At 42.8% G+C, this 72,089-nt stretch overlaps 1 long non-coding RNA gene across 1 annotated transcript; it reads left to right on the forward strand.

The window, feature by feature from the left end:
- The first annotated feature begins 9,994 nt into the window (after positions 1–9,994).
- LOC149434136 (uncharacterized) lies at positions 9,995–21,317 on the forward strand. The gene is made up of 3 exons (XR_016308807.1): positions 9,995–10,110; positions 14,094–14,137; positions 21,132–21,317. It is a non-coding gene; the product is annotated as an uncharacterized LOC149434136 (long non-coding RNA).
- The last annotated feature ends 50,772 nt before the right edge of the window (positions 21,318–72,089 follow it).

Here is a 72,089-nt window from a genome sequence, read left to right on the forward strand (position 1 = left end):
TGGCAAGGCCTGCCACTGTGTGATAAGGCAGTCTGTGCTAGGTTTTGGAGATACCAGGCCCACTAATGGCACAGGTATGTGCTGCTCTTTTAAGAAAGAAGGGTTAGGGGTGAGTGATTGCAAGGGAGAAAGAAGCCAGGGTCTCACCTGGGGGTCATAGGTGCCCCTAGCCAGAGGCTTGAGTCTGACAGAAAGAAGCCAAGGGATAGGATCTCACTCGGGGTCATAGGTGCCCCAAGCTAGAGGCCCAAGCCTGAGAGAAAGTCTGTGAGAGACGGAACAGCTAGGAGCTGTAAAGGAAAGACACAGAGCTGAAGAGGTACAGCATTTGTGTACTAGCAATGGGACGGGTGCTAGATGATCTGGAAGACCAAGGCATGAGACCTGAGCCTTGAGTCTGATACAGAGAGCCAGGAGGCTTCAATGTTGTTTTGTTGTATTGATGGGGAGAACCCCCTGCGTAGGAAGATGTTTTTGTGAGCTTTTGCTTTCCTTTACATAAAAGTGGGCAGGAAAAGCCCTAAAATGTACTTCTGGCATGAAGTAAACTCACTGTATAAATGCATCTTCCACAAGAGCTAACTACCCCATATCACAATATATAAAATATATATTAGGATATACTGGTACCTATTAACCTTTGACCTCAAGATTTCCTGAATTATTCCTCTTGAACCCCAAATTACTTTCCAGTGGGCCTCTTCACTGAAGGATAGACTAGTTTGAATTACATTTAGTTCTGCACTTTTGTCTGTACTTCTCTTGTGGATCACAGAAGTGCAGTTCATTCTGCACTCCTGTGACCTGTTTTCAGCTGACAGAGGGCTGAAGCCTGCTGTCGGCTGACGTCACTCAGCTGGTCCAGGCTGTGGAAAGATCCCGACTTTAAAGTTGGGATCCACCCGAGTCTGGAGCGGCACCTGGCTCAGCTTGTCTGAGAGCTTGAGCCAGCCATTCCACAGATCAGCACTCCAGTGAGTGCGGGGGGCAGAGCAGACAGCGGTGACTGACAGTCACCACTCTCTGCTCACAGTGGTGGTGAGAACTCAGCAATCAGCTGTCATGTGATTGTCAAGTTCTCACCCTTAGAGTGGAGGGGGACAGATGCAGCATCGGACCATTGCATCCACCTAGGTAAGTATAATTTGGGAGAAAGAAAACCCTCATATTTCTCTTTTAATAAATCAAAACAGCCCAGGGTTACCTTTCCATTTGGAAATTGTAACCAATGCCAGTATATTTGTACTGAATGGCCAGGTGTTTATTCCAAAACGTTTCGCTAATTGTCAAACTAAAGGTGTCATATATATTATGACTCACCCCTGTGGGTCCTTTTACATAGGTAAAACAATAAGGGAGTTATGGAAAAGGATCAATGAGCAGATTACTGCTGCTACTGCGGGTAACATCTATTCCCCCATTGGACGCCATATTGTGAATACACACAACTACATGCCCGATCTGCACTTCTATTTTTTGGAATGTGTTGTTCCTGACGCCAGAGGTGGAGTTTAGAATAAGCACAGTTTACAAAGTGAATCTGGATGGATTCACATGCTAAAGGCCACACAACGTCCAGGTCTGAAAGACATTTTAAAATTTCAGACCTTTCCTTGATGGCTTTAGTTGTGGAAAATGGAACATTTGATGTAATAAATATATAGAGCAGCCATTGGTATAATAAATATTTGACTGTTTATGGTTGTATTTTTATGTTTATGCGTATCATAGATACGTTTCTTGTCTTGTACAGATATTGTGAAGCTGTATGCATGTCTTTTTTTTTTTTTATTGAAAGGTCCCTGGTGAGCCTGGTGAATGCCCAGCACGTCCAGCCCCGCATTAAGGTTTTACTTGGTGTGGGGGATTTTTTTTGCTATCTACTCTAACATCCGGCCTTTTTCCATCTCGGGTGCATGGATGTCCTAACTGGGCTTGCTGGCGCTTTGCCCACACCCAAGATGGCCACACCAGAATTTCCTTTCACCACCGGGATCAACAACGATTGTGCTGGATATGATGTTCGGAGCACTGGAAGTGACGTGACCTGAAGGTGGGACAAATGGCGACCAGCTCCCTGACCGCACATGGCAGAGCCTCCTTTTTTTGGGGATGGGCAGGCAGGGAAAACTCAAGAGAGGCAAGCCCTAATCAGGATGCCTCAATTTGTGCCTAGCTATATGATATTCACAAGGATGACCAAACCACCATGATTGGATATGAATGATCAGCTGATTTTCAGTCTGACCCTTTATTAAAGCGGTAGTAAACCGCTTTAAGAAAAAAAAAACATATCGCATACTAGCCTATTGTGAAAGACTTACTTGATAACGAAGGCTTTCAGCTATGTACTGTCACCACTGTAGTCGCTTCCATCTTCACCCAGTCTTCCCAGGGTCGAGTGGTTCAGCTGTTTGACTGGCCGAGCTGCGGGAGTCCCGGCCGCTACACAGCTCTCAGTGGATGACACGCCAACCATTGAGAGCGCAGTGCACACACGCTGGTGACGTCAACAGCTGCTACTAAATATCTCTTAACCTCCCTGGAGGTATTCCCGAGTGTAGCTCGGGGTAAAGTTTCAGCACCACAAGCAGTAACCCCAAGCTACACTCGGGAATACCCGCGCAGTAGCGCGGGAAGACGACGCCGACGTTCTGCGCATGCGCGGACAGTCGAGAAAATGGCGGGCGCATTAGGCAGAATTGTCATTCACATTTATAAATAGCACAGAAGAGGATGTCCTGGCTAGCCCTGAACCCTATGAATACGTGCATTGCACGAAACGCGTCAGGGCAGCAGCAGCAGCAGGACACCTAACCACCTTGAAATGCATATGGTCAGTAAACTTTTTGGTTAAAATCTTTCATGTACCCCACACCTACCAACCCTGAATAAAGGTATCTAAAGCAGTATCACACTATGAGGTCTCTTATTGGGCACTCTGTGTGAGTGCTATCATTCGCAGTGCCCATTTGGAGGACTCAGGACCCTGGTGGTGACACCTGGTAGCGGTTTCGGATGACCTTACTTCTGTGGAGCCGGGATGGTGATCTGGGTACAATCTGATCTGGGATCTGATGATCGTTCTATGGCCTGGTGACGCAGGATTACATATTGCGTATATTAAACGCACATCTGGTGAGTGCGTTTTTCACCTATTTTGTGTGGTTCACACTTATCATCACACCTTGGATCAGGACGTCCACTCACCTGGAATTAGGATCTCTCCATGATCCGCACTATTATATTGAACTTTTGTATTTATGGATCACCATCAGAGTGATATCACGCATGTGCATATATTGTGTGTATAAACTGTGCTCTATTATTTAGCGCTGCACCATTCTATTTAACATTTATGTTTGATTGGAGGTTTTCATTTGGTTACCTTTTCGGTGTATCAGCTGCTCAGTAACGTTGTTGTATATACATGTCTATACACTTTTTCATCTACGGAAACCTGGATCCAGCCCACTGATTCTACCTCCCCTGCTGCACTCTCCTACGGAGGTCTCACCTGGACCCACTCACCCAGGCCTAACGGTCGTAAAGGTGGTGGGGTTGGTCTGCTCCTGTCACCGCAGAGCACCTTCCGAGTCCTCCCAAACCCCCCCTCCATATCCTTCTCCTCCTTCGAGGCCCACTGCCTCCGACTATTCTCCCCAACCCCCCTGAAGATTGCTGTGATATACCGGCCTCCTGGATCCATACCCCGCTTCCTGGATGACTTCTCCTCCTGGCTACCCTTCTTCCTCTCCTCTGAGCTACCCACCATAATTCTTGGGGATTTCAACATCCCTGTCAACCTCGACAACCCGGACACAGCCCGTCTCCTCCACCTAACCTCCTCCTTTGCACTTGCACAGTGCATACAATCCACCACCCACTCCGACGGAAATATCCTGGACCTTGTCTTCTCCAACCGCTGCGCTCCCCACAACCTCACTAACACCCCCTTCCCTCTCTCTGACCACAACCTGATCACCTTCTCTATCTCCTCGTTCTCCAATGCCTACCCCTCCAAGTGTCACACTACTACAAGCCGTAACCTCCGCAACCTTAACCCTGCCTCCCTCCACTCTGCAGCTGATCAACTCCACGACCGCATCCTCCCCCTGTCCTGCCCCGACTTGGCTTTGACCGCCTACAACAATGCGCTCTCAACAGCCCTCGACTCACTAGCGCCTTTAACCACACGCAACATCAGACCCCGACCGCTCCAGCCCTGGCAGACTGATCACACCAAAACCCTCAAATGACAAAGTCGTGCCCTGGAGCGACTATGGCGCAAAACCAAATCCCAACAAGCCTTCATCCGCTACAAATCTGCCTTCCACACCTACACCTCCTCCCTCCATGCTGCCAAACAGGCCTACTTCTTGACCCTCATCAAGGCCCTCTCCTCCAATCCTCGCCGACTCTTCTCTGCCTTCAACTCTCTACTCTCTCTACCCCCACCTCCACCCAGCACCTCACTCACTGCCCTTGAGATTGCCAATCACTTCAAAAACAAAACTGACACAATTCGCAAGGACATTGCCGCAACTCACACACCCTCTCAACCCGTCCCCTCTCACACAGCTACCCCCTTATCCCCCCTCCCCCTCGACATAACCCGCAGGGACTTCGTCGCTGCTCAAACTCTCTCCAACCCCCTTCACCCTCACTCAGCTACCCCCTCATCACCCCTCTCCCACAGCCCCACCACTGCTCTGACCTCCTCTTCCACCCCACCCTACATTCCTCATACTGAAGCTCCCCCAACACTCCACACCTTTGACCTTACTACCATCGAGGAAGTCTCCAAGATCCTCTCTGATGCCCGCCTCACCACCTGCCCCCTCGACCCTATCCCCTCACAACTCCTACGACCTTCCTCCTCCTCCATCCTATGCTCCCTCACCCACATCTTCAATCTCTCCCTCTCCTCAGGCACTTTCCCCTCCCCTCTGAAACATGCACACATCACCCCCATACTTAAAAAGCCCTCCCTGGACCCCAATGACCCGAACAACCTCAGACCCATCTCCCTGCTCCCATTTACATCTAAACTCCTCGAGCGCCTTGTCTACACCCGCCTATGCTCTCACCTCAACGACAACAACCTCCTCGATCCCCTACAGTCCGGCTTCCGTCCCCTACACTCCACCGAAACTGCCTTACTCAAACTCTCCAACGACCTGCTAACCGCCAAAGCTAATGGCCACTATTCAGTGCTCCTACTCCTTGACCTCTCTGCGGCCTTCGACACAGTTGACCACCCCCTCCTCCTCAAAAAACTACACTCCCTCGGCCTCAGAGATTCTGCTCTCTCCTGGCTCTCATCCTACCTGTCACAACGCTCCTTCAGCGTTACCTATAATGCTACCACCTCCCCCTCACTCCCCCTCTCTGTTGGGGTCCCTCAAGGCTCTGTCCTCGGGCCCCTTCTCTTCTCCATCTATACCTCCTCCCTTGGCCAACTCATACACTCTCACGGCTTCAACTACCACCTCTATGCCGATGACACACAAATCTATCTCTCAACCCCCCACCTCACCCCCTTGGTCTCAGCCCGAATCACACACCTACTGAGCGACATATCAGACTGGATGTCGCTCCACTTCCTTAAATTGAACCTCTCCAAAACCGAGTTTCTTGTCTTCCCCCCAGCCCGGACACCACCCCCCATTGATTTCTCCGTCACATCCAACAACGCTACCATCAAACCCGCCCTGCAGGCCAGAGTACTGGGTGTCATTCTGGACTCCAACCTATCCTTCCAGCCCCAAGTCCAATCTTTAACAAACTCGTGCAGACTCCACCTCCGCAACATCGCCAAAATGCGCACGTTCCTAACCCCAGAAACCACTAAACAGCTCATCCACTCCCTCATCATATCACGACTCGACTACTGCAACTCCCTCCTCACTGGCCTGCCTCGCCGCTGGCTATCCCCTCTTCAGTCCATCCTGAACACGGCTGCCAGACTCATTCACCTTTCCAACCGCTCTGTCTCTGCCACCCCCCTCTGCCAATCCCTCCACTGGCTTCCGATTGTGCAACGGATCAAATTCAAAATCCTAACGCTGACGTACAAAGCTGTCCACCATACTGCCCCGAACTACATCACCGACCTAATATCCAAGTACCGCCCAGCACGCACACTCCGCTCCTCACAAGACCTCCTTCTCTCTAGTTCCCTGGTCTCCTCCTCCCATGCCCGCCTCCAGGACTTCTCCAGGGTGTCACCCATCCTCTGGAACTCCCTGCCCCAACCCATCAGATTATCACCTACTCTCCTCTCCTTTAGGCGCACCCTGAAAACCCATCTCTTCAGGGAAGCCTACCCCACCCCCTGCTAACTTGCCGACCTCCTCCACTCTTCCTACCACGCCATCCCCCACAGCTATCTCCTCCTGTGCCACCACCCCCTCCCTCCTAGATTGTAAGCTCGAAAGAGCAGGGCCCTTGATCCCCTCATGTTTTGCATTGTATTGGTATTGTTCTGTCACATGTTCTGTCTCCCTTTGTAATGTACAGCGCTGAGCGAACTATAAATACTGTATAATAATAATAATAATAATAAAGTCGCGCTCACTATAACATCTTTTATTACCACCCTGCAGCGTTGCTCCGGGATCCTTTCTGCACTTACCTTGTCCTGCACTCCCGCGATGTCCCCCCTGCAGCGTCCCCGGCAATGTCCTCCAGCCGATGCCGGCATCAGCCTTCCAGGTTCCGTTCCCTGCGATGTCAGGACGTACGGGGACAGAACTGGCAGGAAATTAAAAAATGTCAAAAAGTGACATTCACTAAATTTCACATACATTTTATCCCTAGTGCTTTGTCCTGTGCCCTGCCTGCATATTTACTGTTCTTTCTGCCTGGAAACTAAGAAATGTCCATGGCATCCAAAAAGCGTCCCTTTAGGTTAAAAGCAGTTTTAGACCAGCTAGAGAACAGCGATAGTAAATTAGAAGTATTAGAATTGAGTGATAATGATTCGTGGGGAAATTCGTCTTCAGACACTGAAAATGATTTTGCGACTTTGCTCAGTGATGTGAGAACTTTGCGCTATATTTCAAATTTCAGTGTTTTTAGTGTGATTATATTATTGAATTAAATTTATTATTATATCATTTTTTATGATTATTTATTAAATTATAATTTATGATTTCGTGTTTCAAATTTTAACATACCCGGGATGTTTACTAGACGCTTGTTCGGACAGATTTCAGTGAGTTATTCCTAAAAATTACAGACCTACAATAAAAAAAAAAACTACATTTCCATGCAAAAAAATGTACCGCTTTGAGCACAGAAATACTGACATAATCAGACCACTAGGGAGGCTGCAGGATAAGTTCACCTTTTAGACAAAATTAATAAATGCACATTTTTTTGCAGGTACAAAAAAATGTGCATATATTATTTTTGTCTACAGGAGCTTGTAAAGCATTGCACCAGCAATCAGTAGATCGCTGATGCCATGCAGGTCTCCTGCAGACCTCTCAGAATATCTAATTGCCGTACCAGATAAAAACGGGTGGAACATGTAACATGTTCCCAAAGGTGAACTTATCCATTAAACTGTGCTCATCCTTTAAAATATGGCTTACCTGTAAAAACTGTGGGTAAACGTAACCCATAGGGCTTTACTACCACTTTAGGCTGTTTGAGGATGATACCACCAGTTCTGTCTTTGTTGTGGGTCTGGTCAGTACAATCTTAGGAGCTCTGGACTTGACCATCTGTCTATTACAGATAGAAAATCCCTGTTAAATGGTGTTTTCTTTGTATACATGTGTGCATTAGCGATGGGCTGAACACCCCCTTGTTCGGTTCGCGGTTGAACATTCGAACCTACCGAAAGTTCGACTGCGAACTTTGACAGGGACAATTTACTGAGCAGTATCTTACCACATCTGAGTATGCGGTAAGATACCACTCAGTTACTAAAATACCACATGAGTTTTATTATTAACCACTTGCCCTCCAGAGGATTTACCCCCCTTCCTGACCAGGCCAATTTTTGCGATACGGTGGTGCGTTACTTTAACTGCCAACTAAATGAAGTTTATGTCCTTTTTTTCCCCACAAATAGAGCTTTCTTTCTGTGGTATCTGATCACCTGTAAGTTTTTAATTTTTTGCGCTATAAACAAAAAAAGAGCAACAATTTTGAAAAAAAAACCCCAATATTTTTGACTTTTTGCTATAAAACGTACTCAACAAAAACATTACAATGATCAGTGCTAATAAAAAAAACACTGACACTTAACTAATGACACTGGGCAGGAAGGGGTTGACATCTGGGGAGATCAAAGGGTTAACTGTGTGCTGTTTTACATTATGTGCTGTGTGTGTTTCACTTGGGAAACATGCTGCTGTGTATTTCTCTGCTGTGCTCTGCATGTGCTTGCTGGCAGGAAAGAGACCTGTGTTGTTTACACACAGGTCTCTCCCGTCAGTTTTACTCGGCGATAGCCGGGTGCCGGCGGGGAATCTCTGGCCAGTACCCACTTATTGACATGCCTAGCCACCAATGGCGATGAGGGTAGAGCGGCGTGCATGTGCCCCCTACCCGAAAATGCAAATCACGTATACATATTTTCGCAGCCCTGCAGCTCTGTAGCAGTAGTTCCACTATAGGGTGGCAGGGAAGTGCAGTATTTTAGTATTGAAACATTCATTCATGTTCCAGCTGTCAGTGGGGTTCCCTGCTGACAGCTGACTGTCAAAATAATTGCTGGCATTGCCCAATTAAAATAAAAACAAAAAACGACATGGGGTCCCCCCTCCCATCCATACCAAGCCCTTTGGGTCTGGTATGGATTTTGAGGGGAATCTCCATGCCAAAATAAAAAAAAAATGCTGGCCCTACCCCTTATGTGAATGAGTATGCGGTATGTGGTACCACTACCCATTTACCAAAAAATGTGTAGTGTAAAAAAAGACAGGAGACCATTTTTGACAAGTCCTTTATTAAAAATACAAAAAATGTCCCCAAAGTAGATTCAACAGCAATAACAATGCTCACCATCAACCTGAAAAAAAGAGAAAAAAAAAACTGGCTCCGCCCTCACAACTGGCTCCCAGTCTCACAGCTGTGCCACGATGACAGTTCTTAAAGAGTGATGACATCATCATGCCCTGTGATTGGCCAAAGCATTGCACCACAGCTTTTGCCAATCACAGTGCACTGTCAGGGCAATGAACACATGAACAGACCATGTTTAAGTCGAACTTACGTTCGACTCGAACATGCAGCCCATCGGCTGGAAAAAAACCCCAGGACTAGTAGGTTTCTAGAGTGAGAAATGCAGCACAACGCAGTAAATCACGGCAAACCAGCATTTTAGGACTTTTTTTGACTAAATTTTTTTTTCGTAAAATTTTTTTTTTAAAAACCCCAAAAAAAACCTAATACAAAATGCTAAAAACTGTGAAAAACTCACGTTTTTAACATGACTTTACACAGCTAACGTTATTAAAACACCCAGTGTGAATGGAGCCTAAACCTTGTGGACAGGTGAAGTTGTTACAGCTGCAACTCAATATTGAACCCTACGTACAAAGACTGGTATGCCATTATAGTTCATGTGTGTAAAGGCAGGTGTCTCTGAACATTTGGCATTATAGTGTACGTAAGTCAATAGATGACCAGCACACTCGGAACTAGCACTTTCAGAAGGAATGACTTTCTGCACTTTTCTTACATTAAGTTTTCTTTCCAGAAGCTACTGATCTAAAGAAAAAATCAGAACAAGTCTTATAAATTGATTTTTCAAACACAGAGCAATCAATTTGCCATTCGCCCTATATTATGACAATCACATCTTCTACAGCTATATAGGGACAGCCAACATGAACATCTACTTCCGCTTACAACCAACAGCCGTCCAATCTCGGCTTCTCTTCTTTGTGACGTGTAGCGGGCCAAGGTGCAATGCTGCAGTACTATTGGTAGCTGGAGCACAAGTGACTGATTGGTCATCAGAGCTGAGGAGGGTGGAGCCAGCAGGAAAGCTTATTCCGGAGTTATCATGCAACCTCCCTGCTTCCGGTGTGCGCTGGGCTAATCTGTTGTGCAACCAGAGTCAATAGAAGAGTTCGGGCTGGAGCTCAGGTATGGCAGTCCACGGTGGGACCAGTGCTGGTGTTCACCTTCCGCTCGCTGATCTGGAGAGCTGTCATCGCTCTATATGGGGTCACACTTCTGTGGGGGGATGACAGCTCTGTGCACAGATGTTGGAAGTGACAGTAAACATTGTATCACCGGAAATACTATGATATGGAATGAACAGCTGTGTGGGTAGTATTTCGGTGTTGAGATATATATATATATATATATATATATATATATATATATATATATATATATATATATATATGGGATCTAGGACCGATAGGGGTGTTCTGCATTATGTCTGCTAGTCTTGATTATAACACACATACAGGACTTTATACATACAGGGCCAGCCAATGTGCTTTAACAACCCTGCTTGCATATTATTATACAGTATTTATAAAGCGCCAATAGATCGCTCAGCGCTGCACATTACAAATAACATGTTTAACCATTTCAATAACGGGCACTTTGACCCCCTTCCTGCCCAGGCCAATTTTCAGCTTTTAGCACTTTCACACTTTGACTATTGCGCGATCATGCAACACTGTTCACACAAATAGAGCTTTCTTTTAATGGTATTTGATCACTGCTGGGTTTTTTTTTATTTTTTGCTAAAATACAGAACATTTTGAAATAAAAACCAAGTTTTTCTTCATTTATTATAAAATTTTGCAAGTAAATAATTGTTCTTCATAAATTTAGGCCAAAATGTATTCTGCTACATTTATTTAGTGAATTTTACCCAAATCAATGTAAATTATTTAGTTTGTAGGAAAGTTATAGAGTCCGCAAACTATGGTATATATCTGAAAATCGATCAATCTTGTTGTACTGATGGCCTATCTCATTTCTTGAGGCCCCAAAATGTCAGGACGGTACTGATATCCCCCAAATTGCCCTTTTTTTGGAAAGTAGACAGTCTGAGGTATTTAGTAAGAGGCATGGTCAGAGTTTTTGAAGTAATTTGTTTTGTCATAATTTTTTGGGAAAATGAAGAAATTAAAAAAAAGTGAACTTTTTTTTTCTTTTTACGTATTGTGATCTGTGCAGTGCAGCTTATTCATATAACTGGTGTGGGGGTGATCAGGGACACTGGTGACAGTAAAATATATAAATAATTTTTTTCTTTTTTTTTAATTTTTTTTTTTCATAATACATTGTGACCAGAGTAACATAATGTGACCACAGTAACATTGTACTAAACTGGGGAAGTGATCCGCATTTTTTTTTAAAGATTATGTAAATTAATTTCATTGCTATAAACAAGCATTTTACTGAATGAAATCAATTCATTCTATTTATTTGGCCACAGCTAATCACATGACACAGATGGGCTGTGATTGGCCCAGTCTGTACCTTGTGATCAGTGTGACCTATCATAGCTAGCAACACAATTGTATACAATGGATGGCATGAAAGGAAGCCATCCATTGTTTACAATTGATATTTGACCTGCTGTGATTGGTCACAGCGGCCACATGGTTTGGGCAACGGGCTGGTACACAGATCAGTCATGGCAATCCAGGAAGATGTCATATGATGTCCACCTGGGTCGACGAACGTCCCACCCGGCCATCATTTTACCATCATTTTACCATAGGCGGGGCGGGAACTGGTTAAATTATGTATTTCTCACACGAGCCATGGGTATATGTGGAATTACACTCCAAAATACATTCTGCTACTCCTACCGAGTATGGGTATACCACATGTGTGAGACTTTTTGGGAGCCTAGCCACATAAGGAGCCTGAAATCCAATGACCACTTTGAAAGCTTGAAGGTGCATAACTTTCTCATTTCACTTCCTCACTACCTATCACAGTTTCGGAGGCCCTGAAATGCCAGGAGAGCACCAACCCCCCACCCCACCCCCCAAATGACCCCTTTTTGGAAAGTAGACACCCCAAGGAATTTAAACAGAGGCATGGTGAGTATTTTGCAGATCTCATTTTTTCTCACAAGGTTTTGAAATCTAAAAAAAGAAAAGAAAAAATGTTTTTGTTTTCCTTCATTTTCCAAAAACGTGGCAACAAGCGAGATCTGCAAAATACTCACCATACTTCTTATAAAATTCCTTGGGGTGTCTGCTTTCCAAAATGGGGTCATTTGGGGGGGTTTTGGTGCGATCCTGGCATTTCAGGGCCTCCAAAACTGTGAGGTAGTCAGGAAGTGTAATGAGGAAATAAAGCCATTTAAAAGCCTGAAGGTGCTTATTGGATTTTGGGATCCTGTACTTGGCTAGACTGCCAAAAAGTCTCTCATGTGGTATCCCCATACTCGGAAGAAGTAGCAGAATGTATTTTGGGTAGTAATTCCACATATACGCATGGCATATGTGAGCAATAAATCATTTAAGTGACAATTTTGTTTAAAAAAAAAAGGGCAGCGATCAAGGGGTTAAATGTGTTCTAAACTGTAAAAGTGTGCTGCTTTTACTCACTGTGTGTTGATTCTTCTGTGTCTGGGATAGAATGTGCCCAGAGAGAGAAGATGTCATAATTTCCTGTAACCTATGTAACTGTAAACACAAGTACAGGAAGATCCCTGATAGGACAGAGATCGATCATCCGACTTAGACCGACCATCACTGGCCTAAATCGGATGATTGATCCCTTGGGGATCAAATCACTGCCTGGCCCGCAAAAACCACGGGAGCGCGAATCACGTGTGTGTGTATGTGTGTGTATATATGTGTGTGTGTATATATATATATATATATATATATATATATATATATATATATATATATATGCACCCGTGCTGGGTTAAATTACCCTAGGATCCTGTGTAATATGTGCTCGGTTTTAAAGGGATGAGGTGGCAACCCATATGTATTGATAGGTAGCCAGTGTTAGAGGCTGAGCTGTGAAAGTCAGCTATTGGTCTTGTTAATGATCAGTAGCTTGCAGGTCCGGCTTTGTCATGTGACAGCCAATCACATTGATCACATGATCAGCTTATCTTTTCCGACCCCAAAGTTCAGAACTTTTTAAATGGTTGCTTGGACAGGTGAAAGAGGTATAAAGTTGGTCATACACTATACCAGGGATATTGAATTAAAATTCACGGAGGTCCGATCATAAAATTTTCATCCATCAGAGGTTCAAGTTTCATGTATGTGCTATTACTCGGTTTCTTCATATCACAGCCCCTCCCCCTTACACAACAGTTTACTCTTTACATCACAGCCCTCTTCACATCACAGTCCCCCCTTTTACATCGCAGAACCCCCTCTTTATATCACAGCACCCCCTTTACAATGCAGCCCATTCTTTACATTACAAAGCCTTCTTTACATCAGTCCCCCTTTTGCCCCCCTTTTGCATCCAAGTCCCCCCATTTTACATCACGGCACCTTCTTTACTTAAATGTCCCCCTTCTTACATCACAGACCCCCACCCTTTACATCAGCCCCCACCTCACATCAGAGTCCCCCCTCACCTTCACATTAGTGTCACCCCTTCAAATTACAGCCCCCCTTCCTCGCACCCCAGTCCCCTTCACAGCTCCCCTTCCTTGTAAAAAATGGTGCCCCCAAAAATGCAGAGTGTGTTTTGCAAAATGGTGCAAATAAAATATTTATAGAAAAAAGGGTGTTACAAGGAAACAGAGACAATAAAGCAACAGATAAAAAGTAGTTGAAAATAAAGAATACTTGCAAATCCCTTGGTTTTAGCAGAGTCCAATTGATGAATAAGCAAGGTGTTATCTGCTGTCATAACTTGACAGATGTTCCTTCCTTGATGGCGCATGATATCTCTCAAAAGGTCCTTTTTTCTGTGGTATCAAAGGGGTGTTGACAGAGACCATCTAACTACTAATCATCCAGTTTAAGGGGTGGTGGCTAGGAGGTCACTACCTTTATGACTTTATCGTGGCCCTCCCTTACACACAGTTTTATACTAAAAATGTCTTCCACTAACAGGTTGCATTCTGAAAACCGGTAGATTATTGTTCAGCATTATATTTCATGTTCCAGGATACCAAACGCAAAGTATTTTGGATGGGCCTGTCACCCTGGAGGTAGGAGACTGCCATCTCCCCTTTCATATGTGCTAGCTTAGTCGTGGATTACCTTGATTTGTTCGATATGATATTCCCTTTCAAATATATACCTAATATTAATGTGTCTTGATCCTGTTGGATTTTATAAATTGCGTGTGGATTTTGCAAGTTGTGAATTGGGCAGAGGTCTCGGAGAGGTCGCCCCACACCTGACTGCTTTCTGGGTAAACAGTTTATGGCACGCTATGTGTTCCCAGTGTTTTTAATTGTGCTACAAACCATGTATGGCAGAACTGAAGGATTTTACCATAGTTTTATGATAGGTCAGAGGGAAGTGTTAATCTGTAGTTTTTTTTTTTTTGGGGGGGTTTTTTTTTGTTTTTATGGTCCACAGACATCCTGCCGGGACTCAGCTGTTTACAGCTCTGCAAAGGTCTGTGTGCTGGTGTCTGCTGTCCTTAAGTTGGGATAACAGGCTCTTTTGAAGGATGTTAAAAGTTAAGGCTATGAATTGCAGGAGGAGGGAGGGGGTAAAATCACTGGGCTCATGGCAAACATGTTTGAGACCTGAACAAGATGGCTGTCGCCTACAGCTTCCATGTGCCTAATGTGCACAAATATTACACCTTGCACTGCATAGTTATCAGATCTAAAGGATTATAGTGTATGTCCAGCTTGTGGTTTCATCTTTTGGTCATTTTAGCATTCTGCTGACTTCTGGTTGTTTTTTCTTCATCATCCACTCCTTGTCTGAGATTAGTGATGGAACATCGAACATTCGGACTTAATGAACGTTTGCCCGCAAGCTTTAAACTCAGTGCAAGTGTAGGGGACTCGAACTTGTAAATTCAAAAGTGCCCATTTTGGAGGCTTATATGCAAGTTATTGCCATAAAAAGGGTATGGGGACTAGGTACTGCCCTGAGGGACATGAATCAGTGAAAAAAAAATTCAAGTACCATTTTTAAAGGGACAGTCATTTTTCTTTGCTTAAAGTAAAAAAAAAAAAAGAAAAATTCCTTTAAATATCATGCCTTAAACTACCGTATTTTTCGCTCCATAAGACACACCTGATCATAAGATGGACCTAGGTTTTAGAGGAGGAAAACAAGAAAAAAAATATTCTGAACCAATGGACTGCAGACATAGTATAGGAAATGACCAGAGACTGCGGATGTAGTACAGGAAATGACCAGAGACTGCGGATGTAGTACAGGAAATGACCAGAGACTGCGGATGTAGTACAGGAAATGACCAGAGACTGCGGATGTGGTACAGGAAATGACCAGAGACTGCGGACGTGGTACAGGAAATGACCAGAGACTGCGGACGTGGTACAGGAAATGACCAGAGACTGCGGACGTGGTACAGGAAATGACCAGAGACTGCGGACGTGGTACAGGAAATGACCAGAGACTGCGGACGTGGTACAGGAAATGACCAGAGACTGCGGACGTGGTACAGGAAATGACCAGAGACTGCGGACGTGGTACAGGAAATGACCAGAGACTGCGGACGTGGTACAGGAGATGACCAGAGGCTGCGGACGTGGTACAGGAGATGACCAGAGGCTGGGGACGTGGTACAGGAGATGACCAGAGGCTGGGGACGTGGTACAGGAGATGACCAGAGGCTGGGGACGTGGTACAGGAGATGACCAGAGGCTGGGGACGTGGTACAGGAGATGACCAGAGGCTGGGGACGTGGTACAGGAGATGACCAGAGGCTGGGGACGTGGTACAGGAGATGACCAGAGGCTGGGGACGTGGTACAGGAGATGACCAGAGGCTGCGCACGTGGTACAGGAGATGACCAGAGGCTGCGGACCTTTAGGGGGCAAGTACCCAAATTTGACAGGTACTCGGTTCCGCTGCAATCACTTCTCTCCCTGTAGTCTTCTGGGACACGTGACAGATCCCAGAAGACTATGGGGCCATTCACAAAGCGCAGCGCTTCTCGCGCATGCGTAGTGGGCACCCGGCTGTGAAGCCGCAAGCTGGGCCGACGCCAGGGAGAGAAGATGGCCGCTGAGGACACCGCTGGACCAAGAAAGAGGTAGGACCGAGGAGCAGGTTCTGCTGCACAGCAGAGCTGAGCAGCCGGCCCGGTATTCTAACACGGTGGCGGCGACCACAGGGGGAATACTGGGCCGGCCGCTTCATAAGATCCACAGACATTTCCCCCCCCATTTTTTTGGGGAAAAAAGTGCGTGTTATGAAGCGAAAAATACGGTACCTGCAAAGTTGCACATCTGTACAATTAATAGAACAGGGCTGACTTTTTTTTTTTTTTTTTTTTTTAAATTTAATTTTTATAAAAAAAAGAAAACCAAACAGCGTGGGGTCCCTGCCCTAATCCTTACCAGACCCTTTAGGTCTGGTAGGAAGATTCGAAGGGACCCTCACAGTAGAATTTTTTTTTTATTTTTTTTTAGTGTGTGGGGTTTTTCTGAAAACTTTGGATTTTTAAGGGTAAATTCCCCCCAAAAAAGCATGGGGTCCCCCCTAAATTCCTACCAGACCCTTGATCCAAGCACAGACCTGACAGGGCAGGAAAGGGGGGGGATAATCGAGCTTCCCCCTCCCTGTGGCTTACCAGGCCATGGGACATGGGCCTCTTCCCCCACAACCCTGGCCCCTTGGTTGTGGGGGTCTGCAGGCAAGGGATCTCATTAGCACCAGGGTACCTATTTAAATAAGGGGGTACCATGATGCTGCCCCCCTTGTGAATGAGTAGGGGGTGCTTGTACCCCTACCCATTCACTAAAGGGTTAAATGCAGTACAAAATAGAGACCAGTCTTTTGAAAAAATTCCTTTAATTGAACAAAACACAAAACAACAGTTTTTGACAAGTCCTTTGATAAAAAAAATTAAAAAGTGGTTCCATCATTGTAATCCATCTTCATGGCGTCCAGCGTTGTCATGACAATGCCGACTCGCCGGAAAAAAAGCAAAAAAGACGACACCTGGCGACCCGTCCGAACCCGCTCATCAGATGTAAAAATAGATGGGGCAAGTGGTGACATCATCGCTAGCTCCACCCAATGCCAAGGGCATGTTGGCTGGTAAGCTGGGGGGAGGGGGGGGTTGCTCTTGATTGCAGGCCTGGAGGGCCTGCTATGGCTTTTAAGAGTAACCCCACACACTTTACACACCTAACCTTCGTACCAGCCCTAAAGGGCCTAGTATGTATTATGGGGGGGAGGGGTGTAAACCTATGCTGTGTTGTTTTTTTTTTTTCCTCCCCGAGGAGAGTTTTTTTTTTTCTTTTTTCTCTCAAGCCTTTGGCCAGTCATGGCTCTAAGAGCGCAGTGCATTGTGGTACGCTCGGTGTGCAAACAGCCTGCTGAATGGCCTTACTGTTCTTGTGTCTGGCAAACACACACACGGCCGATATTTGAGTCGACTTTATGTTTGACTCGAACATCGAAGCCAACACTATCAAGGATATAGTTTTTTCCTGTGAACATAAAAATGAAATCCAGCTCATAATCTAACCACAGGACATATTTGTTTTCCGTTGACTACTACCATTTTTTGTGTAGGCATCTTAGCAGTCATCAATTGCATGCTCATAACCTCATATTGTTGTTAAAGGATGCAATTATCAGGCAGTTTTCTTGACTAAAGAAAAAACTTCCTATGCAGATAAGGGATGTCTGTAGATAAAAACAAGCTGTGCAGCTTTGATCAAAGTTAAAAAATGCCATGGCTATAGGTGTAGACCATTTATGTACCTCCTGAAGGCTGCCTGAAAAACTCCTAGAGACCACATATTCCTGTTTAGCCTTGTTCCTAGGACATTGCTAAAAACCCTGCAGCTATTAGTGTTCACCTTCACAGGAGTGAGCTGTTTCTCTAATTCAAACCCCCTCTCACGTGTGCTTTCTCTCCCCTAATGTAGTAGCTCTGAACTCCGCGTTTGAGAGCTCGCTCCTGTGATGGTGAACATTATCAACTAGAAATCTCTTAGCAACGTCCTAGCAACAATGCAGGACGGGATGACGTGATATCTATAAGTTATTCAACACTGGTCAGAGCTGCATAGTTTGTTTCTATCTACAGACATTGCTTATCTGCATAGACATTTTTTTGATAAAGGTGAACTATGCCTTTACAGAGGAGCCTCACTCCCTGCCTTATCCCTCCACCCTTCCCCATTACCATTTTTGTTGGGCTATGCAGAAAATACATACACACCCTGCAAATCCAGCTGGGTTGTGTAGGGATCCACCACACCACACCACACCACAGCCAGTCTTGCACCCCCATCGGCATCTCTGACACCATTGAGAGCTCACCATGTCTCTTCTGGGTTCTGGCCCCCTGATGATGTGCATGAGCCAGACTCATCCAGCTTACTAAGCACTGAGTCGCCACCACCCCTTTCTGCCAATCCCTCCACTGGCTCCTGATCACCCAACAAATAAAATTAAAAATACAAAGCCATCCACAACTCTACCTGAGCTACATCACCAACCTCATCTCAAAATATCACCCAAAGCATCCTCTTCTCCCAAGACCTCCTGTTCTGTAGCTCTCTTGTAACCTTTTCATTTGCTCATCCCCAGATCTTTCTGCAGATCCTCTCCCACCCTTTGAAACTCTCTACCTGATCTGTCCAACTATCTCCTAGTCTGTCCGCTTATGGGCAGTCCCTGAAAACTCATCTCGTAAGGGGGGCCTATCCCACCCAACAACTTTCTCCATCAGCTTATCCCTCGGTTTTTACCTTTTGTAACACTTGGCCCTTTTAGATTGGAATCTTCCATAACTAGAACCCTCCTAACCCTCTTTTGTTGAATTGTATTGTGACTGTACTGTTTCCCTTTACTTTTTAAGGTGCTATGCAAACAGTTGGCTCTATATAAATCCTGTATCAAAATAATAATAATCAGTGGCAGAACTACCAGGGCCACAAAGGTCGCACTTGCAACCGGGCCCTGGTGTTCCATCACTGTGTGGGGGCCCCAAGAGCCCGGACTATTACACTCTCACACTCTACACACAGAGCTAGCCCTGACAACCAGCCACCCTCCCCTCGCATGGAGAGGAGAGAGAGCAGGAACTGCTCCTCCTCCTGCCCCACTCCTCCTGTGTGTGCTCGTAGCCCCACCTACATTCCAGTCCACAGTGTCCCTCCTTACATCAGAACCCCTGCTTAAATCAGAGTTCCCTTTTACATTAGAGTCCACAGAGATCCCCCTTACAGTGCAATTCTGCAGACTCGATTAAACGGAATGCTGGGAACTATAATGAAAGTGGGGGCTCTGGTTACCCGACACCCCCTTTTATCAGAGTAACCCTTTACACCAGAATTTGCAGTGTTCTCCCTTACATCAGAGTCTGCAGATTCCCCCTTTACAGTGTAAGGGAACTCTGCAAATTCAGATGTAAAGGGGAACTCGGCAGATTCAGATTTAAAGGGGACCTCTGTGAGTTCAGATGTAAAGGGGGAACTCCGTGGACTCTGATGTAAGGGGGGATTCTTGTGACTAAATCCATATAATTAGAATTATTTATTCACACACACAAAACACTGTGCGATAAAGTCTCTGAGTTTTCCTTGAAGTAAAGGTGTCAACCCTACCTAAGATGGTAGAAAGAGGACCTGCTGCAGGACTGTAATAAAGGACACCAAGATGGGAATAAAAGACCCTGGAATCATTGGAAATGGCCCTGGGCTCGGAGGGAAGGGCCCCAGGACCAGAGGTCAGGGGGACCCTTCATGGTTTCTTGCACTGGGGCCTTCAATGTTCTAGTTACTGATAATCAGATGGCCAGCTCAATGAACTAGAAGGAGACAACTGGCTTCCTGATGATGCGGTGCATCTGCTGGGAGCAGCGGTTGCAATCTCAACCAAATCAGACCATGAGACCAGCACCTGGTAAATTCTTTCAAAAATCTTACATTCCCCAACAGAAAAAAAATTCTGTTAACCTGGCCTAATGATCACGCCACTGGTCAGTTGTTGATAGTGACAGGCTTGCAAGTATGGCATGGGCATAAAATCACACAAATGCACAGAGATGGTACAGGGATGATGCACATAGGCAAGCAGAAGATCATTTCACACATGCAGAAACTGGGGGGGTGGCAAGGGGATTAAGCATTCCCTCACCTCCAAACTACACCACCTACCTGTAAGACATAAGACCCCCTATGCTGATACACATCCTCCCATAAGTGGTGGCCCCATGGCTGGATGCTCCCTGACCTGGTGACACAATACACTGCAGTGCCTTGGTTGGCAGACAGGAAAGCTCCAAAGCAAACAGTACAGCTACACACTCCAGTGACAGCCACCTCTGCTGGCCCCTCCAGGAATTGCAAGTCAGTTCAGGAAGTACTCCACACAGTTCCCGGGCAGTTCTCCTGCCCTGCTTGGAAAACATTTCACCTTGGCAAGAATCCAGGAAGTGACGGGATGGTTCTTGGAAAAGTATTACAAAAGGCAAAACTTTTTTTTTTTTTAACTTAGTTTTGGATAAAGTGAAGAGAAATTAGAACATCTGGCATGGTTTTATTTTCTGTGCCCGTTGTTGAACTTCACCCTCTCTGTATGCCATGTGTACCATTATCACTGGAATTAAAAGAAAATCCTAAATTTTATGTTGTCCCCAAAACTGTAATCCTCCAGTGGAGATGCTAGCTCTGGTGACCTTGGCGACAACTGGTGACTTTGGACAGATTTACTATGAGACAGAAAATTAAGGCAAACCTCACTAATGGCAGACATTTCTTTATTTTCATTTTGGATAGAGTAAGGGAGGATTATAACAGATTATAATCCTCCCTTACTCTATCCAAAATTAAAATATAGAAATGTCTGCCTTTAGTACTAATTACAAAAAAAAAAGTCTGATTGTGAGAGAAGAGAGGAGGGTAGGAGTAAAATGACAGAAAATGGGTGGTGAGAGTGAAGGTCCCTGTTAAAGCATATGTATACAGAATCTTTGATGTGGTGGCAGCACTCATTTTTCTTTTCTTTTTTTTTTTTTCTTTTTTTCAGACATCCCTTTATTTTCTCTTCATAATCCTGCAAATAATGCATTTCCTGTCCCTTCATAGTGATTTCTGCACTGTATGTATAGAAGGAACCATGGTTTGCACACAGACATGTCTGCCTTTGATCACCTCTGTTACATGGTAAATTGATGAGACTAGTATGTTACACAATAAAGATAAGATTCTTTACTCTGCTTTTTCCGCAACTAATAAGGAAACTGAATTTTTGGCAAGATCAGCGGGTATTTTCTGTTCTTGCTAAAAATGTTCTCAGCCTGAAAAAGAAAAACGAATACAGCCTCCACATCTAGGACTTCATTTACATCAGTCTGACCTGCAGGTAGGGCAGAAAAGTGGGTAAAGAAGCCTTTTTTTTTTTTTTTAATAAAAGAATCGCTCTGCACAGAATTGCATTGTTCTTCTGCACCAAGCAGTTTTGTGTGCAAAAAAGCATTTTGCCAGTGTATGGGGTACCATTAAGAATGCTGAAGGGTAGCAAATTTTGCCTGCTTGTTGGTAATGTGTTTTTTTTTTTTTTTTTGCAAGCATTACTGACCCACACAAGTGTGAACGTAGGCCAACTGCAACATATTGTATAAAACTTTGTAGTCTTCACCACTTTCAGGAAAACAGTATGAAGATAAATTGTTTCAATCTAATTACAATACTGTTGCATAATTTACCAATAGCTATATCACAGCATGCAATAGAAAAAAGTGATTACTGATATTTATTCAGTACCAGCCAGTTCTACTAAAACATCCTTTTATTAGGCCTTATTCACATGGGCATACTGTTCAGTACATTTGTACATGTTTACACACCTGGAAGGCAGTGGTGGTCCATGCAGCCACGAGCAGTCAGCCTGTTAAAACCAATGACAAGCAGATGGCTGCATTAATCTTTATGGATCTCTATGTACCTCATTGGGTATACTTCCGTGTGGGATGGATTCATGATTCACAATGCAGTCTGTCTGGGCTCTGAGCTGTGCATGGGTCCCACAGCCCAGATTTGTAAGCTTCCACAGTGAGAGAAGACCTCTGCAGTTAATAAATTTGTTCACTTCAAAATAATTATCCCAAATCATTTACCAGGACAGCCTATGAGATATAGGCACCTCCTCCAACAAGAACATGAAATGTATCACCAAAAGCACTTTAAAAGGAAGCCCTTCTGCTAAACTGGTCAGTTTATTGTGTTTCCATCAGCTGAAGAAGATGCATTACCCCAAACCTGGGTGAGGGAGGCCTCTGTTTTTCTAGCTATTCTTTTTCTTCTACCCACTCTTTTAACTGTCTGACTCCCCTGAGAGCAGCTGGTAGGGTTCACTGCTAGATTGCTCTCTAGGACACCTCCTTGTTAAAGGAAGGAAATGGCCTGGTTCCCTCTCTACTTCTGTGCCTGCCATGTTTGGAGGTGGCACACCCCCTTAACAGGGACCAACACAGACAGTGGGTTCCCAGTCTAGGGGTGTGTTGGGTGCATACACTGTCTGTACTGTAGGCCAATTTTTGGCAGGGGCTCATGCAGTGGCTGCATTTGTTTTGTGGTCTGGCTGCAGTCCTGTTAGAAAAACCTATTGTATTATAGCAAATAGCAATATCTGACAAGTGTTTTTCATATGTGGAGGTGTGTCTGTGTAGCCATTTGGGTCGTGTGTTACATTACGAACAGCAGGGACATATGTTCCCCATCTGTGCTAGGGCTGTCACCTCATTCCTTTAAAACTGAATACATTAATTACATAGGTTCTGCGGCTGAGTAAGGTGGTAATTAAACTCACTAAGTGCCTTATATGCATTAAATTGGCCTCAGCATCTGTGTAATTAATGTGTTTGGTTTTAAAGGGGTGAAGTGGCCTGTGCACATGCTGGGAGCCACATAATGGGTGGGAGTGTGGCACCTATACAGGGGATGGGCAGGCTGGCACTGTATTATATTACACTGTCTTTTTTCAGGTAGCTGCCATCAATCAGGTGCATGGGGTTTGGTGGCTATTAGGACGTAGGTAGTGTATTACAACACACAGTGGGGAAGTTCAATTCCCATCTGTGTGCTCCTGCATCAAAAAGGTTGTCTCTTTATGATGCTGTGAGCCACTGTCAATTATTGGTGGGGGGAGAAACAGACTATGGTAGTCTGTACGGGATGCTGGCACGACATACTGAAGCACAGCAATTGAACCAAGGCTCTAAACCTGTGAAGCCAATGTTCAACTGAGTCCAAATAGTCTTGCTGCCAGGAATTGCTACATGAGTATGGATCGGAGAAACCAAAACAAACAACACATAATACGTAGAGCGAGGACAGTGGGGATGAGAGTGTAGGTGGCAGTATCCTTGTTAATTTAACTGCTTGACTGCATTAGCTTCTATTGAACTTGTGCCAGTGCCACGTAATCCACTGTCACATAAAGTGTTCATCTGCATGCCTGTGCCATGAGAACACTGTAGTGATGGTAATATATTAATGTGACAAAATGTCCAGCTGCAAGAAATGTCCAAAAATGCACTTTATTAAATCAGAACAATCAAAGTAAAAAAAAGAAAAGAAAAAAGGGTACATAAAGAGCTCCACACTGTAATAACAATGTTATATGTATATAAGTACAAAAGGAGATAAGTGAGCGCTAAAATGATCCTAAATGAATGAGCAGCTGTACACCAAAAAAGGTACCCATACACCTTCCAAGACACATGTACAAAGAGAGGGTGCTACTAGCGCTGCACCCTCTCTTTGTACAAATGTTATATGTATATTAACATGCTTACTATGGTTTCCGAGATGGGCAGCATCTCTATCACGGTGGGACTGTAAATGGAAGACATTATGGTAAATAACCCAACCTGTGGGTATGGCAAGGTCCACAATCCACAGTAAGAATGAATGTGATAGAAGGAAGTGGCTGCAAACAACCCAGCAGGGACACTGGAAATGCAGCCTCCGACAGGAAGTGTCACTGATGGACAGGAAATGCATCACCAATGGACAGTCCTCAGGAGGCCATCCTGCCAAAGTCCTCAAAGCCAGTACAAATAGGGTCCCCAAGATGACATGTTTCGAGGCACTGCCCCTTTCTCAAATCTTGGGGGGGGGGGGGAGACCAAAAGGGTCAATAAATAGTATGGGTGGCCCTGGAGGACAGGGACAAGCTAATTTTCTGTGCATACCACGTCTGCCATATTAGTGGAGCCTAAGTACAATACTGAAAACTGTATTAAATATCCATTAAAAAAACCCTGTGCATTGTTAAAACTATCAGTACCTGACTGAGGACTCTTGTGAACAGAAGTCTCAATGGGAATAGATATAATCTAAAAATGAAAAATGAACAATCATTAAAATAAAAAATCCTAGTGGCTACTTAAAGCTCCAGTGTCCCCAACAATGCCCTAGTGCCAATATAAAAAAACTACAGGCATAAATCCTATAAATGAATAAAAGATAATAATGAAGTAATAAAAGAAAAATGAAAAGGATAAAAGATTTTCCAACCAACAAAGCAATTGTAATGAGATGAAGCTATCTCTAATATCATTAGAATATACTGGTTAAACAAACAAAACTATAAGGCAAGAATGATGCTGATGACATAAATGGTCTCACTAATATCGCTAGAATTATTCTTATTAAAACAGGTACTAAAAATAGCGGTATTAACCACTTGCCTACTGGGCACTTTTACACCCTTCCTGCCCAGGCCAATATTTAAGCTTTCAGCGCTGTTGCACTTTGTATGGGCAGCACTGTTAGGCACAGGGAAGCAACCAGGTGCTCCTCGCAAGATTTCTGACAGAGGAGTAAAAAGAATAATCACAAGAGTTGACCAGGAGCCAAGGACCACTTGTGGAGAACTACAGAAAGACCTGGAATTAGGTACAATTGTTAAAAAAAAAAAAAAAAAAAAAAAAAAGTAATGCACTCAACGGCCATGGCCATGTTGAAGCTTGTTTAAAGTTTGCTGCACAACATTTAGACAAGTCTGTGAAATACTGGGAGAATATGGTCTAGTCAGATGAGACCAAAATTGAACTCAATGCACAACATGTTTGAAGGTCAAATGGCACTGCACATCACCCCAAAAACACCAAATCGACAATGAAGTTTGGAGTTGGGAACATCATGGTGTGGGGCTGTTTTTCATCATATGGTATTGGCAAACTTCATATCATTGAAGGAAGAATGAATAGAAAAATGTACCAAGACGTTCTTGATAAAAATCTTCTGGCATCTACCAGGATGATGAAGATGAAACGAGTGTGGACATTTCAGCAAGACTGATTCCCAAACACAAAGCTAAGGAAACTCAGTTGGTTTCAAAGAAGGAAAATAAAGCTGCTAGAATGGCCCAGCCAATCACCTGACTTGAATTCAATAGAAAATCTATGGACAGATTAGGGTTCATAAGAGGCCCATGGAAGAATGGGCCAAAATCACACCTGAGCAATGCATGCGACTAGTTTCTCTAAACAGGAGGCTTCTTGAAGCTGTCAGTACCAACAAAGGATTTTGTACGAAGTATTAAATACATTAATTTCTGAAATTATTTGTTTTGGTTTCTTTGTATGTATGGATTACATGGGTTGTTGCCAACATGTGGTGAAAATGTGGTAAATACGCATTATACTCTGTGTAATGTATACTTATATACAGCTGGTAAAATATGTCACCCAACCAGTCGAGTGATACATCCTTGGCTTTGGCGAATCCAACATCTGGTAGTGGAAGTTCCATTGCTGTCAGATTGTGGGGGAAGGTTGGTGCTATTGGCGGCACAGTGGCTTAGTGGTTAGCACGCCTGCCTTGCAGTAAATGGGTCATGGGTTCGATTCCCAACCATGGCGCCTCCTGCATGGAGTTTGCATGTTCTCCCTGTGCTTGCGTGGGTTTCCCCCGGGTACTCCGGTTTCCTCCCACACTCCAAAGACATGCTGGTAGGTTAATTGTTTCCTGTCTAAATTGGCCCTAATATGTGTATGTGTGAATTAGGGACTTTAGATTGTACACCCCTTGAGGGTTAGGGACTGATGTGAATGTACAATATATACAGTATGTAAAGCGCTACGTAAATTGACGGCGCTATATAAGTACCTGAAATAAATATCTCCTCCTCTGCAAGAGAACAGTGGGGTGGCTCCATCTATAGTCTGTCCTGAGTCTGAGGGGGAATTGCATTGTTTAATTTCCACCCCTACCCACAATAAATATAATCCCCTAGCCAAGGAACTAGAGAGCTATGTTAGAGAAGGAGCCTGCTCCAAAAACGTAGAGGATAGAACCATGTCCATTAGTCCTCCCAAAGAACCAATAAGGCAGTATCCATCCAGTGGTTGTTTTTTAGTGAGATCCCCCAAAAACCAAAAAGTTGTCTCAGGGAATGCCTGAATAATTAATTTAGTCAGCTAATTCAATCAAATCACAGTGCCTCCAATATAAAGTAAATAATTTAATTTAACTGACTTAATTATTTTGAGTTGATTTCACCAAGCAAAATTCTTTAAGAACACAAACGGGATCTGTGTAAGTACAGATTGCAGATTATCAAATATAAATTCATATTTATTGCAATAAGGCAATTACAGACGCCCTCTATTAGTTTGATTAATAGGTGGACAGACGCTACAATTTTGCAACGAGGTTTGTACTTTAACTGTTTACCATAAAAATATATTCCGATGAGATAATGATTTTCCCCTTCTGTAAACATCCTAACCGATTGGATAAAATTTGGTAGATAATGATCTAATTTGGACTAACTTGACCCGTGAACCTGCTGCAGCCGAATCATGAATGGGTGAAGTTCGTCTATAGTTATGCCAATAAGCCAAATTAAAATGACCAAGTCTTTTAGTGTTAAGATATCGGGTGGGATAGCAAATCAACTAGCAAAAATACTTGCATACAAACAAAATTAGTAATAAAATGTAGAAAATATAGTTACCCTTTAAAAATGGCTATTTGCTTTAAAATGATCCCAGCCAGACTCTTCTAAGATGGCTGCTGATTACTGGTTGTAGTTTGACTTCCCAAAATGGCATCTTGCTATGCTGGACCTGTGGGCCCAGTGATGTGATGAGGTGTCAGATCTAGATGGGGTGATCCTTCAGATGTGCTCAGAGGATGATCTCTTAAGTGTACCTGACTTCTATTTTATATTGTGTCAACAATATAGTAATTAAACGTGCCAGGGGGTGGACCAGAAGGTGTAACCTTATTCCTAGTGGTGGATTTATTTATCAAACCCGTGTTTATTCAAGCATTACCTCTCTTGTCCACTGGGTGGCACCCCTCAAATGGCTATTTTGAATTTAATTGGAAACTCCCTGGTGATTAACCCCAGATATAATACATTCATAAACCGCTACAATTATGTCAGTTTCTCTGAAATATTTGTAATGCCTTGGAAAGTCTGGGACAGCAGCAATTAAATGGGAAATTTTAAGATAAAATTTGTTATAACGATTAAAATAATAGTTCTACACATACAGATCAAGTAAGAAAAGAAATAATTTGTAAACGTCAACTACTTGATTATAGCGATCATATAACACACACGTTTTTAACAACCATATTCATATTGAGAAACCCTTTTTCTGATAATCGGAGATATTGTAATGATAAAATATTTCTGTATCTGATCACCATATATATCAAGTAATATTGTGTTACAAATTAAAATATGTCAATGATTATAGTTATTTTGTCCAATTAAATATACACAAACACACACACACTGCCTAGTCTTAGTCGGTAGGGTTCAATATTGAGTTGGCCCACCCTTTACAGCTTCAACTCTTTTGGGACAGCTGTCCACAAGGTTTAGGAGTGTGTCTATGAGAATGTTTGACCATTCTTCCAGAAGCGCATTTGTAAGGTCAAGTACTGATGTCGAACGAGAAGGCCTGGCTTGCAGTTTTCGCTCTAATTCATGGCAAAGGTGCTCATCGGATTGAGGTCAGGACTCTGTGCAGGCTCAGGGATGTGCAATTCCTATAGCCGATGCTTGGATATGCAGTTCTGGGCACCAGGCAAGAGGTGTTTCCTTATATTAAGCCCTGCTACGAGCAAGTAGCAGGAATTAGAGCCGACAGTCAGCTCTCTTGTAAAAGAAATCCAAACGGCTAACTAGCCACTGGATTGCTTTTACAAGCAGTGGAAGGGAACATCCCTCCTTCCGCACAAGGACACCCGATGGACCATCTGGTGTTTTCGCTTTATGATATAGAAAACAAAGCGATGAGCATATATCACTTCCAGTTTTCCTGGATGTAAATGGCACCCTTTTTTAAAAATGGAAAGCATTTGATCATACCGATCTTGTGTGATCAAATGCTTTTAAGGGCAGAGGAAGGATCTGGGGTCTTATTGACCTCAAATCTCTTGGTAAAGAGCACCTGTCACTGCCTATTGCTGTTACAAGGGATGTTTACATTCCTTGTGACCACAATAAATGTGATCAAAAAAGAAAAAAAATTAAAGCGACATGGTTAAAATAATTTAAAACATTTTTTAAAGCACCCCTGTCCCCACGTGCAAAGGCAAACGCATGCGTGCATTCACACGTGTTGCATCACAGAGAATGTCAGCTCAAAGGCAATAATTCTAGCACCAGACCTCCTCTTTAAATCTAAGGTGGTAACCTGTAAAGACTTTCAAAGTGTCACCTATGGATAGTAAAATTTACATTGGTGCCGCTGCACGGCTGTCTGCAGTTTTAAAATGTGACATGTTTGGTATCTATTTACTAACATCATCTTTTATATTTTACTAAATAATTCGGTTTAGTATTTTTTATATTTTTTTGCAATAAAATTCAAAAAAGTGTATTTTTTCCCAAAAAATTGCGTTTAAAAAACTGATGCGCACATACTGTGTTACATAAATAAAAATGCAAAACCCATCACTTTATTCTCTAGGGCCTTTGCTTTAAAAAATATATATGTTTGGGGGTTCTAAGAAATGTTATAGCAGTTTAAGTTGCCATAAAGCCCTTTTTGTTTTTTAAAGGCCCCAGACATTCTTAAAAGAACCTTTGCCTAATAAAAATCATCAACCCTTTGTATATTCCATCTTGACCAATTTTTTTTATTTTTTTTTGTCATCCGGACAAGCAGATTGTCATGAGGGACAAGTAGATTGGAACCCTGATTTAGTCCTTAGACAAGTAGTTTTTAAAAAAATTTTCACACCCCTGAGCCCAGTCAAGTTCCTGAACCCCAAACAAGCTCATCCATGTCTTTTATGGACCTTGCTTTGTGCACTGGTGCGCAGTCATGTTGGAACAGGAAGGGGACATCCTCAAACTGTTCCCACAAAGTTGGGAACATGAAATTGTCCAAAATGTCTTGGTATGCTTACGCCTTAAGAGTTCCCTTTACTGGAACTAAGGGGCCAAGCCCAACCCCTGAAAAACAACCCCACACCTTAATCCCCCCTCCAGCAAACTTTACACTTGGCACAGTGCAATCAGGCAAGTGCCATTTTCCTGGCAACTGCCAAATTCAGACACATCCATCAGATTGGCAGACAGAAAAACATGATTGGTCGCTCCAGAGAACACGTCTCCACTGCTGTAGAGTCCAGTGGCGGCGTGCTGTACACCATTGCATCTGACGCTTTGCATTGCACTTGGTGATGTAAGGCTTAGATGCAGCTGCTTGGCCATAGAAACCCTTTCCATGAAGTTCTCTACGCGCTGTTGTGCTAATCTGAAGCCCACATGAAGTTTTGGAGGTCTTGAGCTATTGACCTATGCGCTGACCCTGCTCTGTCATTTTACGTGGCCGAGTTGCTGTAGTTCCCAGTGGCTTTGTTGTAATACTACGAACAGTTGACCGTTGAATATTTAGTAGCATGGAAATTTCATGGATGCACCTATCACGGTACCACGCTTGAGTTCACTGAGCTCCTGAGAGTGACCCATTCTTTCCCAAATGTTTGTAGAAGCAGCCTGCATGCTTAGGTGCTTTATTTTATACACCTGTGGCCATTGGTGTGTGTGTGTGTGTGTGTGTGTGTGTGTGTGTGTGTGTGTGTGTGTGTGTGTGTTACATAGTTGGTCTGGATGAAAAAAAGTCCATCCATTTCAACCATAGAAAAAAAAAGTTATCCTTTACCCACAGTTGATCCAGAGAAAGGCAAAAAAAAAACCCCCACCAAAGCACGATCCAATTTGCTCCTGCTGGGAAAAAAATTCCTTCCTGATCCCCCGAGAGGCAATCGGATATTCCCTGGATCAACTTCACCTTTAACTGTTTGTATCCAGTTATATTCTGTGTATCTAAGAAAGAATCCAGGCATTTTTTGAAGCAATCCACTGAGCTGGCCAGATCCAACTCTTGAGGGAGTCTATTCCACATTTTCACAGCTCTCACTGTGAAGAAACCTTTCCGTGTTTGGAGATAAAATTTATTTTCCTCCAGACGTAAAGAATGCCCCCTTGTCCTCTGTAATGACCTCAGGGTGAATAGCTCTGGACCGAGTTCACTATATGAACCACTGATGTATTTATACATGTTGATCATATAACCCTTAATCTCCTCTTCTCAAGAGAGCATAAATTCAGTTCCTCTAATCTTTCCCCATAGCTGATCTCCTCCATGCCTCGTATCGGTTTAGTTGCCCTTCTCTGTATTTTTTCAAGTTCCCCAATGTTCTTTTTGTGAATTGGTGCCCAAAACTGAACTGCATATTCCAGATGAGGTCTTACTAATGATTTGTGCAGGCGTAATATGATCTCTCTCTCTCTCTCTCTCTCTCTCTCTCTCTCTCTCTCTCTCTCTCTCTCTCTCTCTCTCTCTCTCTCTCTCTCTCTCTCTCTCTCTCTCTCTCTCTCTCTCTCGTCTATACCTCTTTTAATACAAGAGAGGATTTTGCTCGCTTTAGAAAACGCAGCTTGGCATTGCATGCCATTATTAAGCTTGTGATCTACCAGAACTCCCAGATCCTTCTCCACCATTGATTCCCCCAGTTCTACTCCCCCTCGTATGTATGATGCATGCATATTCTTAGCCCCCTAGTGCATAACCTTACATTTATCACCATTAAATCTCATTTGCCATATAGTTGCCAAATTAAACAGTGCATTGAGGTCAGCTTGTAAATTGAAGACATCCTGTAAGGACGTTATTCCTCTGCACAGCTTGCTGTCATCTGCAAAGACTGAAATGGGATTTTTAATCTCGGACCCTATATCGTTTATAAATGTATTAAAAAGTAATGGTTCCAACACTGATGACCCCAGACCATTCAGAGTATGAATCATTAACCACTACTCTTTGAATATGATCTTTTAGCTAGTTTTCTATCCATTTACATACAGATTTTTCCAAGCCCGTAGACTTTACCTTACACATTAGCCGTGTGTGGGGAACTGTGTCAAACGCTTTTGCAAAATCCAAGTATACCACGTCCACCGCCACCCCTCTGTCCAAGGTTTTGCTCACCCCCTCATATAAAAAAGAAATCATTTTTGTTTGACAACTTCTGTCTTTCATGAATCTATGTTGTCTGTTGCTTAAAATAGTTTTTTCCAGCAAGAATTTGTCTGTGGTCTTTTATTAAACTCTCCAGTATCTTCCCAACTATAGAAGTTAAACTAACAGGTCTATAATTACATGGTAAAGATTTTGACCCTATTTTAACCACTTGAGCTCCAGAGGATTTACCCCCCTTAATGACCAGGCCTCTTTTTGCTACTCGGCGCTGCACTAATTCAACTGATAATTGCGCGGTCATGCAATGCTGCACCCAAACAAAATTTACGTCCTTTTTTTCACACAAATAGAGCTTTCTTTCGGTGTAATTTGATCACCTGTGCACTTTTTTATATATAGTAAACTCAAAGTTGGTTATAAATTTAGGCCAAAATGTATTCTGCTACATGTTTTTGGTAAAAAAAATCCCAATAAGTGTATATTGATTGCTTTGTGTGAAAGTTATAGCGTCTACAAACTATGGTATCAATACTGCAATTTACGCCATTTTTCTGCTATACAGCGCTGCGCTAGTTTAATGGACAATTACGCGGTCATGCAATATGGTACATAAATGAAATTTACATCCTTTTTTTTCCCACAAATTGAGCTTTCTTTCGGTGGTATTTGATCGCCTGTGCGGTTTTTATTTGCGCTATAAAAAAAAAGGCTGACAATTTTGAGGAAAAAAAACAATATTTTGGACTTTTTGCTATAAAACATGTCCAGTAAAAAAAAAAATCAAATTTAGTCATAAATTTCTGCCAAAATGCATTCTGCGACATGTCTTTGCTAAAACAAAAACCCAATAGGTGTAAATTAATTGGTTTACATGAAAGTTATAGCGTTTACAAATGGCGGGAAAGATACTGGGATTTTAGTTTTTTTTTTTTTATACTAATAATGGCGGCGATCAGCGAATTATGGCGACGATCAGGGACTTATGGCAGCGACCAGCGACTTATGGCGGGACTGCGGCGGACATTCTGACATTGGGGGGTACTGACTTGGGGTCACTGACATCCCCAAAAACACTAATACAGTGATCAGTGCAAAAAAAAAAAACTGACACTGTACTAATGGCAATGGTGAGGAAGGGGTTAACTTTATTTTGCAGGGAAGGGTTATAGGAGTGAGGGGAGTGTTTTACTAGGGGGCGGGGGTGTGTACTGGGCGGGCAAGGCTGATCGAGAGAGAAACTGTTCTTTCTCGATCAGCTCATCCTCGAGCTGACAGGGAAGTGACAGACAGCACAGCTACTGCAGCTGTGCTCTCTGTCACTGTTTGCCGCCGATCGCCGGGACATAGCCGCTAAGGAGCGGCTGTGACCCGGTGACTGACATCTGTGGCGGTGATCCGCGGGACAGATAGGGGGCGCGCGTGAGGCGCGCTGCCGCCCTATTTGTTTACAAAACACACGTTTTAAAACGTGGTTTTGCCTGCGAGTGCCGCCCTGCCGCCGTATATGTACAGTGGCAGGGCGGCAAGTGGTTAAATGTTGGCACCACATTGGCCTTACGCCAATCCAGTGGTACTATGCCAGCCATTAAGGAGTCCCTAAAAATTAGAAACAATGGCTTTGAAATGACAGAGCTCAATTCCTTAAGGACCCGTGGGTGTATGCCATCTGGTCCAGGCGCTTTATTCACCTTTATACTATCTAAATATTTTTGAATCATATCAATTGTGAGCCAATGTAGATCATCTGGAGCTGTGTCAATACCATGCTCATTATGGACAAGAGCTCCCCCATGCTCCTTTGTATACACAGAGCTACAGATGGTATTAAATAAATTTGCCTTCTCTTTGTCCCCAGTCACCCACTCTAGACTATTTTGTAAAGGGCCTACATGCCTGGACTAGACCTTTTTACAATTAATATATTTTTAGAATTTTTGGGGGTTGGTCCTGCTATCTTTTGCAATCTGTCATTCGTTTTCAATTTTTGCAGCCTTTATTTCCTTTTTGCATATTCTGTTATTCTTTGTAATATTTAAATGTTGATAGTGTTCCTTCATTTTTATATTGCATAAAAGCTCTTTTCTTATTATCTATAGCCTTTTTAACTTTGGCCGTGAGCCACATAGGTTTGATTTTTTGCCTTTTAAACTTGTTGCCCATGAGAATATATTTTGCAGTGTGTTCACATACAGTGTTTTTGAAGAACTCCCATTTCGGTGTTGTGTTCATCAAAGCCAATATTCCCTCCCAGTCAAAGTCTTGGAGAGCAGCTCTCAGCCTTGGAAAATTAGCTCTCTTGAAATTGAGCGGTTTTTATTTTTCTTGTATGTGCTTGCTGTTTACAGCTAACCATAAATAAAATCATGCTATGGTCACTGCTACCCAGATGTTCTTTTATATGGATATTTGTAATAAGCTCTGTATGGTTTGAGATTACCAGGTCCAGCAGAGCATCATTCCTAGTAGGGACCTCTATGAACTGTACCATAAAATTGTCCTGTAGTTGGTTTAAACATTTTTGCCCTTTAACTGTTCCTGCAGTACCATTACTCCAGTCAATTTCCGGGTGGTTAAAATCCCCCATTATTATCACTGTCCCAGCCCTTTCAGCCCTTTCGATCGTATTTTGCATTCTTTTTATTTTCATACAAATGGTACCAATTCCACTGGTTGTTTGTAATATGGGAACCTTATCATCTGCCACAGCCCTCCCCCCATCTTTCCGCATTCCACCCACCAATAAGTACTGACCCCTGCCTGATTTATCTACCCTGTTTATAACCTAATTCTCCCCCCCCCCCCCCGATCCTAGTTTAAATACTCCTCCAGCCTTCCCATAAACCTCTCCCCCAGCACAGCAGACCCCCTTCCATTTAGGTGTAGACCATCTCTAGCATATAGGTTGCACCCCAATGAAAAGTGTGTGTGTGTATGTGTATATATATATATATTACAGTCAGGTCCATAAATATTGGGACATCGACAGAATTCTAACATTTGTGGCTCTATACACCACCACCATGAATTTGAAATGAAATGAACAAGATGTGCTTTAACTGCAGACTGTCAGCTTTAATTTAAGGGTATTTGCATCCAAATCAGGTGAATAGTGTAGGAATTACAACAGTTTGCATATGTGCCTCCCACTTGTTAAGGGACCAAAAGTAATGGGACAGAATAATAATCATAAATCAAACTTTCACTTTTTAATACTTGGTTGCAAATCCTTTGCAGTCAATTACAGCCTGAAGTCTGGAATGCATAGACATTACCAGACGCTGGGTTTCATCCCTGGTGATGCTCTGCCAGGCCTCTACTGCAACCGTCTTCAGTTCCTGCTTGTTCTTGGGGCATTTTCCCTTCAGTTTGTCTTCAGCAAGTGAAATGCATGCTCAATCGGATTCAGGTCAGGTGATTGACTTGGCCATTGCATAACATTCCACTTCTTTCCCTTAAAAAACTCTTTGGTTGCTTTTGCAGTATGCTTTGGGTCATTGTCCATCTGCAGTGTGAAGAGGCGTCCAATGAGTTGTGAAGCATTTGGCTGAATATGAGCAGATAATATTGCCCGAAACACTTCAGAATTCATCCTGCTGCTTTTGTCAGCAGTCACATCATCAATAAATACAAGAGAACCAGTTCCATTGGCAGCCATACATGCCCACGCCATGACGCTACCACCACCATGCTTCACTGATGTGGTGGTATGCTTAGGATCATGAGCAGTTCCTTTCCTTCTCCATACTCTTCTCTTTCCATCACTCTGGTACAAGTTGATCTTGGTCTCATCTGTCCATAGGATATTGTTCCAGAACTGTGAAGGCTTTTTTAGATGTCGTTTGGCAAACTCTAATCTGACCTTCCTGTTTTTGAGGCTCAACAATGGTTTACATCTTGTGCATTCACTCTGGTGAAGTCTTCTCTTGATTGTTGACTTTGACACACATACACCTACCTCCTGGAGAGTGTTCTTGATCTTGCCAACTGTTGTGAAGGGTGTTTTCTTAACCAGGGAAAGAATTCTTCGGTCATCCACCACAGTTGTTTTCCGTGGTCTTCCGGGTCTTTTAGTGTTGCTGAGCTCACCGGTGCGTTCCTTCTTTTTAAGAATGTTCCAAACAGTTGTTTTGGCCACGCCTAATGTTTTTGCTATCTCTCTGATGGGTTTGTTTTGTTTATTCAGCCTAATGATGGCTTGCTTCACTGATAGTGACAGCTCTTTGGATCTCATCTTGAGAGTTGACAGCAACAGTTTCCAAATGCAAATAGCACACTTGAAATGAACTCTGGACCTTTTATCTACTCATTGTAATTGGGATAATGAGGGAATAACACACACCTGGCCATGGAACAGCTGAGAAGCCAATTGTCCCATTACTTTTGGTCCCTTAACAAGTGGGAGGCACATATGCAAACTGTTGTAATTCCTACACCGTTCACCTGATATGGATGTAAATGCCCTCAAATTAAAGCTGACAGTCTGCAGTTAAAGCACATCGTGTTTGTTTCATTTCAAACCCATTGTGGTGGTGTATAGAGCCAAAAATGTTAGAATTGTGTCGATGTCCCAATATTTATGGACATGACTGTAATTAATATTATGCTTGTTCGTTTGTTGCTTGCCTTTACTACCTTGGTTTGATGCCTGCTTTCTTTGATATAGTGCTGCTACTGGGTACTAAGTGTAGCGATACCCCCTTGAGGGCCACTGAGTATTTTTGGGTTCCCTGTCTGTTCTGAGCCTGTTTTTGGAAGCACAGCCCCTGCTGACACCACTGTTAAACCTTGACCAGAACCCCCTGGCTTTGAACCACAAAATAATCACACAATTTAAGGTTCACAAATAGTCTGATTGAGTTGAGGTTATAGGAAGTGCAAGCACAAAAGGAAAGACAATAAATGCCCATTAAAAAAAAGGAAACACTCTAAAAGGTTCTACAGAATATTCAAGCATGGTATCACTTTAACCCCTTGATGCCGACGTAACAAAAATATGCGGCCTCACAGAACTGGGGTTTTTTCTGTGGGGCCGTATATTTGCGTACCTGTCTTTGTGCTGGGAGCACACCGTGCGGCGCACTCCCAGTACAAAGACCACAGTGTCACTGAGAGCACCGGGTCCCATTCTAACGATCGGGACCCGGGACTCCTGATTCCAGGTCAAGTGATCGCTGTGATAGCCTCTGATTGGCTATCACAGTGATCAGTCACTGTACAGCCCGGCCCCCTTGTTTTTTTCTCTCTCTATGAATGGAGGAGAGAGATACATTGTATCTCTCTAACTCCTGGCATAGAGGGGAAATTAATTAAATATTAAAAAATAAAGAAAAAATACCTAGATCAAGGTTTGATCTAGTTTAGTGCCAGGGTTAGTGTTTGGGTCAAGGTCAGGGTCAAAGGTCAAAAGATTAGGATCAAAGGTCAAGATTTAAAAAAAAATGGTATCAGTGTCAGTTAGTGTCAATGCAATGTGTTTTAGGTAAAAAAAAAGACAACAAAATGCGCACTATTGTTTCTGGGCTGTACTATGGGTACAAATAACATATTGTGACAGTATGAACGGCGAGGTGATCGATGGACGCTATGTGTCACCTCGCATTCGGTCATACTTGAGAGTTTAAAGTGAAATCCACTCTGGGTTTTCTGGGCCACTATGGCAAAGGTGGTTCCGGACCTGATTTTGTGGTCCACTGATGACCCCCAACAGCTGGTATAAATAAGGCAGGGCTGGAGCCAGGAGCTGCTTGTGGCCTGGGACTCAGAGAACCATTCTTAAGAGAGCTGTGCATGAAAGTGATTGTTATACAAACAAGAGAAAAGGTAATATTGTTTTGTTTTTGTTGGTGACATGGAGAAGGCCTTCACCAGTGAGAGGGGAAAACTTCCATGTTTAGTTAATGCCTGGATGGCAAGGATTTATTTTGTGGTTTGTTTGGTTTTGATATTTTACAACCTTTAATAAAACTGACGACCAGTCAGATTTTAAAGAAAGCCAGCTGTGCGGTCTACCTCCCAGGGAAGGTGATCCCCCACCTGAGCTAACCCCACTATATATATATATATATATATATATATATATATATATATATATATATATATATATATATATATATATATATATATATATATATATATATATATATATATATATATATATATATATATAGTATTGCTGCGATCGTCAAGAGCTGGAGAATTTATTTTGGGTTGTTCTTTGGTGGTAGGTTATGGTAGTAACAAGAAACACACAGCCAAATAAAAAAAAAAAAAAAAAAGATTTTTTTTTTTTTTACTATTTTGGGCCAGTTTTCCTTTGATAAGAACAAAAAATCAGGAGATATCCATTACCATTTACCACCAATTGTCCCATTACTTTTGGTCCCTTAACAAGTGGGAGGCACATATGCAAACTGTTGTAATTCCTACACCGTTCACCTGATTTGGATGTAAATACCCTCAAATTAAAGCTGACAGTCTGCAGTTAAAGCACATCTTGTTTGTTCCATTTCAAATCCATTGTGGTGGTGTATAGAGCCAAAACTGTTAGAATTGTGTCGATGTCCCAATATTTATGGACCTGACTGTATGTGTGTGTATGTATGTATATATATATATATATGTATGTGTGTGTGTATGTATGTATATATATATATATATATATATATATATAGTGAAGAAAATAAGTATTTTTATCCTATTCTGATTTTGAATGTTTGCCCACTCACAAAGAAATGATCAGTCTAAAAATCGAATGGTAGGTGTATTGTAACACTGAGAGACAGAGTAGCAGCAAACAATTCAAAAAAAATGCCTGTCTAACAAATTATGCACTGATTTGCATGTTCATGAAGGAAATAATATTTGATCCCCTATCAATCAGCTGGATTTCTGGCTACCAGGTGTCTTTCATACAGGTAACAGGCTGAGATTAGAAGCAGTCTCTTAAAGGGAGTGCTGCTAATCTCATTTTGTTACCTGTATAAAAGACACCTGTCCACAGGAGCAATCAAGCAATCAGATTCCAAACTCTCCACCATGGCAAAGACCAAAGAGCTGTCCAAGGATGTCAGGGACAAGATTGTAGACCTACACAAGGCTTGACAGGGCTACCAAACTATAGCCAAGCTACTTGGTGAGAAGGTGACAACAGTTGGTGCAATCATTCACAAATGGAAGAAACACAAAACAACTGTCAGTCTTTCTAGGTCTGGTGCACCATGCAAGATCTCACCTCGTGGAGTGTCAATGATCATGAGAACCGTGAGGAATCATCCCAGATCTACACGTGAGGATCTTGTCAATCATCTCCAGGCAGCTGGGACCACAGTCACCAAGAAAACAATTGGTAACACACTACACCGACAAGGATTGAAATCCTGCAGTGCCCGCAAGGTTCCTCTGCTCAAGAAAGCACATGTCCAGACCCATCTGAAGTTTGCCACTGAACATCTGAATGATGCAGAGGAGGACTGGTTGAAAGTGTTTGTGGTCAGATGAGACCAAAATCAAGCTCTTTGGCATCAACTCAACTCGCTTTCTTTGGAAGAGGAGGAATGCTGCCTATGACCCCAAGAACACCATCCCAAGTGTCAAACATGGTGGTGGAAACATTCTGCTTTGGGGGTGTTTTCTGCAAAGGGGACAACTGCACAACATCAAAGGGACGATGGACCGGGCAATGTACGATCAAATCTTGGGTGAGAACCTTCTCCCCTCAGTCAAGGCATTGAAAATGGGTCGGGAATGGGTGTTCCGGCATGACAATGACCCAAAACACACACGGCCAAGGCAACAAAGGAGTGGCTCAAGAAGAAGCACATTAAGGTCCTGGAGTGGCCTAGTCAGTCTCTGGACCTTAATCAGAATCTGAAAATCTGTGGAGGGAGCTGAAAGTTTGAGTTGCCAAACTTCAGCCACCAAACCTTAACGCTTTGGAGAGGATCTGCCAAGAGGAGTGGCCAAAATCCCTCCTGAGATGTGTGCAAACCTGGTGGCCAACTACAGGAAACGTCTGACCTCTGTGATTGCCAACAAGGGATTTGCCGCCAAGTAATAAGTCATGTTTTGTGAAGGGGATCAAATACTTATTTCCCTCATGAACATGCAAATTAGTGCATAATTTGTTAGACATGCATTTCTTTTGAATTTGTTGTTACTATTCTGTCTTTCAGTGTTACAATACACCTACCATTCGATTTTTAGACCTATTTCTTTGGGAGTGGGCAAACATTCAAAATCAGCAGGGGATCAAATACTTATTTCCTTAACTGTGTGTGTGTTTGTGTGTGTATGTATATGTATGTATATATATATATATACAGTCATGGCCGAAATTGTTGGCACCCTTGATATTTCTCCAGGAAATCATGTATTTCTCACGAAACGTATTGCATTAACACATGTTTTGCTATACACATGTTTATTCCCTTTGTGTGTATTGGGACAAAACAAAAAAAGGGAGGAAAGAAAGCAAATTCGACATAATGTCACACAAACCTCCAAAAATGGGCTGGACAAAAGTATTGGCACCCTTTCACAACTGCGGATAAATAAGAATGTTACAAGCATGTGATGCTCCTGTAAACTCACCTGGGGCAAGTAACAGGTGTGGGCAATATAGAAATCACACCTGAAAGCAGATAAAAAGGAGAGACGTTCACTTAACCTTTGCATTGTGTGTCTGTCTGTGCCACACTAAGCATGGACAACAGAAAGAGGAGACGAGAACTGTCTGAGGACCTGAGAACCAAAATTGTGGCAAAATATCAACAATCTCAAGGTTACAAGTCCATCTCCAGAGAACTAGATTTGCCTTTGTCCACAGTGCGCAACATTATCAAGAAGTTTGCAACCCATGGCACTGTAGCTAATCTCCCTGGTCGTGGACGGATGAGGAAAATTGATGAAAGATTGCAACGCAGAATAGTCCGGATGGTGGATAAGCAGCCCCAAACATGTTCCAAAGACATTCAAGCTGTCCTGCAGGCTCAGGGAGCATCAGTGTCAGCGCGAACTATCCGTCGACATTTAAATGAAATGAAACGCTATGGCAGGAGACCCAGGAGGACCCCACTGCTGACACAGAGACATAAAAAAGCAAGACTACAGTTTGCCAAAATGTACTTGAGTAAGCCAAAAGCCTTCTGGGAAAACGTCTTGTGGACAGATGAGACCAAGATAGAGCTTTTCGGTAAAGCACATCATTCTACTGTTTACCGAAAACGGAATGAGGCCTACAAAGAACAAAACACAGTACCTACGGTAAAATATGGTGGAGGTTCAATGATGTTTTGGGGTTGTTTTGCTGCCTCTGGCACTGGGTGCCTTGACTGTGTGCAAGGCATCATGAAATCTGAGGATTACCAAAGGATTTTGGGTCGCACTGTAGGGCCCAGTGTCAGAAAGCTGGGTTTGCGTCCAAGATCCTGGGTCTTCCAGCAGGACAATGACCCCAAACATACGTCAAAAAGCACTCAGAAATGGATGGCAAAGAAGCGCTGGAGAGTTCTGAAGTGGCCAGCAATGAGCCCAGATCTAAATCCCATTGAACACCTGTGGAGAGATCTTAAAATTGCTGTTGGGAAAAGGTGTCCTTCCAATAAGAGAGACCTGGAGCTGTTTGCAAAGGAAGAGTGGTCCAAAATTCCGGGTGAGAGGTGTCAGAAGCTTATTGATGGTTATAGGAAGCGACTGATTTCAGTTATGTTTTCCAAAGGGTGTGCAACCAAATATTAAGTTAAGGGTGCCAATACTTTTGTCCAGCCCATTTTTGGGGTTTTGTGTGACATTATGTCATATTTGCTTTTCTGCCTCTGTTTTATATTTGTTCCAATACATACAAAGGGAATAAACATGTGTATAGCAAAACATGTGTTAATGCAATACCTTTTTTGTGTGAAATACTTGATTTTCAGGAAAAATATCAAGGGTGCCAACAATTTCGGCCATGACTGTATGTGTGTGTGTGTGTGTATGTATGTATATGTGTGTGTGTGTGTGTATATGTATATATGTATATGTATGTGTATATATATATATATATATATATATATATATAAAAAATTCACACACTATCATAAAAGCCTTGACCCTTATGGCTTTTTTGGGCCTGACCCTCAACATGGGTATTCCAAAAAATAATGAATTGCTGTCGTATTGGTCCACAGACCCAATTCATGATATGCCCATGTTCTCTGCTGTTACATACATTGCTCAAAAAATTAAAGGACACTTTTTAATCAGAGTATGGCATCAAGTCAATTAAACTTCTGGGATATTGATCAGTTAAGCAGCAGAAGGGGGTTGTTAATCAGTTTCAGCTGCTTTGGGGGTTAACAAAATGAACAATAGTTGTACTAGATGGGCAACAATGAGATGACCCCCAAAACAGGAATGGTTTTACAGGTGGAGGCCACTGACATTTTTTTCCTTACTCATCTTTTCTGACTGTTTCACTTGTTTTGCATTTGGCTTGGGTCAGTGTCACCACTGATAGCATGAGGTAATACCTGGACCCTACAGAGGTTGCACAGGCAGTCCAAATCCTCCAGGATGGCACATCTATACGTGCCATTACCAGACGATTTGATGTGTCTCCCAGCACAGTCTCAAGAGCATGGAGGAGATTCCAGGACACAGTAGGAGAGCTGGATAGGGCCGTAGAAGGTCCTTAACCCATCAGCAGGACTGGTATCTACTCCTTTATGCAAGGAGGAACAGGATGAGCACTGCTACAGTCCTACAAAATGACCTCCATCAGGCCACTGGTTTGAATTTTTCTGACCAAACAATTAGAAACAGACTTCATGAGGGTGGGCTGAGGGCTTAACGTCCTCTAGTGGGCCCTGTGCTCACTGCCCAGCACCATAGAACTTGATTGGCATTTGCCATTGAACACCAGAATTGGCAGGTCCGCCACTGGAGCCATGTTCTTTTCACAGATGAGCACACGTGACAGACATGAAAGGGTTTGGAGAAGCTGTGGAGAACATTATGCTGCCTGTAACATCATTCAGCATGACCGTTTTGGTGGTGGGTCAGTGATGTTCTAGGGAGGCGTATCCATGGAGGGATGCTCAAACCTCTACAGGCTAGACAATGGTACCCTGACTGCCATTAAGTATCGGGATGAAATCCTTGGACCCATTGTCACACCCTACGCTGGTGCATTGGGTCCTGGGTTCCTCCTGGTGCAAGACAATGCCCGGTCTCGTGTAGTGGCGAGTGTATGCAGACAGTTCCAGGAGGATGAAGGAATTGATACCATTGAATGCCCCCCACACTCGCCTGACCTAAATCGAATAGAACACCTCTGGGATATCATGTTTTGGTCCATCCGATGCCGCCAGGTTGCACCTCAGACTGTCCAGGAGCTCAGTGATGCCCTGGTCCAGATCTGGGAGGAAATACCCCAGGACACCATCCGTCATCTCATTGGGAGAATGCCCAATGTTGTCAGGCATGCATACAAGCACGTGGGGGCCATTTAAACTACTGAATACCATTTTGCGTTGCTGTAATAAAATGTCAGCAAAATGGACTAGCCTGCTGCATAATTTTCACTTTGATTTTTGGGGTGTCTCTGAATTCAGTCCTCCTGTAGATTGATAATTTTTGTTTCCACCAAACGGTGGGGCATCCTTACATTCCTAATACATTACCCAGTCCATATCCGTATAGGTATCCAGCATATTTTTCCCCATTCAGATCTGATGTTTTTTCAAAGTGTTCCTTTAATTTTTTTTGAGCAGTGTATGTTATAGGAATAATCTGAAAAAGTTCCAACCAGCAAATGCCCATGCAGTTCACTTTACTCAATGATGCTGTCATTTATTTACCTTTCCCAAGGCTGAGACAATGGTGAGTTCCTGAATAACCAAGATGTTAATTTGTTGTGTGCACAAATCTACCTGGTCACACATACTAGGTGTCTTCATACTCCACATTTATGGGACCTGGAAACCTTGTAAATATTGGTCCGTTTGTCTTTGGTTCCAGGTGTTGTGGGTATACCAGAAACCCATTGTCTAGAGACTGCAAGGGCCTTGATTTTATATTAACGGTTTACACTTTGTAGACTACATTGTTCCAAATGAAAAATACAATGTCTCTGATGGGAAAGTCAAACTAAAACAAAGACCTTTATCTCTGACTTATTTGAAATCGGTCTCGTACAGTCCATAATTAAAATAAGTTTTTTTTCCGCAAAAGCTCTGACATTTGGAAGAGGCAAACAAGGAGGCAGACTGGTCAAGAATAAACAAAAAAGAAAAGAAGTAACTAGACTCTATGGGCACTAACAGGATCTTCAGTCTGTCTACTCACGTTCTTAGTGATGCAGAACACACTTTTTTGTGCAAGGGTTTAAGTTTTTTGCCCCTACTACCGGCCCAAACAAGTTCAGGCTATTTTAAAGATTTGAACATGTTTATAAGGGATCTTATGGTCAGACACCATTACATCAAGATGAGCCATCAATGGATGAGCCCGATACACCTAAGGTTTTTAATGACATGACCCCACCGTTGATAGCTGCATAGTCAGGAGTCAAAACAGTCACTGCACTCCTGATGGGTTTATGGGACGAGGGCCATGTGGATAGTCAAACCTTGGATTGTATGTTTAATCCTGGTGTCAACCTTTTTTTCGTTGCACAATCCAAGGACCCTTACATTGATACATTTTATCAGGCTGCAAACAAGGACTTCCTGACCCTTTTGTAATAAGAAATCTTTAGCAATCTAGATAGACCAACAAGGATATAGTTGTGCACCAAGCAGACAAGGGTGGTAGGCTGATGATCCAAAACAGATCAGAATACATACTAGAATCCCGCTGGCTGTTAGTGGATGCAAAGATTTACAGGAAGCTCCCTAAAGACCCTCTTCCCAAGTTTCAGCCTGTTCTAAAATCATTACTGGAACAAGCATTTAAGGATGGGGTTATAAGCAACAGAGATAAACAATTCCTGCTGCCTCCACTGTGCAGTATGCTGTATTTTTACCATCTACCAAAAATACATAAATTAGTTTTAAACCCTCTGGGGAGGCCCGTCATAGCCAGCAGCAACAGTTCTACCCGTGGGCTGGCTCAATACATTGGCCATTTTCTTGCAGCCCATTCCCTCCGAGACTTCCTTCCTATATGTGTGATTCTAGCCATGTCATTGATGTTTTGGCAGGTTACAAGTGGGAAGTTGGTTATGTGTGGGTCTCCTTGAATGCTTGTTCTCTTTATACATCTATCCCTCATGAAGTGGGGTTGATGGCACTGCAGTATTTTCTGACCAAAGACCCTAATAGGAACTTTCGCCAGGGGCAATCCATCATTAACAGCTTTATGTTCAGTTTAGAACATAATTATTTTATATTTCTTGGCGAGTCCTATCTACAAACTCATGGCATGGCTATAAGCGCTAGTTATGCCCCATCCGATGTGAATATTACCATGGGCTACTGGGAGGAGCACTCCATATGGCAGACCGATCTTTTTGGTTGGTATATTGTCTTTTACACTTGATATATCAGTGATACTCCATGGAATCTAATTATGTTATAGGAATGACTTGAAAAATAGACAGTTCTAACCTCTTTTGTAGCAACTTCCCATACAATTCACTTTAATGAAGTCTTTTTTTTTTTTTTTTTTTTTCTTTTTACCTTTCTCAAGGTGAGACAATGAGGAGTCTCTGAATAACCAGACTGTTAATTTGTAGTGTCCACAAATCTGTCTGGTCACACATATGAGGTGTCTTTGCACTCCAGGTTCATTGGACCTGTAAATCCTTGTAAATATTGTTTCATTTGTCTTTGGTTCCAGGTGTTGTGGGTATACCAGAAACCCATTGTCTGGAGATTACAGGGGCCTTGACTTTAAGACCTTATGCACAGTGGGCTTTTTACAGCTGCTGTTTTGGGCGTCAGGTGTTTTTTTTTTTTTTTTTTTTTTTTTCTTCTACAGCCAGTAAACTCTCCACCATGTTATCTTTTGTGTCCATGCTGTGTTCATAACTACTGCGTTTGCTCATCTCTCTCAGAAGGGGTAGGGGCCTGCATATGGCGCCAACACGGAGCATGCTGTGAGGACTCCATGAGATACCAGGAGATGTAGGAGGAAGGCTGCATACTGATATATCTCCATTTGTCTCGTGTGTCCCCGGTCCGGTGGCTCCCTGGCGGACTGTTCAGCATGTGGTGGTGGCCTGGGAGCGGGGTCAGTGGAGTGGAGCTGTGCCGGAGCTGAGGGAGGATGCAGCGGGAAGTATCGTGAGAAGTGCTGCATTGACCCCTGGGAGGAATACACTCGGCAGAACAGAACGAGTGGAGAAGAGAGCCCTGAAAGGTAATACCCCTGAGCAACCCCATTACTGAGGGGGGCAGAAACGCCGAGCACCAACACAACAGCTTCTAGAGGGGCCAAAGAAAGCGGTAGTGTTACAGATGCAGCTTCAGACCCCAGCCCTTTTCACCAAACTCGTGACCGAAGGACTAGCCAATCTAAAACCGCGCTGTCACGTGCGTAACAATGCCACACCCAGCTGCAACATGCACAAAGATTTTCCAGCTAATGGACCACAATATGTGTACTTGCAGCCTGGGAGCGATTGTTACTGGGTCAGGTTAATTACGCAATTACCCTTCACCCTGCCACCACCTCCTTTTTGTACAGAGCAAGAGGAAACTCGGCAATATCAGCAATGACACTATGATGTTGAATAATCGTCTGTATATCACTGTCACCGCAGGCAGAATATGCAGAGGTTTAAACACACACAGTAGCGCTCTTCAGAGACAGGGGTTCTTAGTTTGCATTAAAGAGCTTTAGAAACAGTTCAACACTTTCAGAAAGTAAGACTTATTACTATATACTATATATATTCAGAGAGCAATAACACAGCAAAGAGATAACAGGAATTTAGATAAAGTACTTGCCAAAAGCCTTTTGTTTAAGCAGCTTCCAGTTTTCTGAGCAAAAGGGCCTTATCTCACAAAGTTAGTTCCAGTGTTAAAAGGGAGCTTCTTCAACTTCAACTCCACTCAGCCTAGCTTAGCTCCAAGCATAACAGCCTTTTTCTAGGAACTCAGCAGGGTGTCTCCTTAAAGCAGAGAACCAATCGCCTCATTTGGGGAGGGGTGTTGTAGGCAGGGAGCTCAGACTATAATCAAATCCCTCTCAAATTATACTATGGTCAATAACGTTTCCTAGGTACATGTAACATTCTATGCACGGGTAGATTAATATGCAGACGCATCTGCTGACCGTCTAGATATGAAATATGACATACCTGGGGGGATGGTTGAGGAGATATAATTTTCTGCTCTCCTATAAATGTCAGCTGATGTAATATATCAGACGACTTGTATTAAAGTGACCGGTCTGAATATATCCCTTGTTTTTATGTAAGTCTTTCATATTCCAAGATATGTAATCATAGGGGAAAATGGATGTTGAATGTGATGTCTGGTGTACTGTTTATCTGAATGTCAGTGAAGGACTTGGTTTATGGCTTTATGATCCTTTTCCAAGCAGAGTCTCGCAGACATATGGGGGCCAGGCTAATTTGGAGTTTATAGCCATGAGCTCTCCCGCTGGGCCTTGATGCTTTTTTAAACTCAGCAACCAGGGACCACGTGTCACTCAACAGAGAGGGAGGGGGGATGAGGGAAGTGTATTTGGGAGTACCCAAATACGCTTCCCTCATCCCCCCTCCCTCTCTGTTGAGTGACACGTGGTCCCTGGATGCTGAGTTTATGCTGAGAATGATAGAAGATGGAGTTCTTTGCCAAAATGGAGGTTTGCTTCCATCTCTGTGTGCACAATTGCTACAGGTAGGACTCTTAAAATGGGGAGTGGTGAGTGGGAACTAGTGACAGACAAGATTTGGGGAAGAACAGTGAAGGTCCAGCCAGATTGGCACTAGGAATAATTGGATTAAACTATGGCAAAGAAACTCTTAATGTAGAAGGTGAACAGGATAGTAGAAATATGAAAGAACAAGGAGGACTTTTACAAATGCCCACAAAAATGGAAATGGCAGATATGTTCGTGAGACTAGAACTCTCATTAAAAAATTATATGGCAGTAATACATAAAGATCTGGGGCAAGTCCTGTTCCATGGGGAGGAGTCTGAAGAAAAATTGGATAAACATGCTCAAGTAATAACAGAGTTGAATGGACAAATGGAAGAAATGTGACGTGAACAGATGAAACTGCTATATAAGTAAGAAGATCAGTAGAATAGAAATAGACCGAAAAATCTGAGGATTTGGGGGATACTCGAGAGAGGGAGAAAATGTGAAAGAGCTAATGAATAAGGTGCTGAAGCCAATAGTAGATGGACCTATAACAGAACAACTGAAAATGGAGAGAGTACCCCTCAAGGGGTATCAACAGAAATGCCAAGGGATGTGATTGTGTGACTGCATTATTTCGAACTTAATACAAAGATCTGGGAGAAAATGAGAGGGTTCCCTTCAATAAAATATGAAGGAGCAAAAGATTAGATGGAAGAATTGGAGCAAAAGGTATAATGAAGGCAGGAAAAAGGAGGCAGCATGTTACTGAACCTACACCCTTCTGGGGGAAGGTGTGCATAGGCAGAGTCTCACCCCAAATCAAGGGATCGATGGTGGGAGTTGTGCCATGGCAGATCCAAGGGCTAGGAATGGGCCATGGGATTTTAGGGGGAAGTGGGGAGGGGGAGTAGGACGGGGGTTATGGGATGGGGGGGTAGAGAGTACTTTGGAGTCCTCTGGTGTTACAATCTTTTTCTATTAAGTTCTTCCAATATGATGTAAGAAAGGAGGAAAAACTATGGGATGGCAGATAGGAATGTAGTTCACTTTATGACATACAATGTAAAAGGATTAAATACTCCAGTAAAAAGACATAAGATCTTAAGGGAAATTTATCAACACCCAATTGATGTGTTTTTACAAGAGACACATCTATCTCAAGATGCAAGAATTATGTTACAATCAAGGAATTATCCCGTTTGGTATTATGCTGATTCCCCAAAGCTAAAGGAGTAGCTATACAGAAATGGCAAAAAATGTAAGATTAGTAAATCTTATAGAAAACAGGTTGGGGGACCCAGAAGGTCAATTTTTTGTTCTTAAGGGGAAACTATGGAGTGGAATGTACACTTGCAAATATATATTGCCCAAATAAGAACCCAGTGGCTTACCTAGAAGATACCTTAAGGGAGTTGATGGATTTTAAGAAAGGGAAACCAATTGTAGCAGGGGTTTTTAATTCTTGCATGGGCCCCCGGCTCGATTCAGCATCGTGTGAGCAGAGGAATAGAGGTAAATGTCTAAAATCTATTAAAAAGAAATTGTATCAATGTCAACTAGTGGATGTGTGGAGGATTAAACATGCAGGAGTAAAAGACTATACGTTTTATTCCCCTGTACATGCAACATATTCTAGACTGGACTATATAATGACAGAACATAGACTGTTGGAGTCACTGATCAAATCCAATATTTTAGTTACATCACTATCAGATCATGCACCCATCATGATGAGGTTGAAAGTGAGTGGGTTGCAAAATAAAACATACGCTTGGAAATTAAATGAGACACTTATACAGGATAAGGAGACCGCAATGAGAGTATGGGAAGAAATAGAGAAAATTGTTTTTGCAAATGAAACAGAGGGAATCTCAGTGGCCACAGTATAGGAAGCACATAAGGCGTATATAAGGGGCATCCTGATTGCCATAGGGGCGGAAAAAAAGAGGTCGGAAAAGATAAAATTATTAATAGAGGAACTACATGCATTGGAGCAATTACCTAAAAAGTGAACAGAAACTGAAATACAATATAAAATGATTATAAAGAGAGAAGAACTAAGTGATTTACTGGAACAAGAAACAAATAAGGTCCTTAATACGGTAATGAGAGAAAGATATCAATGGTGGAATAGACCAGGAAAATTGCTGACAAGGATGGTTAGGAAAAAAAAATCAATACATTTTATAGAGAAAATTAGAAATAAATCAGGAGAATTTGTCTACCCAACTAAAATAATTGCCAGTATATTCCAAAAATATTATAGTTCCTTATATGCAGTGAAACCTAAGAATAAAGAATCAGAGGGAGAGAGCAATAGAAAAATCCAGACATATCTAAAAGCGGCTGGACTACCTAGATTAGAGGAAGAAAGATTTGCATTGTTAGACCAATTTCTCAGGATGAACTACAAGAAGCATGAAGGAGTACAGCAGCAGGAAAGAGTCTGGGGCTAGATGGATTTACAGTGAGATACTATAGAAAATTTAAAGAACAATTCGTGCCAAAAATGGGTGTCTATATGAATGCATTGGGAGAAGGAGTGCAAATAAGGAAGGAGTCGTTACTGGCACATATTACAATTTTGCCTAAAGAAGGCAAAGATTTGTCTCAATGTGCCAGTTACAGACCAATTTCATTATTAAATGTAGATACGAAAGTATACGCAAACATTATTGCTAGTAGAATGAAAGGTCTAATGCTGAACTTGATACATTTAGATCAGGTTGGGAAGAGAAGGTAGAGACAATGGTTTTAGATCATTACTCCTACAAGAGAGAAGAAAGGGAAGTCCCCAGTTTTATTCCCGTCAATAGATGTTGAAAAAACATTTGAAAGGGTAGATTGAGGACATTGCAAAGATAAAGATCAATGGCACATTGTCTGAACCTTTCGAAATGTATAATGGAACTAGGCAGGGATGCCCAGTTTCACCGCTTTTGTTTGTCTATCTTTGGAACCCCTTCTAGCAACTATATGGGAAAGTGAAGACAAAAAAGGGATTTGGATAGGAGAAGTAGAACATAAAGTGGCGGCATATGCAGATGATATGCTATTTTATGTACTAACCCAAAGAGTACCTTTTGCCAAACCGAATGAGAACCATAAAATATTATGGTGAATTATCAAACTTTAAAATTGACCTAAAATCTGAGATTTTAGATATTAACCAGTTGCCGACCGCAGATAGCCGAATGATGGCTACACTGCGGTCGGCCAGTTCTGGGAGGGCGTCGTATGACATCCTCCCAGACCACGCTCTCCTGTGCGCCCCCGGCAATCTCCATAATCGTTGTGTCCTACGGACACAGCTGATCACGTGAAGTGGTAAAAGGCCAATCACAGCGGCCTTTTATCACGTGATCAGCCGTGTCCAATGACACACTGATTACAGGGAAATTCAATTGCCAGTTCTCGGCTGCACTTTCCTCTCGCTGTCAAAGCGTGAGGAAAGTGCTGCCAAGAACCGGCAGGGATCAGTGATCAGTGCCCTGATCGGTGCCCAGCAGTGCCACCAACTGGCTCCGCCCACTTGTGCCCAGCAGTGCCACCCACCAGCTCCGCCGACCTGTGCCCGGCAGTGCCACCCACCAGCTCTGCTCACCTGTGCCCAGCAGTGCCACGCACCAATGATTATCAGTGCCACCCACCTGTGCCCAGCAGTGCCACCAGTCAATGCCCAGCAATTGCGCCAGTCAGTGCCCAACAGTTGCGCCAGTCAATGCCCAGCAGTGCCGCCAGTCAGTGCCCAACAGTTGCGCCAGTCAGTGCCTAGCAGTGACACCAGTCAGTGCCGTCTATCAGTACCCATCATCCGTGCCACCTCATTAGTGCTGCCTATCGGTGCCGCCTATCAGTGCCCATCACTGCTGCCTCATCAACGCACATCAGTGAAGGAGAAAAATTACCTGTTTGCAAAATTTTATAATAGAAACAAAGAAACTTTTTTTTTTTTTTTTCAAATTTTTTGCACTTTTTTTCTTTATAGCGCAAAAAGCAAAACACCCAGCCACGATTAACTACCACCAAAAGAAAGCTCTATTTATGAGAAAAAAAATTATAAAAATTTCATATGGGTACAATCTTGCATGACCGCACAATTGTCATTCAAATTGCAACAGCACTGAAAGCTTAAAATTGGCCTGGTAATGAAGGGGGTATAAGTGCCCGGTAGGCAAGTGGTTAATATATCGAAAGTAAAAAGACAAGTATTACAAGATAAATTTCTTTTTAAATGGCAAGCTAAAGAATTAAAGTATTTAGGAGTAAAGTTAACCCCGTCACACAAAAGTATATATCAAGCGAACTACATACCACTATTGAATGAAATGAAAGAGGAGTTAAGGAAAATCTCAAAAGGATCTCTCTCCTGGATAGGATAAATTAACATGATCAAAGATGGTGATACTCCCTAAAATCTTGTATAAATTCCAAATGCTTCCAATTTTTCTTTTTTGCCACAAGGGTACTTCAGGGTATTAAAAGGTATGATAATTAAATATATATGGGCAAATAAAAAAACAAGGGTGAAATATGAGGTCCTATGTAAGGATAAAATGGATGGGGGACTAAATATGCCTGAGATCAAAAGATATTACTGTGCAGTAATTATATCCCGAATAATGGAATGGGTGTATAATTCACAAGGGAAAAGTTGGGTGGGGATTGAACTAACACTGAGTGAAGCACAATTAGATAAAAGTATCTGGGTTCCACAACAGTACCGTATGTTTTCCGTAAACACTAGCACTTTATCTAAGAATGTATTTAGGATTTGGGATTTAATTCACAAACAAAATGGATGGGAGTATAATTCAGCATTAATACCATTGGTGGGAACGAAGTATTTCCCACCAGAGATGAGCACTTTTGCAGGAGCATGCATTACAGATGGGAATGCAAGGTTAAAAGACATTATGAAAGAAGGAGCGATAAATACTTTACAGGAGCTGAAACAGAAAAGGGAAATGTTTCAGATTATGGATGAATGGTGGTACCATCAACTAAGACATTTTGTTGTATCATTCCCACATCCATTGAGAAAGGTTGAAAATTTGTATCCATTAGAGCCATTACTGAATTTAAAGGGAACACAAAAGCATTGCACTTTGCGTATTTATAGAAGATTTTCTACAATTGCTGAACTGGTTGTTTCAATGTATATGGGTAAATAGGAAAAGGAGCTGAAAACACAGTTGAGTGAGAAGCAGAGAAATACATTTTTTAGGATTGCACATGGGGTGGTAGATATGAACACAGTAGAGATGAATTATAAATTCATAGCAAGATGGTATGTCACACCCAGTAGAGCTCATAAGTTACATCCAGAGAATTCACCGTTTTGCTGGAGGGGATGTGGGAAGGGAGGGCACAATGATACATATATGGTAAGATAGAAATCAACCAAAATTTGGAGAACCAAAATTCAGGAATTTTAGCAGGAAGAAATTATAGGAGAGGGCGTATCCAAAGATCCATGGGTGTGCTTATTCCATAGTACTGACTTAACAGTTAAACAGTATAAGAATACAATGACTTCACTGGATTAATGTGGCAAAAGTGGTGATTCCTAAGTTTGGAAGGTTCGGGAGACCCCTAAGTTAAAAGACTGGATAAAAGGAGTAGAATTTATAAATAAAAAGGAAGAATTGTATTATAGTGGAGAGGATAAAATGGGAAAATTCTTATAAATCTGGGGAAGATTGAGTGAAGTTAAATCTACAGAGGTTTGCAGGGTTGATGGTGAAGATGGAACACTACTGGAATAATAAGAACTGAATATGAGCGTTTGGAAGAACAATCCTTTTGCTCGGTATATCATCTTTTACATTCGATATATCAATGATATTCTAATCATTTGGAATGGCAGTATGGAGTTATTTTTCTCATTTCTGGCATATTGCAACAACTTCAGTTTACCCATGTGATTGACCAGGACAGATTAGTTTTTTGGACTTAAAATTATTTCATGATGGGAGCATTATACTCACTAAGAATTATAATAAACTTACTAAGGGTAATTCCTACTTGCATTATGATTTGAAAGATATGAGCTGCCACTACTCTTTCTGGTGTAATAACATACATTTGAGCCAATTCCATAGGCTAAGGAGAAATTGCGCCAGGAGGATTATAAAATGCGGAGTATGACCATGATTAAAATATTTAAACAAAAGTGCTATCCAGATACTCTAGTTAAGTGCTTATGATGGGTATTTAAAAGATCAACCCCACACCCCTGGGTCTACGTTGGACAATCGTAATGTCAGTAATGTGAGATTCACCATGGGTTTTAATGGCAACTACAGGGCAATAGAAAAAATATAGAGACAGCATTGGCCTATAGTTGTTTTAGACTTTAAATTAGGACCTACAGTAGTCTCCCTGAGGTGCCTGTGGTTATTTTTAAAAACATCATTGCTCCTAGTAAACTACAGGATCGAAGTGTTAACAGTCAAAGGGTAATGGACATTCATTTCATGTTGGCAGGGGTGTGGACATTTTTTAAAAAACTACTTGTCCAGGGACTAAATTGGTGTCCCAATCTACTTGTCCCTCATGACTATCTACTTGTCCAGATAAAAATAAAATACATTTTAGCCAAAACTGTATTTAAATCTTAGGTTCTTTTTAGGAATGTCTGGGGCCCCTTTAAAAACAAAAGGGGCGGGGGCGCTTGTGAGCAGCTTCAGGGATTACTGCATTCTAGGCCTGCTCCTCGGCCGCCGGCCTGATTTTTAGCCCTCGGGGGGGGGGGGGGACTTTGCCTTCCCTCCAACCCCTCCTGGCCCCCTGTCCCCCAGTGCCCAAATGGGCAAGAAGTCAGTGGCCACCCGCACCTTCAGCGCCTCGTGGAATTTTTACACCTTCTTTCGCCAGAAGCTGCTAATCAGAGCCCAGCTCATTCATTCTGATCCCCGCCAAGGCCGCTTCCTCTGGGCCGCCTCTGGGAGCGGTCATCCAGCAGGAAGAGGGCTCTCCCTCAGACCCCTCTACGATCAAGTTCATCCTACTCTTCTCCGGGCTGAAGATGTATCTTGGAGCTCCCACATTGTGTTTCACTGGTGGACTTTCCTGACTGGACCGTGAGTTTGGCCCTTAGGGCTTTTCCAGTTTGGTAACGTTCCAGGTTGGGACTGATCCGGCCTGTTCTCTTGGGTTCCATCCCTGAGTGGGGGGGGGTTCTCCTCCTGGACTTAGGGATTATGACTTTTTGCTGTTGTGGCCTACCACGGGTCCGGGTGACGTTGTTCAGGTTCCCGTTGGTGGAATGAGGTGATAGTTCCTTCGGGCTCTGGGGTTGGAGGTTGGCCTGGTGGGCCCCGGTTGGGTGTCGGTTCTACTGGGAGGTGGGTGGGGGACCACTTGGGCTGTGTTGTCGGGTACCACGGGGGCCTGTAGTCGTCCTCCTGGAGGGGGTTGGCCCCCAAGGTTAGCTGGGTTTCTGTGGGGAGGTTACCGCGGATCTTCTCACTTCTGGGAATCCTGCGTTGGACCAAACACAAATTTTATTCCTGTGCTGATGAGCCAGGTCCGATGCTGGCCAGGAAACTCAATTCTGTGGGGAAACTCCATAAATCGATCCGATTGCGACTTCCCGCGGGTGGCTGTACTTTTAATCCCCAGCAGATTGTCTCCAGTTTCACAGACTTCCTTTCGCGCCTTTACGCTAAACCAGATCCCTTCCCTGTGGCTCAGGCAGAGGCATTCTTCCAAGATCTCCGACTTCCTGGATTATCCGAAGCAGCGCAGATGGCCCTCAACGCCGGTGTCACCATATTGGAAGTACTCCAAGCTATCAAATCTCTACGGTCCACCACGGCCCCAGGTCCCGACGGCTTCGCCGGTCTCTATTATAAAAAATTTGCAACCCTATTAGCGCCCTTCTTGGCTGACTATTTTAATGAGATACGACAGGGCTCTTTGCTCTCTCCGGACGCGCTTAGAGCAAATATCTCCATGATTCCTAAAACGACCGATGATGTGCAGGAACCGCAAGCCTTCCGGCTCATTTCTCTTCTTAATGAAGACTTGAAGATATTGGGCAGGATTCTTAGTTTTCGTATCAGTAAATATTTTCGTAGTCTGGTCCACAGGGACCAAGTAGGTTTCGTCCCTGGGAGAAAGGCGGGTGATAATGCTCGTAAGGTGGTCCATCTTATACATTGTCTACAACAGCGGAAAATGCCGGGATTCTTACTGTCCTTAAACATGCGTAAAGCCTTTGATTTTTCTATCCTGGGAATATCTGCGGTTTGTGCTGTCTCGTTGGGGTTTTGGGGATTCTTGTATTCAAGCTTTGTATTCTTCCCCGTCGGCTTCCGTTAAGTACGCTGGGTATTTCTCAGATCCCTTTCCTATTTGGTGAGGGACGTGACAGGGCTGCCCCATGTCCCTGGCACTGTTTGTCCTGGCGCTTGAGCTGCTGGCTTTGGATAAGACTGTCGCTCTCAATATTACTTTGGCCTCAGATTTGGTTCTGCGCCTACAGTCCCATTCCCTTACAAATGGGCTTCCTCTTCTCTTGAATACCTAGGTATTCGCTTGACCCCCACCTATGACTCATTGTTTGCTGCAAATTATTATCCATTGCTTCGCTCTGTGTCCTCTTATGCATTCTTGGCAATTTCCACACCTGTCTTGGATAGGACGGGTTAATTCAGTGACAATGACCATCTTGCTGAAATTGTTATACTAGTTTTGCACCCTCCCAGTGCGGGTTCCTCCTCATTTTCTTTGGTCGATTCAGGCAAAGATTATGCGTTTTTATCTGGGCCGATAAGTGCCCCAGAGTCTCCAAAACTATGCTTTTTGTTCATAGACTCCAGGGTGGTCTTGGGGTGCCTAATATAACTAAGTATTATCAGGCGAGCCAGATTGCTCCGCTGTCTATGTTGCACGCTTCCTCAGGTGTTCCTCTCTCGGTCCTGCTGGAACTACCTAATTGTGCCCCTATTGCGACATCAACACTTCTTTGGCTTCCCCCTGCCCTGCGCCCTAGGGCACTGAGTCCAATTTTGCTCCATGGCTTACAAGTGTGCGACTCGATACATTACTCCAGTGGCCTGATGTCATCTTTCTTGCCTTTGCTCCCAATTACTAACAACCCTCTCTTCCCACCAGGTTTAGATCAACCAAGGGCGTTTTCTTGGTGGGTGGCCAATGGTTTTTCGCAGGGGCAACACTTTTGACTTCTCGGTCTACTTGGAATTCTCTTCGGGAGTCATGGGATGTCCCTCCGGCGAAATTTTTTCGTTACCTTCAATTGCGGCATTGGCTGATCTCACTACGGGGCACTTCTGCTTTCCTGTACCAGAAATCTCCCTTTCAACTGCTTTGCCAACGGCGTCCGGGCGCCCCGGGCCTTATTTCCCTTCTTTATGCAGCTTTGAACAGACGCATACTTCTCTTTTCATATGTTGTTCAGTGAGAGCGCGACCTGGGGGCAGTTGTGGATCTGGAGGACTGGAATAGGGCCTAGTCGCTTATAGCTAAATGTTCATTTAATACGACCACTCTGGAGGAGGCATACAAAGTATTGTTTTGTTGGTGTTGGGTTCCGGCTCGTTTGGCCCAGGCGAAGCCTGCCTGCAGTGATTGATGCTTTCGGGGTTTTGGTCATCGTGGTGATGTATTGCATATCTGGTGGTCATGCCCGAGACTGTTTCGTTTTTGGCCTCCTTTTCACCTTGTTCCATCTCTCCATACGCCAGGATGCTCGGTATGCTTTGCTTCATTGTCCCATACCAGGCCTCTTGGCTCATCAGCAGAAGTTGGCTTCCTATTTGTTTTTGTCGGCCACTAGAACAATTGCTCAGGCCTGGAAGAGCCCATTTGTTCCTCTTCAGGGGGTGTTGGACTGTATGACCACTATGATGCTCAATGAACAGATGTCGAGTATCTGCAATGACCCCCAATGTAATTTCTTGAAAATATAGGAGCCGTGGTTGCAATATGCCTTTCCCACACTCCCCCCGGCTAGTCTGGGGATGTGATGTTGTTTGGTATTGGCATTCTTGCACCCCTGCTCTTGGTTTTGTTATCTTTTTCTCTTTCCTTTCCTTTTTTTTTTTTTGTTTGTTTTTGGTGTGGCAGTGGGTAGCTGCCTTTAGTTTGCGTTACTATCGGTGTTCTACTAATGTTTTGTCATTTAAGTGCCATTGATAGCCCCTGTGTGGTCGTACCTTTTGCTCTGTTGGTGTTAGAGCACTGTTTTTTCAAATTTTTTATGTGCAATTGATAGCCCCTACGTGGGCATGATTTGTTGCTCCTGTGTTAAACTGTTAAAAATTAATCAAAAACCATTGAAATACAAACACAAAAAGAGCTTTATGGCGACTTAAACATTTTTATATTTTTAACTTTGCGTTGTTTAGCTCTTCCTCACCTCCCTGCCTGTCTCCAGCACTGCACCCATGAACTAGCAGTGAGGAGAGAGACCTTTGCTGCCAGAGCCATTGGTAGTTCCAATTTTTTATGTCATGCGATATTACCACAGAAGTCTAGAAAACTGAATATTTTAGTAAAACGTACACAAGTTCATTTTAGGGCACAAAAAAGCTATAAATTTACAGAATTTTGGTGAAATATAAATGATGAGGTTGCACAAAGTAAACACATAACCAACCTGCCAGACCTTAAATTTGTATATGCTTGTAAAATGGCGACAAACTTCAGTACCATATATATTTTTTTATAGGCAACACTTTTAAAGACCCTTTTATAGGTCATCATTTTAGCGTTACGGAGGAGGTCTGTGCTAGAATTATTACTCTCATTCTGTTGTGTGCGGCGATATGTAATGTGTATTGCAAACGATATTTTCATGCGTAGGCGCCCCAGTGTGTGCATTTTACTTTTTGTACATGCATATATGTGGGGGTGGGGAGCCTCAGAATTTTTTTGGGTTGGGTTACATGTAACGTTAACTTTTTACAATAAAGAAAAAAAACATTTTTTTACTTTAACTTTAGTTTTTTCATCACATAGGGGACAAAAAGTCCCCTATGTGATGTTTTTTGGTGAAAGGCTCTCTTTATTAAGACATCCAGAGTCTTTAAGACCCTGGATGTCTCCCCTGTACTCTACTGGATGTAATGCAGTGCATATCGCACTACAATACATTCTTTCCCAGCCTTGATGGCTGGGAGATAAGACAATGGGAACCTAGAAGTGATGTCACAACCTCACTTCTGGGTCAGGACAAGGAGGGGAGAGAAGAGGGCCTGCAGATGAGCAAGCGGAGCCCGGGAGACATAGCTGGCAGTAGAGTGGAGGCAGGCACTGTAGTGGGCTGTGTGGAAGAAATTGAGCAGCAAGCGCAGCTGCTCGAATGCTTCCACCTAACAGGTGTTCCTGCTGCTTGCTCGCAGCAGGGCTAAAGGTTAAAAAAAAAAAAAACAAACTGCCTACTCGGCACCCGGAACTACATGTCCCTTGTGTCGGGCGATATGAGTTGAACATCCCTGTGTTCGATCAACGAACAGGAATCTTTATATGTAGGACACAGGGCTATTTAACCTGCAAGTTGATAATTCACAGATGATCATCCTTTTGTGACATGGCAGGTAGAGAGTACACCATAAAGGAATTTATTACATGCTCAACAAAGTTTGTGATATATGTTCCAAAATCCCCTCTGGAAGAGAATAGGGAAACATCGGAGGCTTATCAAAGAGGGGTATGATAAGCATAGTGTGCTGAGGCATTTCCTAAAATACCACAATAAGGCTATATCTGGATTGATGGTTTTGGGTAATGAACATATACTGAAAGTGTATTTTACAGATATTGAAAGATTTCAGCGTCTGTGCAGGTGTGACAAGTTTTGTATCTATAACTTACACCTGTCAACGAACGGCCGCAATGAAGAGTTGGAGGTGCGCAATGTTTAAGACTGCTATTTTTAGTACCTGTTTTAATAAGAATTCTAGCGATATTAGTGACACCATTTGTCATCAGCATCATTCTTGCCGTATCGCTTTGCTTTCTTTATTGAACCAGCATATTCTAATGATATCATCTCATTACAATTGCTTTGTTACTTGGTATATCTTTTATCATTTTAATTTTTTATTTAATTACTTATTTTTTTTTATCTATTTTTATATTTTTTTTATTTATATATGCTTTTAACTTTTATTTTTGTATTGACACTAGGACATTGTTTGGGACACTGGAGCTTTAAATAGACACTAGAATTTTTATTATTCTTCATTTTTCACTATTAGATTATACCTATTGCCATTGAAAGTTATGTTCATAAGTGTCCTCAGTCTGGTACTGATATAGTTTTAACAGTGCACTGGGCTGTTTTATGGATATTTACTGCTGTTCTCTGTATTGCACTTTGTTTGGGCTCCAGTAATATGGCGGACGTGGTGTGCAGAGAGACAATTAGCTTGTTCCCGCCCTCCCTTGCCACCTGCACTATTTATTGAACCCTTTTGGTCTCTCCCCCTCCAAAATTTGAGAAACATGTCATCTAGGAAACCCCATTTGTACAGCAATTGAGGACTTTGGCAAAATGGCCTCCTGAGGACTTCCTGTCCATTGGTGATGCACCTCCTGTCCATCAGTGACACACTTCCTATCAGAGGTTGCACTTCCAGTGTCCCTGCAGGGTTGTTTGAAGCCACTTCCTTCCATCACATTCAGTCTTACTTTGGTTTGCAGACCTTGCCATACCCAGTGGTTGGGTTATTTACAGGAGTGTCTTCTATTTATAGTTCCACCATGATAAAGATGTTGCCCAATAATTGCACACCGCGGAAACCATAGTAATCACGTAAATATTCAAATAACCTTGTTATTACAGTGTGGAGTTCTTTTATGGACTGTGGACTTTTTTACTTTGATTGTTCTAATGTAATAAAGTGCATTTTTGGACATTTTCTTGCAAATGGACATTCTGTCACATTATTATATATTACCATCACTACAGTGTAGTCATGGCACAAGCATGCAGATGAGCACTTTATGTGAGAGTGGATTATGTGGCACTGGCTCAAATTCAATATAGGCTAACATAGTCAAGCAGTTTAACCTCCCTGGCGGTATTCCCGAGTGTAGCTCGGGGTAAAGTTCAGTACCAAAAGCGGTAACCCCGAGCTGCACTCGGGCTTACTATGCGGTGCTGCTCCAGGATTTGTTCTTCACTTACCTTGTCCTGCTCTCCTGCGATGTCCCTCCTGCAGTATCCCCGGTAATGTCCTCCGGTGGATGCCGGCATCTGTCTTCTGGGTTCCGTCCCCTGTGACGTCGGGACGTACGGGGGACGGAACGGCGGGAAATTTGAAAATGACAAAGTGACATTCACTAAATACAATAAAATAACATAGTAAAACATTACTGTATCAAACCATAGACTCTTCCATCTTCACCCAGTCTTCCCGGGGTCGAGTGCTTCAGCGGTTTGACTGGCCGAGCTGCGGGAGTCCCGGCCGCTACACAGCTCTCAGTGGATGACACGCCAACCATTGAGAGCGCAGTGCACACACGCTGGTGATGTCAACAGCTGCTACTAAATATCTCTTAACCTCCCTGGAGGTATTCCCGAGTGTAGCTCGGGGTAAAGTTTCAGCATCACAAGCAGTAACCCCGAGCTACACTCAGGAATACCCTGCAGCGTTGCTCCGGGATCCCTTCTGCACTTACCTTGTCCTGCGCTCCCGCGATGTCCCCCCTTCAGCGTCCCCGGCAATGTCCTCCAGCCGATGCTGGCATCTGCCTTCCAGGTTCCGTTCCCTGCGACGTCAGGACGTACAGGGACAGAACTGGCGGGAAATTTAAAAATGTCAAAAAGTGACATTCACTAAATACACTAAAATCACATAGTAAAACATTACTGTATCAAACCATTTCACATACATTTTGTCCCTAGTGCTTTGTCCTGTGCCTTGCCTGCATATTTACTGTTCTTTCTGCCTGGAAACCGAGAAACATCCATGGCGTCCAAAAAGCCTCCCTTTAGGTCAAAATCGGTTTTAGACCAGCTAGAGAACAGCGATAGTAAATTAGAACTACTTGCAGAATTGAGTGATAATGATTCGTGGGGAAATTCATCATCCGACACTGAAAACGATTTTGCGACTTTGCACAGTGAAGTGCGAACTTAGCGCTATATTTCAAATTCAGCGTTTTTGGTTTGATTTATATTATTGAATTAAATTTATTATTAATATAGTATTTTTTAAATGATTATTAAATTATAATTTATGATTTCGTGTTCCAAATTTTATCATACCCGGGATGTTTACTAGACTCTTGTTCGGACAGATTTCAGTGAGTTATTCCTAAAAATTACAGGCCTACAATAAAGAAAATACATATTTCCATGCAAAAAAATGTACCGCCTTGAGCACAGAAATATGGACATAATCAGACCGCTAGGGAGGTTAATTCACAAGGAGCTTGCCACTGATACTCATCATATCCCCACTGGGTATTATGTGTTTTGTTTTGGCACAACATATTGTATCTCCAAGACGAAAGAATTGGTACACAAACTGACCATGCTCGGATGCCTTGTGTAGTCTGCTTGCAAATGGGAATGAGAGGGGATGGAAGGATCACCAGGTATTTCTAAGTGAACTAAGATTAAAAAAAGACACCAGACTAGTGTTACAAATACTGTATCTACATGGATGCAGCCACATACAGTATATGAAATAATACTTTTTAGGGTAACATAAACTTTGACAACCAGTGTAGGCCTACACAGCCATCCTGCTGAGGGCTTTAACTTTTCATCAAGGTGTCAATTGCTGTAATTCACCAGTCCGTTCAACTCTGTTGAAACCCCTTTTACTTCCTGTATATTCAGATACCTCTGTTGCAGTCCATTTGCATCTCTTACATATAGAAAGCTGATATATTAAACTTCCTGTAATAAATGTTTCTTGCAGCCATAAAACAGAAAGTAACCCAGCTGACCTGAACAGTTTCACTTACTGCCTAGAATGTCTTTTTAAAGCTACCCAAAGTAATGTGATTTTCTCCCAGTTTTGTTATGTCTGTCAATACCAGCTTAGGGCCCATTCATATCGGGAATGCCCACTGTGGTAAATTGTTTGAATATGCTGCAGATGCACAAGAAGGAACCAAATTATCCTTCTGCACCAAGTTTGCATGTAGCACATTGTGGCAGACTGGTGATAGGTCACGGTTCTAGTTTGCAGAGCCAAAAATCGGTGACTGCAAAAGCACTTAATTCTATCACTCCAGTCATTGCTGTTTTTGCCAATACAAGCGGTACCCAAGTTGCAAACATCCAACTTACATATGACTTGTTCCTAAAGTGGTTGTAAAGGGTGAAGGTTTTTTTACCTTGCTATTCTATGCATGAAGGTAAAAAACCTTCTGTGTGCAGCAGCCCCCTCAATACTTACCTGAGCCTCATCGCGATCCAGTGATGTGAATGACAGCCTTTGCTGTCCCGGGGTATCTGCCTCCTCATTAGCTGAGACAGCAAGTCAGCCAATGTCAAACATTCCCATAGACACTCCTAAACCTTGTGGACTGCCTTTCCTGAAGAGTTGGAGCTGTTATAGTGGCAAGTGGTGGGCCAACTCAATATTGAACCCTACGGACTGGGATGCCATTAAAGTTCATGTGCATGTAAAGGCAGGCATCCCAATATTTTTGGCAGTATGGTGTATATGTTTCCAGGTACAACATTTATAATCTTCGGTTATCTCACACAAACCAGTTAATGCTGCACCCATGCTTTCTATTGCCAAATCATGTAGCATTAATTGTTTTCTTATTTCCATAAGCTCTCTATTAAGCAGTCCTACTTCTTGGTCTATATCATTTTTGTTTAGAATCCCTTCCCATTACGTCCATGACTGGGACCAGGGATGCTAAAAAAAACCCCATCCTCTTTTTTTCCTTGGAATCCATGGATAACATATCTTGCCACAACAAATGTACACATCATTTATCGAAGAAGGTACAGTTGCTGTACTGGCAGTCACATCATCACTCCAGCCTAGAATTGATAACCTTCCCAGAAAAGATAAAGTACCAAAGGATGAGGGGGTTTAGCCATTTCAAAAATAGACTGATTAATTTCCTTAGTGGTAGTCCTCATAGGACTCAAAGTTTTTTGATCTAAACAGACATATTCATTAATGACCTATGACACATTTCCAGGTAACGATCAGAACCATTTCAGGTAACAATTAGAACACCAGTCAGACGGATACACTTTCTGTATACAGAAACGTTTCTTTATTTCTCCTTTTACCACCTGCCACCCTCTATGCCCTATACTGTGAAATTGTGCAATGATGAGGGGAGCGCTGTGCTGATGTATACCTATGATTGTCCCTCAATTTGATATTCGACCAGTTGTGTCCAATATCAATCCTTTCCTTTTCCAGTAGTTCACATCCTCTATGGCAGTATACTGTAGTTCAAGGAGCAGGGATGTTCCGGTAACGTGGGGGGCTCTAAATCTGTCAGCTGGAATGCTGTAGGTGGTGGCAAAGGCTTTGTGGCGGTTTGTTTGGCCACCTGGTCAGCCAATGTATTGCCTTTAGCAATGGGATCAGAGGATGTGTGAGTTCTACACTTAATTACCGCTATTGATTTGGGCTTGTGAATGGCCTCTAAAAAATCATTAATAAGGTCAGAGTGCAATTATGCCCTTACCCTCCACCATGGTTAAACCACTTCTCTGTCAGATTTTACCAAAATCATGTACCACCCGAAAGGCATACCTGGATTCTGCATAAATATTGACCTCCTGTCTTGCAAAGAGTTCACAAGCTCTAGTGAGGGAAATTAATTCAGCAGCTTGAGCAGATGTATCAGGTAGTGGTTTGGTTCATGAACAATATTCGGTAACTGGACTACCACATAACCCAGCAAAAATTTCCCATCAGTGGGTCTAGAGCAGGAGCCATCTCCAAATATATCTATAGCTCCAGGAACTAGTATCTTCTGCTCCTCCTGAAAATCGGAGGAGCAGAAGACACAGGTCAGCAGGGGAAATGTGTAGCTGCAGGGGGTCCGGAGCACAGGAGTGAAGCCGCAGTGCTATAGGAGAAAATAAAGTGGGTAAAGTGTAAATGTGCCATTGTCAGGACCAAGGCGTTATTAGTGTTACAATGAATGCAGAGACATTGTTAATGTGATGTAATGTTCTTGTGACAGGCCCTCTTGGTGAACACAAGGGGACATTATAGCTTGGTACCTGGTTTTGGAATATGTGTTAACTCTCCAGAAGAAAGGTCTCCCCAGTTTTGAGAAGACCTGGGTGAGTGCAGTTGTGCTAGAGAAGTGGAAATGTTATGAGCAGGACTATATGGGGGTTTGGGTTGCGGTTCTATATTAAAGATTGTACAGCGGACCCGTGCCAACTTTGATACAGCAGACATGCACTAAAGCTTAAACAGCAGACTCATACCAAGCGCTAAATAGTGGACTCATATTACCATATTATACAACAGACTTGCACCAAGTGTTACTCAGCTGACTCACCTCAAGCACCGTGCAGCAGACCCACACCAAGCTTTAATCAGCAGTCTCATACTAAACTTGACATAGTAGATCTGCATCAAGTTTCAAACAGCTGACTTAGAGCAAACACTTAGCAGACCCGCACCAAGCTCTAAATAGCAAACTTATACTAAACCTTTTGCAGTAGACCTGCACCAAGTTCTATAAAGCGGACCCACGTCAAGCATTATACAACAGCATTGCACCAGTCTTGGATAGCAGACTTTTCAAGTCTAATACAGCAGATCCATGACAGTATTATATAGCAGACTTGTGCCAGATTTATACTGCAGATTCACGCCAGTCTTTTTATAGCAGATAACCTATCAAATGGGAACCCCCTAAGGAAAATGAGAAGTAAACCATCTAAAGGGGGTGGCCCTAAAACACCCCAGGCAAATGTGTTGGGAGTCACACAAAGCCTACATTAGAGGATTACTGATTGTTATAGGTATAGAGAAGAAGGAAAGAGGGAAAAAATAAAACGGGTTATAGAAGAACTACAAAAATTGGAACAAATGCACAAAAAGGGAAAGGGGATAGATAAGTTTCAGAGGATTATACAAAAAAGAGATGAGTTAAAAGAGTTGATGGAACAAGACTCCAGGAGGATATTTAATAAAAGGACAAAAGAAAGATATCAGTGGGGAAATAAACCGGGAAAATATTTGATGAGAGGACTTAGGAATAAACAAGCAGAGAACGTTATTGAAAAAATTAGTGATGGAAAGGGAGAGAATTTGTATGAAACATCAGATATAGCGAGGAGGTTTCAAAACTATTACAGGGACCTATATAACGTAAGGAAAGGTAAAGATTGGGGGAGTGTGGAGGAGGAGAGGAAAAGAAGACAGGACTACCTAAGTGAGGTGGACCTTACATGCGTGGCAAAGGAGAAGTTAGAAAATCTTAAAAGTCCCATTACCCCAAGTGAAATTAAGGAAGCCTTAAAAAGTATGCAGGTAGGTAAAAGCCCTGGGCCAGATGGGTATACGGTAAGATACATGAAGAAATTTAAAGAGATATTGGTTCCCAAAATCTGTAAATACATGAATGTGATAGGAGAGGGATTGGAAATGAGGGAAGAATCCCTTAAGGCTTGTATCACCCTCATTTTGATGGAAGGGAAGGATAGCTCCCAATGTGCAAGTTATAGACCGATTTCGCTGTTAAATGTAGACACTAAATTGTATGCAAAGATATTGGCAGTGAGGTTGAAGGATTTGATGTCTGATTGGGTGCAGCTGGACCAGGTGGGGTTTATACCCGGTAGAGAGGGGAGGGACAATGGTTTGAGATCTTTGGTGTTGGTTCAAAAAGCTAAGAAGGGAAAAACACCTGTGATTCTGCTGTCGATAGACGCAGAAAAGGCATTTAACAGGGTTAATTGGGGGTTCATGTTTGATGTATTGGGGAAATTGGGAATGGGACCTAGAATGATGAACTGGATAAAAGGATTGTATAAGTACCCATCCGTGGCGGTAAAAGTCAATGGAACCTTCTCTCAGTTTTTTGGGATGTTGAATGGAACAAGGCAGGGTTGCCCTCTGTCCACCATGCTGTTTGTGTTATCGTTGGAACCATTGCTGGAGAGGGTAAGGAGAAGTAAGGATATAAGAGGGATAAAAATAGGAGATAGGGAGCACAAAGTCGCTGCATATACAGATGACATGATGTTCTATGTGGCCAACCCTAGGATTTCATTACCCAATTTAATGAAGGAACTTAAACAGTATGGGGGGGTGTCAAATTTGAAGATTAATCCGGTTAAATCGGAAATCCTAAACATCAATCTTATAGACTCAGAAAAGAGAAGGTTGCAAGGAACGTTCCCTTTTTCCTGGAAGAAAAATGAAATTGGATACCTTGGAATAAAATTAACGACATCGGTAAAAAGCTTATACCAAATGAACTACATTCCCCTGATAAACGAGAGAAAAGATGAGTTGAAAAGACTAATAAAAGGAGGGGTCTCATGGATCGGAAGAATTAATTTAGTTAAGATGGTGATACTCCCTAAAATCTTGTATAAATTTCAAATGTTGCCGATTATCATTGCCGGGAGTTTTTTTTGCAATAATCTTGACAGATGATTAGTAAGTTCATATGGGAAAATAAGAGGCCTAGGATTAGTTATAAAGTATTATGGAGAGTAAACGCAAATGGAGGTTTAGGGTTACCAAATATAAAGAATTATTACACAACTACTGCTTATACACAGCTGTAATTTTGTCACGGGTGATTGGTTTTTTTAACGCACAGAGGAAATGGGTAAGAATAGAAGAGGAATTAAGTAAAGTAAATTTAGATAAAGTGATTTGGATACCTCATGGGTTTCGCGCCCTGGATGTAGAGACAAGTGGATTGACATGGATAGTATTAGACACATGGGATAAATTACACAATAAGGAGAAATGGAAATTTAATTCATTATTGATACCCTTAGGGGGGACAGATTTTTTTGCACCTGGAAATATTAAAATAAGTGGGAGATGGATTAAAAATAAAAATGCACGGTTGAAAGATATTATAAAAGGGGGGAGATTAGACACGTTTCAGAATTTAAAGGAAAGTAGGGATTTGTTAGGTTTGATGAGTGGAGGTATAATCAATTATCACATTTTGTTGCAAATTTACCACAACCACTGAGGAAGGAAGAAGATATGAATCCATTTGAAAAATGAATGAACACAGACGCAAGTCCAAAACATATCACCTCAAAGATATATAGGATTTTCACGAATCTAGAGAAAGTAGAGTCCCCTGGGTATTGGGATAAATGGGAAAAGGAATTAGGAATAAAAATTAACCCCCAGCAAAGGAAAGGCATATGTAATTTAACACAAAGTAATAAACATGCGTATTGTCGAGATGAATTTTAAGTGTCTGGCAAGATGGTATATAACACCAAGTGTTGCCCACAAGCAGAGGGGGGAGTGTTCTCCATGGTGCTGGAGGGGTTGTGGAGAAAAGGGTAATATGGGACATATTTGGTGGAGTTGTCCAAGGATACAGGACTATTGGAAGGGAATAGCTTATTATATTCAAGAGATTTGTGGGGTAAATATCCAGGGAGACCCTCTGAAATGCTTATTCTATTTCTCTGAGCCTAATGTAGGAACAGGTATGAATAAAATACTATATCATCTAATTAGCGCTGCAAAGGGTTTAATACCGAAGTTTTGGTTAGTAGCAGATGTTCCCAAGATGGCGGATTGGATAGAGTGGAAGGTATTTTTAATATGGAAGAACTGAGATGTGTAGATGAGGATAAGATAGGATCGTTCAAAAAAGTATGGAATATTTGGAGGCAATTTTAAAAATTCAGAAATTTATGCTCAATTAATAAGAGCAAAAGAGGTTAATTGGGTTAATTGGAAGTGTTTATTAATACAGGAAAATAGGAATTGTATATGCTGTATGAGAATGTTTTTAACGATGTTTGTATAATTACTAAATAAAAAGATGAATTAAAAAAAATAAAAAGGAAGGAGAGCATTTTTTTTTTTTTTTTAGTTTTTGGGCATGGCAGACCCATAATAGCTTGATCCTAGACTGGCTCACCATTCTGGTGTTTTGTGATAGAGATGAATCCCAAGTAATCCACCGTAGTTTGGCAATATTGTACCTTGTGCCTTGCCACCTTGTTTCCCTCTGTACCCAGAAAATCTAACAGATATATACTTTCCTTCCTACAAGTCTCCCTGTCTGGTGAACAAAGTAATAAATCATCCGCGTACTGGAGTAACGTGGAACCATGGTGGAGTTTCCAACCCGTCAAGGATTCTCAGAGGGCCATGGAATATACATCCGGTGAATCCACATAGCCTTGGGGCAATCTGGCCCAGGTAAACTGCCTGCGAGCCAGGGTTAAACTTTGCAGTAGTTGTGTCTCTTCGTCAATGGGAATGTAAAAAAATTGTTAATTAAATTGATCATAGTATAATAATGTGTATCTTGTGGAATGGAGGTAATCAATGACATCTTGATCATACTGAATGTTTAGAAAAGGTTTTATCCTCTACCCACTTACCTATGTTTTTTTGTTTGTTTTTTTAAGTGATGGATATGTTAAATACTGTAGAATGTTTGTAAGACTAGAGGTTCTGCCGATTCTCGAAATCCTAGATCTTATGCAAGGTCTGGCACCATGATTCTACTTAGAAGAGAATTGCTGGCTCTGGGTTGACCATAAGCTTGCTTTTTGATTTACACAAAGGCAATAACACCGCCATCCTCCTCCGATTTCTCCATTATCAACCAAGAGGTAGTTCTTGCTTCCTGTTTATCACTCACTACCACATACTCAGATGTCAAGCACACTGCTAAAGTAAGTAGTAGGTCTAGTATTTCTGGAAGTAGAAAATAATGCTTCTTCCCACCCTTAGGCTATGTTCACACTAGCCTTGTGTGCAGGCGGCAGAGAGGCGTTTGGGAAGCGTTTTTACCGCTTCCCAAATGCCTCTGCCAATTCTGTACATTACAGCACATGGTGCTGTTCTAAGGGGAGCGTTTGCGTCGCGTTGCGTCGCGGCAAAACGGACGCCTCTGGACGAGTCAGGAGGCTTTGAAGCCTCCTATTCTCGTCTATGGTGCCGCTCCGCAAACGCCCAGCCGGCGTGTGCGGTTGCGACGCGTTTGCGGGGCGTTTGCGGGGCGTTTGCGGAGCGGTAACACCACTCAAACTGCATTATAGGCGTTTGTGGGGCGTTAACGCTCGGCAAACGCCTAGCAACCGCCGCTAAACCGCGCATGCGGTGTTTGCGGAGCGTTAAAAAACGCTCCGCAAACGCCGGACCAACGCTTGCCAAACGCTATAGGGGCGTTTGGCAAGCGTTGGCAAAACAGCCTAGTGTGAACGAGCCCTTACTTTTCACAGGTGTATTACATTTCATCTCCAGCCCTTTCCTCATACTTGCCTCTTTTAGTGTAACTCCTATCACCTTCTCTGGACACTTCATACATCTGCTGCTCTTTCTAAACTATAATTTTCCTGGATTGCAGGAAAGCATGGTGCAATGGATGAGACAGAGGATTAAAGGATAAATTCACCTTTTAGGCAAAAATAATAAATGCACATTTTTTTGCAGGTAAAAAATGTGCATTTATTATTTTTGTCTACAGGAGCCTGGAAAGCATTGCACTGGCTGCTGCTATTGGAACATGTTGCATGTTCCACCTTAAAAACAGGTGTAACATGCAACATGTTCCCAAAGGTGAAATTATCCTTTAAGTGGTACTCTGAATTAAAGTAGCATTCTCAGATTTTTCATCTTGCTGAGACTGCAAATACAAATAAGCTATCAAGCCAACAGTGTCAGCTGCTTAGCTACTAATGCTTTTACTAATACTTTGGATTGGGCATTGCACACCAACTTGCTGCAAGCATATTAATACTCTGGTAAACTGTTTGATAAAAAGCCACAACAATGTTTTTAATAGAATAAAACATTTTACTTTGTGTAGCAGAAAATGGTAAACAGTATTTAAAGGAAACCTGTCATGGGAGGCAATGAGTTAAACTGTTAGCTCATTCAAAAGAACTTGACAGGGGGGGAGGAGCCTGAACATGGCGGCTGTGGGGAGCGTGTGGCACTAGCTCTCTGCTAGGCTCCGCTTCCCGACCTCCCCAGCGACCCTCTGGAGCAGGGTAATAAGAGTTGACTCACCGGAGTCTGGAGGGCCGTGGAGGAGAGACCGGAGAACCGGGGATGAGAGCAGGACGGAGGCTGCGGTGATGTGCTGGTCCCCTTGGCGCCTCATGAGAGAGAGATCCGGGCGGATGGGAGACGAGGTGACGCGGCGGGAACACGTGACCAGTCGCGGAGGATCACTGGGAGAAAAGAAAAGCCGGCCGGCGTCCCAATGTAAGAGGGAGCCGCCGACTTACTTCTGGCTATACCCCTCGGCTGGCTGATCGATCCTGGGTCTGGGAGACCCAGGAGACCCACCCTGCTTCCCTGGGACGGACCCCCCCAAAAAAATTAAGAGTGCTGGAAACCCAGAGTAATCCCCCTAGGACTGAGCTGCTGAGAAAGCCCTCCACCCAAAGCTTGGAGCCACCGTCCAGAAACGGGAAGGGTGAGTGAGAGCTGCTGGGGGCTTATTGTGTAGTGGACCCCTGAGTGACATAGGGGAGCAAGGGGTGAAGGAGAGGAGGGGGGGATTCCCAGGGTGAAGAAGAAGAGACCCAGGAGACTCAAGAGAGCAAAACGCAAGAAAAAATATCAGGCTTGTCTGGTTCACAAATTATAAATGATCGGTATAATCCTATTTTGAGAATATAGAAGAAAATAAGACATACAGAGGATATGAAGAATAAAGGTCCTAAGGGAGCAGGGCTCAAAGGGTCTCAAACAGGCACTATAAAGAAATTTACATCACATGGAAATATTACCCCAGAAAGGTCCCAAGGCACAAGTGCAAAAGGGGAAATGGACACTAGTTTGGGAAATAGTCCTAGATTATCATTGGGTATGAATAGCAGCTGTAGCCAACAAATAGCGGATAGCTTGGAAAAAAAAGAATCTGACGGTGAACTACAAGTACCAAATAAGAAAGAGATGATAGAAATGTTTCAAAGTTTGGAGAAAACGATTAAACACGAAATGACAGCTATTCGGAATGATTTAGGGCATCCGTTATCGAGAGTAGAAGAATCAGGAGAAAGTTAAAAACCAGGCCCAAATCATAGATAATCTAGGGAAAAAAATAACCCATTTGGAGAATACTCAGAAAAAATTGCTCTATAGGATGGAAGTTCAAGAAAATAAAGGAGGTGTAACCTTAGAGTACGAGGAATTCCAGAGTCTGCAAAAGGGGAAACACTGCATGAACTAGTTATTAAAATTTTAAACTCCATAAGGGACAGACGGGATCAAACTGGATGGAGTGTTTAGAATAGGAAAGTTTAAACAGGCTACTGAGAAGGAGAGACCGAGAGATACAGTTGTCCAGTTCCAAAAATTTTGGGTTAAAGGCGAGATATGGAGGAAGATTAAAGGAAGATCATTAATTACCGTATTTTTCGCTCCATAAGACGCACCTGACCATAAGACGCACCTAGGTTTTTGAGGCGAAAAACAAGAAAAAAAAATATTCTGAACCAATGGACTGCAGACACAGTGCAGGGGATGACCAGAGACTGCGGACACAGTGCAGGAGATGACCAGAGACTGCGGACACAGTGCAGGAGATGACCAGAGACTGCGGACACAGTGCAG

The sequence above is a fragment of the Staurois parvus genome, unplaced genomic scaffold (genome assembly GCF_062004578.1).
Source record: "Staurois parvus isolate SC_StPar_1 unplaced genomic scaffold, SC_StPar_1.0 ptg001823l, whole genome shotgun sequence".
In the NCBI taxonomy this organism is placed as follows: Eukaryota; Metazoa; Chordata; class Amphibia; order Anura; family Ranidae; genus Staurois; species Staurois parvus.